Source organism: Hibiscus syriacus, unplaced genomic scaffold, assembly GCF_006381635.1.
Source record: "Hibiscus syriacus cultivar Baekdansim isolate YM2019G1 unplaced genomic scaffold, ASM638163v2 tig00110319_pilon, whole genome shotgun sequence".
NCBI classification, from domain to species: domain Eukaryota; kingdom Viridiplantae; phylum Streptophyta; class Magnoliopsida; order Malvales; family Malvaceae; genus Hibiscus; species Hibiscus syriacus.
Genome location: NW_024062678.1, coordinates 216,238 through 286,978, shown reverse-complemented (window position 1 = coordinate 286,978; position 70,741 = coordinate 216,238). Strand labels below are relative to the sequence as shown.

Genomic DNA, 70,741 nt, shown 5'->3' with positions numbered 1-70,741 from the left:
ATGATGAAAGTGAGTTCATGAGAAGTGATATGAACTAGGTAAACATGGGTAACAGTATATGCATAATGAAAACATGAGTTGGACAAGTACATAGTGGTATGATTTATTATGAGAATTAGTATAATAAAGCTTTTTGATTTAATGAGAGTTAAGGGAACTAAATAAGATTGAATTATAGAATGAAATGGAAATAGTATATCAATTAGGAAACTTGAATATAAAGGGACGATACGAATATGCAAGATAAGTTATATGCTCAATATCTATGGAGCGATATGAAAAGATTATAATGAATATATGAAATTGAATTAAGTAAAGAGATTAAATTAGTACCTAAATAAAAATACTATTAAATGATATATGTTTAGAAATACAATATAATTTATATAATCTAAAGGAATACAAAGAAATGGAGCATAAGGTAGATGATATGATATCAGTTATTATATACCTATATGATATATGTCATCAGGTAATATGAAAGGACTCTGAAAATTGATAAAAGCTATGAGAAAGTGTTCTAGGTGTTTCTATGTGTTATATGAAGCATATATGATCATATGTGAACAAGATATGATATGTATGTTTATATGAATATCTGAGAAATGATCTAAGCTATATGATGTGATATATGTGATTATATGCACTTTGGGATATATGTTATATGATATGGATCTATGTAACTACGTGAGAAAGAATATAAGCTATGTGACATGTAAATGTGACTCATATGAAAATGTTCTATGAGTAATTAAACTATGTGTTATGTGAAATGATAAGTATAAAAGAAAATGCCCATGTTATGTGTCTTGAGAGCTAAGGGTATAGTTGGCATGCCAAGAGTCGAGGGTCTACGCGGTCCTTCGATTCTTTGGAACATGTGTGATGGTGAGACACATACTTGATCCTTGGCATATGTATATGATTCTTAAGGAATGATATGTGGTCATTCGGGACATATATGTATTCTTTGGAACATGTGTGAAGTCTGGTGAGACACATACTTGATCCCTAGTATATATATATGATTCTTAAGGAATGATATGTGGTCCTTATGGACATTATTATATGGCACTACGGTGCAATTCTACGCGGCACTCCGGTGCAATTCTACGTGGCACTTCGGTACAATTATACGAGCTGTGGTGACAGCATAATGCATAACCTCTATAGACTCACATATCTATAGTTCTCACATGTGTACATGGGCTTTGAAAAGAGAACATAATTTGATATAATGATATGTGTATTTCTCGTGACATGGTGAAGTGCATATATGTCATGGTGATATGAGATGCTATGTTTATATATATAATTATAGAAATTAGTAATGTATTGTGGTTTATTAAAATATATAATATGTTTATATTCATTATATGCTCATATGACGGAATTGAAGTAATGACAAGGAATTAGTAAGGATAAACAGGTTGGTGATATGAGAACAATGTATGTGATTATGTATATGATTGTGATATGTGTGCATGATATGATATATGTGTGATAGGGGTTATGGTATGTTACATAATATACATGAATATATGTTGATGTATATGTAAATGAGTTGTATAATTTGATAGCATAAAACAGTCATGCATGATTAATGGTATGAATTCCATTAGATGTGTTTTCTTTATGCCTCACTAAGTCATCTACTTAGCGTGTGATGTTTCACACGCAGGTTACAGAAAGAGATATGGAAGCTGTGAGGATACAGGTCAGCATCTCCCTTACAAGATTTCAGATCAGAAAATAGATGTTAAATGATTTTTGTTATTTTGAATATAGTTGGCATGTCTAATTGATTGAGTTAAATATGCTCTGATTGATTTTGGTTATTGTGGTCAAATTATGTAACCAAACTGCTTTTACTCTAAGGAAAGTTTTAAATCTTCTTTGAATTTTGTCAAGAGTCAAAGTTTGAAAAGTCAATGTGACACCTCGGACTCGTATCCGGGTCGGGTACGGGTTGGGGGTGTTACAACCGCAACCTTCTTCTGAGACTCTTTAGGTGAATTAAGAGAATAACACCTACCACTTCTGGTAAATTGTCCCACCTCATCTACTTCCTCATTCTCTTTTGTTACATCTCCCATCTGGCAATAATATCTCCAAGGCACTTGTTTATTATCCCGATATGGGAATGAATATGGAGGTGTAATAGCCACTTTCAGAGCTACCTTTTCAGGCAATCGATTCTTGGGAGTAATGATTAGGGGATAACTAGCATTGTATACCTTTTTAGACGATCCTTCTGAAGCGCAAACTTCCGCTTCCTCTTCTTAAGCAATCTCTTTAAAGAACTCAATTTCTTTACTGCCCATCATGTCTTGTACCAAAGATAGGAAGTCAGAACATTGCTGAATAATGTGTCCTTCACTGTTATGATACTGACATACCTATCCACTATTAAACTGTTCACCCACCAAACTGGGCTTCAACATTCCTACCTTAACCATCTGGCACCACACCCAACTCATGGGTGATACCACCTCACTAACATTCCTTACAATTCTTTTTCTTTTCTCTTCAGTAATTACGTTAACTCCTGTGGCAACGGATTCTGAGCAATATTCGGCTGCTCACTGTCACCAAAGTTGATGACATTCCTCATTCTCAAAGCTTGGATAACGTTCTTAAATGCAGTACAATTCTCAATAGAATGCACGGGATTCCCCGCATGGTACTCACACTTAGCACTAGCATCATACCATTTGGGAAAAGGTGGTTGCATTGGTGTTACGTGATATGGCAAAACCCCATGTCGATCATACAAAATCTGAAACAATTCCTTATAAGTCATCGGGATGGGGTCAAATTGAGGCCTCTCTCTCCTCTAGTCCCTTGCCCCTTGTCTATTGTCATTTTGTGTTGATGACCCTACTCCTTGAGGATGGGAAATAGTATGTTATTAGAATTGTACTGCCTCACATTACTGACTTCATTTTCCTTTTTCCTTGTTGGTGGCCTCTTACTAGACTCTCTTCCCTCGAGTTTTCCACTCTTAACTTCCATTTCAATCATTTCTCCCGCTGTAACCACATCAGCAAAACTTTAATAAGGATTACCGATAAGATGCGAGAAAAAAAGAGCCCTTAAGGTATTGACAAAAAAAATATTTGTTTCCTCCTCTTCCAATGGTGGATGGACTTGCACCGCTACATCTCTCCATCTTTGAGCATATTGTCTAAAACTCTCCTTAGACTTCTTTTCCATTCCTTGCAACATCATCCTGTTGGGCCTAACATCTTTTACATGTTTGTATTGCTCAAGAAAGAACTTAGCGAAGTCTTTCCACGATTTAATATTAGCTATACTCAGCTGGTTATATCATCGGATTGCCGAACCAGTTAAGCTTTCCTGAAAGTAGTGTATCAACAATTGATCGTCCCCTATGTATCCGGTCATCTTCCTACAGAACATCATGATATGCGCAGAGGGACACCTGGTACCATAAAACTTCTCAAATTCAGGAACCTTGAACTTTGGAGGCAAAACCAAATCCGGAACTAGACTTAATTCCTTTGTGTCGAATCCATAGACACTAGTATCTTCCTTCATGGCTCTGACTTCTCTTTCTAGCTATTTCCATTTCTCTTCCAGCGGATTATTTTGTTCCTTCTTGGCTTCTTCATCAAGGTCCAAAACTTGATGATACTGATGTTCTTCCTGATACGAACTAAATCCAGGTTGTACGTTAAAAGAAGCACCGACTGGATTAATGTGCACCTTCCCGACATGAACAAGGGTCGCTTGAACGTTCTGAGATTATTCTGGGGTTAATCCTGGAGGATAAAGTGGGTCCTCAGTAACAACTTCTGGCATAGGGCTTTTCCCATGTTCTGGATTTCTTCCTTCTAACATACTCGCAAACTTGTCAAACATCTCATTTTGGGCATTCATCATATCTTCTTGCATTTTCTTGATATTATCTTGTAACTCCAACTGAGCCTTCTCAATTTGGGCAAGTTTGTCTTCCATAACTTTCTTCCTGGTTCTGTAGGTATGCTTGGGATTTTCCAGTATTACTCTGTCATAGAGTCATTTTGTTATCGCTGATATTTATTAATGAATATGAAATATATGATTATGAATAAATAAAATGCGATGCAAAAATTTAAATGTATTAAAAAATGCATATGCAAAATGCAGGGTGTTGATCTTGGAACGACTCCTTAGAACAACTCTTTATATTAGAACGACGTTCAATTACAAAGTTGAAACATATCACAAATAAATATGCACCAACTCTTTATATCTAAACCTGGCATATTTTCGTATGACCAAACAAACACATCATTGTATTCTTGAAACAATTCTATCAAATCTTGTCGACCTCCAACTGACAGAGTGGTTCCAATCTTTACTTCTCTTTTATTCTCATCTTTCCCCAAATTAAAAATCTCAGTAGGCTCTTTATGAGGCATAATCTGCTTATCTTTATTCTCCACCATTTTCAGCAATTCAGAAGGTAGTTCACATCCCTCATCATCATCACAATCCTCGATTTCCCCTTGACATATAGGCTTCTCGAAAATCAATCTTCGGGTCATAGTCATTAGCATTCATATTATTGATATCAGAGTTCCTGAAGGAAAAATGAAAGAGAATATATATACACATATATACATATGGAAGGATATTTTCCCATATAAATAAATAGAAATAAATAAATACATACATATATATAACAAAGAATGAATAAATGAAATGCATGGGAGAATGTTTGCATTTGGAACTAACAGAATGCATCTTTTATTCAAAACAAGAAAAAACAAACAGCTTAACCCTTTACATAAAATCACCTATTGCCTCAGGGTATGAACAACAGAGAGAAAGTTCCAGTGCATTACTCTATAACAGATTTGTAAACTACAAGTAGTTCTTCCGCGGTCCAATTGTTCAACACGAAGCCCGGTAGTGCAGGATAAATGCCCGTAGCTCTCATTTTCTCAAATTCATCATCAGTTATAACATTAATGCCTAAATCTCCTAAGGTATTCTCAACCATCACTTCATTATTCCTTGAATTCCCTTGAAACATATGCCCCCCAGATATGAAAATGCTGCTCAACGGCGGGAATGTCATGGGTTCCCAGTTAAGGTCTTCACCAGCCAATCTGGCCTTTCTCATTTCCTGACCCTTCTTAATTCCCCTCAGCTTATCCATCGGAGTTGGCTGATACCCCAAACCAAATCGATCTCTTTTAGTAACAGGGCATATTGGATTCACTGGTCCTTGTAATTGACTTCCTAACACTTTCCCAACTTTTGCTCCTCTTCCAAGGGTCAGCTTGAGTCCTATTTTGGTACAATTTGACAGTCTAGGCTTTGGTATCTTCCTGCTTTCAGCCACAAACGTAGCATTGACAAACTCCAATGATCTGAAAGAACACTCGATCGCTTGCTCATCCACTTCAATACACGGAGCAGTAGTAGAAACAGAAGCAATAATGTCTTCTTCAGCATGAATACATACCAACCTTCCATCAATCACAAATTTCAGTCTCTGGTGCAATGTGGACGGAACTGCACCGGCCTGATGAATTCAAGGCCTTCCTAACAAACAGTTGTACGTAGGCATAATGTCCATTACGAGAAATTCAACTTCATAAGTTGCTGGACCAATAGTTAGAGGAACATCAATCTTGCCCAACACTTCTCTTTTAGTCCCATCGAAAGCTCGAACCACACTTTGACAGGTTCTCATAAGCGTACTATCTAATGGAAGCTTCTTCAGAGTCACTAAGGGTATCACATTCAAAGCCAAACCATTATTAACCAAAACCCGGGACAACACATGCCCTTTACACTTAACAGTGATATGCAAAGCCTTCTGACTACCAATCATCCCAGAAGGGATCTCATCCTCAAAAAAAGATAAAAAATTATCAGCTTGTATATTGGAAACTAACCGGTCCAACTTTTCAATGGGCAACTCTTTCGGAACAAAAGTCTGGTTCAAAACCTTTAACAGAGCATTCCTATGGGCCTATTAACTCAAAAGTAATGATAAAACAAAAATACGGGCAGACAACTTGTGTAACTGTTCAATAACACTGTACTCACTGTGCTTCAGAAACTTCAAAAATTCCATTGCTTCATTCTCAGTTATAGGTTCGTTGATAACAGGCTCATCTTCTTTTATCTGAATCTCAACATTTTTCCCTTATCAACCGCAACCTTCTTCTCAGACTCTTTAGGTGAATTAAGAGAATAACACCTACCACTTATGGTAAAGTGTCCCACCTCATCTACTTCCTCATTCTCTTTTGTTACATCTCCCATCTGGCAATCATATCTCCAAGGCACTTGTTTATTATCTCGATATGGGAATGGAGATGGAGGTGTAATAACCACTTTCGGAGCTACCATTTCAGGCAATCGATTCTTGGGAGTAATGATCAGGGGACAACTAGCATTGTATACATTTTTAGACGATCCTTCTGTAGTGCAAACTTCCGCTTCCTCTTCTTCAGCAATCTCTTTAAAGAACTCAATTTATTTACTGTCCATCATGTCTTGTACCAAATATAGGAAGTCGGGACATTGCTGAATACTGTGTCCTTCACTGTTATGATACTGACATACCTCTCTACTGTTAAACTGTTCACCCACCAAACTGGGCTTCAGTAATCATACCTTAACCATCTGGCACCACACCCAACTCATGGGTGATACCACATCACTAACATTCCTTACAATTCTCTTTCTTTTCTCTTCAGTAATTACGTTAACTCCTGCCCCTGCATGGCTTGGCAACGGATTCTGAGCTATATTTGGCTGCTCACAGTCACCAAAGTTGATGACATTCCTCGTTCTCAAAGCTTGGATAACATTCTTAAATGCAGTACAATTCTCAATAGAATGCACGGGATTCCCCGCATGGTACTCACACTTAGCACTAGCATCATACCATTTGGGAAAAAGAGGTTGCATTGGTGTCACGTGATATGGTGAAACCACATATTAATCATACAAAATCTGAAACAATTCCTTATAAGTCATCGGGATGGGGTCAAATTGAGGCCTCTTTCTCCTCTGGTCCCTTGCCCCTTGTCTATTGTCATTTTGTGTTGATGACCCTACTCCTTGAGGACGGGAAACAACGATGTTATTAGAATCGTACTGCCTCACATTACTGACTTCATTTTCCTTTTTCCTTGTTGGTGGCCTCTTACTAGACTCTCCTCCCTCGAGCTTTCCACTCTTAACTGTCATTTCAATTATTTCTCCCGATGTAACCACATCAGCAAAACTTTGATAAGGATTACCGATAACATGCGAGAAAAAAAGAGCCCTTAAGGTATTGACAAAAAAACATATTTATTTCATCTTCTTCCAATGGTGGATGGACTTGCACCGCTACATCTCTCCATCTTTGAGCATATTGTCTAAAACTCTCGTTAGACTTCTTTTTCATTCCTCGCAACATTATCCTGTTAGGCCTAACATCTTTTACATGTTTGTATTGCTCAAGAAAGGACTTAGCCAAGTCTTTCCACGATTTAATATTAGCTATACTCAGCTGGTTATACCATCGGATTACCGAACTAGTTAAGCTTTCCCGAAAGCAGTGTATCAACAATTGATCATCCCTTATGTATCCGGTCATCTTCCTACAGAACATCGTGATTTGCGCAGAGGGACACATGGTACCATCAAACTTCTCAAAGTCAGGAACCTTGAACTTTGGAGGCAAAACCAAATCTGGAACTAGACTTAATTCATTTGCGTCGAATCCATAGACACTAGTATCTTCCTTCATGGCTCTGACTTCTCTTTCTAGTTGTTTCCATTTCTCTTCCAGCGGATTGTTTTGGTCCTTCTTGGCTTCTTCATCAAGGTCCGGAACTTGATGATACTGATGTTCTTCCTGATACGAACTAAATCCAGGATGTACGTTAACAGAAGCACAGACTGGATTAATGTGCACCTTCCCGACATAAACAAGGGTTGCTTGAACGTTCTGAGATTGTTCTAGGGTTAACCCTGGAGGATAAAGTAGGTCCTCAGTTACAACTTCTGGCATAGGGCTTTTCCCATGTTCTGGATTTCTTCCTTCCAACATACTCGCAAACTTGCCAAACATCTCCTTTTGGGCATTCATCATATCTTCTTGCATTTTCTTGATATTATCTTGTAACTCCAACTGAGCCTTCTCAATTTGGGCAAGTTTGTCCTCCATAACTTTCTTCCTGGTTCTATAAGTATGCTTGGGATTTTCCAGTATTACTCTGTCATAGAGTCATTTTGTTACCGTTGATATTTATTAATGAATATGAAATATATGATTATGAATAAATAAAATGTGATGCAAAAATTTAAATGTATTAAAAAATGCATATACAAAATGCAGGGTGTTGATCTTGAAACGACTCCTTAGAACAACTCTTTATATTAGAACGACATTCAATTACAAAGTTGAAACATATCTCAAATAAATATGCACCATCTCTCCTATTTGCTATACATGTGCTAGCAACTCCATGATCTTCTGGTTTTCTTCAGCCTCGGGATCCAGTTCTTTAGTCACATCAGCATCTTCCTCAGATAGAATGACCAAATATTGAGCTATTCTCCGCGCATGTCCTAGGTAACAAGTAATAAGGTCATCTCTTTGCTTAACTCTTGCCTGAGCTCGCTCCCATCGAAAACGCCACTGTATATCCCCCTCATAAGGAACTATCGATAGCTCACTTGCTTGCCTCTGAAAATCTTGAACCATGGCTTCAAGCTCACTCACTTGTTTTTTCAGACTTTCAACCTCCCTCTGGCTCGAGCTACATTCCCTGTTTCGGTATCTTCATAATGTAGTCTCTAAACTTGAAATCTTCTCCTTCAACTTCTCATTCTGAGCTTGACTCTCTTGTAACTGATGCTCTAAAGAATTATTTTCCTTCGATAAAATCTTAACTTGGTGTCTGCTTCGCTTAAGCTCTTCTTGACTCTCTCCGGCTACTCTTTTGAGGCTCGCCACCTCTTGCCTCAATTCGACAGACTTACTCAAGCTAGAACCTGCCTGAGCTTTTACCATTCGTTGATAAGTTGACCGAAGATCGTCAAAATCTAGCCGAAGTTGCTTCTCTACTTTTTCAATTCGACCTGCTCTACTCTTCTGAATGTCAATCTCCAATCCCTTTTGATACACTTCATCTTCTAGCTTATGTAAAGTCATTCTCCATTGTCTCTGTTCTACATCAAAATCGCACTTGGCTAACTCTAATGGAGATGACACCACTCTCAACTGTTCCTCCACCGGCTGAATATTTTCAGGATTTACTATCGGGATGTTGTCATTTACTCGACCGCTTCTCCAATGCTCGTACTCTTGAGATAACTCGAGATCATAAGTAAACAGATTCACACGACGAGTTTGCTTCCAGGCCTCAGCAACCCTTTTAACTTTACCCTTATACTGATCTCCTTTGAATGCAAAATCTAACCCTACCAAGTCTCATGTGGTTGGAATGAGCTGCCTTAACCCATACTGTCAACAGAGCCCCATATACCTGGTAAAGGAACTCAATCTCACTCTCCACATCAGTAAAGTATATTCAAAGAGACATTCCACGAAGCTCGCCACAAAATATCAGCATTTCTGATATCCTTGAAGATGACCATCCATTTTTCTTCGGTGAAGCCCCCAGACCATTCTTTAGAAAGAAAATCCTTCAAAGGCGAAAACCCCTATAGAAACACTCGTCCTGGTTGTAACACCCCAACCCGTATCCGACCCGGATGAATCTGAGGTGTCACATTGACCTTTTAAAACATGTACTTGTATAAAATAGTGAGTAATTTAAAACTTTTATAACATATAAATGACTAATTTACATAAAAGACATTTTCATTATTACAAAACCAATCAGGAGCATGTATATTTCACTTATTATTTACATATAACTATTTGAAACATTTATAAAACTATTCATAGCTTAAACAATAGATTCTTTTGAAAACATGCCAACTAGAACTTTATATACTAAAATAAATATTATTCATATCTTTTCTGATCTGACCTTTAGTAAGGAGAACTGACCTGTCTTGCTCCACATTGCTCTTTACTCTTCTCGAAACCTACGTGTAAATCACTTACACGCTAAGTCAAAGACTTAGTGAGGCATATAAACATATAAGGTAGACGGTAACTAATAATCATACCTAAACAATTAATACTATCATTTCATACCACTCATACTTTTACATGTAACAAATATATGCATACATATATGTCATTATCATTCATATCTCTTATCTCATGTTCCTATGATCTCTTATGTCCATATCATATAACATATATCATAACCAATTGCACATATACATATCATGTCATGTAAACCATATATATATACTATCATAAAACACGTACACCCAAGCAACTATATTATCATCTTCATTTCTTTCTTATTTTATCACTATCATTGATTCCTTTCATCATATGGTCTTATAAGTTATCATTTGTACAATCAACATCACACATGAAATTCCACAAGGAAACAAACATATTATCATATCACTTTATTAATATTATCTATTTAATAGCCCATGATACACATGTGAGAACTAAATATATGCGAGTACATAGAGGTTGTGCACTAATGCTGTCACCACAACTCATATAATTGCACCGAAGTGCCATGTAGAATTGCACCGGAGTGCCGCGTAGAATTGCACCGTAGTGCCATATAATAATGTCCATAAGGACCACATATCATTCCTTAATAATCATATACATATACTAGGGATCAAGTATGTGTCTCACCAGACTTCACACATATTCCAAAGAATACATATATGTCCCGAAGGACCACATATCATTCCTTAAGAATCATATACATATGCCAAGGATCAAGTATGTGTCTCACCAGACTTCACACATGTTCCAAAGAATACATATATGTCTCGAAGGACCACATAAACCCTCGACTCTTGGCATGCCAACTATACCCCTAGCTCTCATGACACATAACATGGGCATTATCTTTTATATCCTTTTACATATTCATGTAACCATATCATATATTCATATAAGCTCATGGTTTCATTCACATATACATGTAATCACGTAGTTCATGTCAATTCTCATATGAGTTCATATTCATATAAACATAGGATTCACCCTCATGTATCACATATACTTTCTCTTTCATGTGGCTCATAACATTTCTCATGTGTTCATATGACATGTAAATCATTGTCATCTTATCATGTTATCACATAAACATATCATCTTACAATACATACAAAACACATCAATACCTATATTCACATATACCTATCATTTCATTGTCCTTATTATTATTCTTATCATCACCATTAATCCCTTTTACTTACCATATTCATATCAATAACACATATACTCATGCACAGATATAAATCATAACAAATACATACTTCTATGAATTCATGTTTTTCACTATTGGAAATAGACTTATCACAAGTCTTATTTTCCCTTGAACCTCATATACTAGAGAATGTGCACTCACCTTAGCTTTGCTTTGATTCGATTATAATCCTTCAATTGATCCGGAACAGGATCACGTTCTATATCTACATCATCATACATAGATATATATTAGTATTATAACTAATATACTCTAATGGTTCACTCTTTAGACTAAGAGAAAAGGTAATTTCATCTTTTAATGAAGGTATGCATCGATGCACTACTGATGCATCGGTGCATAAAATGCATTCGATGTTTGTTTATTACTGGGATGCATCGATGCATGAATTGCATTCCATGTATTTATTTTAAAAGAGTGCATCGATGCACTTACTGTGCATCGATACACCTTCAAACGATTTCTGGGTTTTAACCTTGATGCATCGATGCACTATGAATGTGCATCGATGCACTCTGCCCATAACCTCTTTTTGAACCCAAAAATTCATTCTTTTTGGATTAAATCCTTCATATTTCAACCCTTTTCATATTCCTAACTTTCATATACATACTTAAACTCATTATTCATTTATCTCATCTTTAACCTTAATATCCTCTCCTCTTTAGGAATTTCAAGAATCAACCCTATTTTTCCACATGTTTCAAATCCAATTCTAACACTTAATACTTCTTAATTAAGCTGATGACAAGTCAAATTTAGCTTCAAGTTCAACTTATCAACTCCATTCTGGAAATTCACTCAAGAACTCCAAATCTTTAATCTTCTCTAACTCATTTATCTTTTGATTTTTTAAGATAACTTAAGCTTTCCTTAAGCTTAAGTATCACCTAAGAATCATAACCCAAGCTTTCCTTAAGCTTAAGTATCACCTAGAATCATAACCCAACTTTAATTCACAAATAACCAACTAATTAAGAAACTCACCTTTGAGCTGGAGCTTCACGCACAAAGAAGAAATGAGGAGAAAGAATTCCGGAAATATTGTTTCCCTTTCCCACGTGTAAAATATATCCCCACTATCACATTTTTTTAATTCCTTAAATGATCAATGACCATTTGACCCTTTAGTTCCTTAATATTACTAACACTTTTAGGAAATACTTCCAAATAAATCACTGAACTAATCCATTCTTCTACTTTGGTCACCAAATTCTGAAACTTTACAATTTGGTCACTAACCCATATTTTGGGATGTTACACTGGTGCCCTTTCAACATGTTTGAAATGACTTAGAATTCACACTAGCAGCAAAGGCGCACATCCTATAAAGCGTCATTCTCCCTCGCGCCTACATGAACTCAAAGATCGGAACGTCTCAGTTAGAATGGCTGGAACATGATCCACGCGATTGTCTAATCTTTCAAACAGGTCAACGACTGATACGTCTACATATCCTAACACCTTTGGAAAAATAACAAGCCTATAAATCCCTAAAGTAAACAAGTCAAGCTTCTTTCTCTTATCAGGGTGATGAGAAATTACTTCTTTCAGAGCAGCCCAAGAGATGCACTCACTGTCTCCCTTTTTCTTAATGTTTCTGATTACCCAATCTTCACTCATTCCGGTCATCAATAGTAATTTATTCTTAAACGAAGGAGTGATTAGCAGCTTGGTATATATTATATCTATTTGGGACCTCGGGCAACAGACCAAAGCTTGATACTCCTCTATTGTTGGTGTTAGATCCGCTCTACCAAATACGAAATAACTATAAGCCGGATTCTAGAACTGCGCCAATGCTCTAAACAGATTTCGATCAATAGGAACATCCAAAAGATAAGGAATATCACCATACAACTGATAAAACATCTCTTTGTCGGCTGTTTCCCATCTTCCCCATACCTCTTTTAGTTCACTCAGATCATTCTGACGTACGTTGATGTGAGTATAACCAAATAACTCCGACACATATCCAGGCATCACACTGTCCCTGTTTGTCAGTTAGGATTGTTCCGACCACCTCAAAACATATGTATTGTCCTCAACCTCTTTCTGAACCATTCGTTCCATATTACTGGCATTCTCTATGGACATCGATCCCAAATCAACACCATGTAATGGATAGTGCAATGCAAAACAAAAAAGGAACAAGGCAAAGACAACAAAAGATCATTTAGTAAACATAAAGCAATTAAGTTGGGATAATAATTTGTTAAGGAATCCTCCCCACATGCTGGCTACCCAATCATGCTTTATCAGATCCTACCCAACATGATATCTACCCCCATGCTTTGTTATTCACAAAAATAAATCCTAACCACATGATATCTAATTCGCATGCTTGTTCGAAAAATAAACCTAACAGCATGATATCTAGTTCGCATGCATTTATTCGAAAAACAAAAATAAATGACTCAAAAAACTTTTCCTTGTGTACCCTCATCACGGGATTCTTAAGGTTCAGGTTAGGCTCGACCAAAATTTGGGCTATATGTTCACTATATGTTGGGTTATATTCTAAAGTAATAGGTCCTCGAATTGTCCTTGTCGGTTCCCTCTTGGGCTGTCGAACCCTCAATCCTGGCCCATCACAGGCTTTAAAGGATCGAGTTCAATTTCGAGGGAACACACCTTCTTATGTCCATGCGGAGGTGATTACCATCACGAGGACCATAAGGTGTGAGCTCTAGGAGCGATCCACTATCCCATGCGGAGGTGAAAACCACACGAGGGCATAGTCTCTCACTCCTACTTAATTAGGACGGAGCGGAGATCTAGCTCATGTCATGAAAATGCAACTGTGCAGTGTATGAGGAAAAACGGAAAAAAAAACAAACAATAAAAACACTCAAAATCAATTCCCAAAACACACAATTATTCTGAAATCATTAGCAAACATATTAATACAACTATTTAATTGTCAATCGAATTAAATTAAAGAAATCAAAATAAAAACAAAACTTATTAAAAACCAAACAAGGGATCAAAAACCAAATTAAAATGAATTTGTAATTTTCAATTGCAAAGACAATTAATTAATCGACTATCGGCATGACTCTCTAAAAAAAATCCCCAGCAGAGTCGTCAAGCTGTCGAAATGATTTTTTTCTAAAAGGTGAAAAAGCGAGATTTTAAAAACCATATTATTTCTTAATTATCTCTTTTTAATTTAAAAACAAATGTGATTTAAAAAACCTCTCGTTTCGAAAAATTTTAGATTTCCTTTACGATCGAAAAATACGATTCGAAGAGTCACCACCAATCTTTGATTAGGGTGTGATTGGGCACCCAAAAATATTTTGTCATTTTAAATAAAAATTAATTTTAATTAAAACAACAAATTGAGTTTTGCGTTACCAAAAATGAGTTCGGGAGTCGGTTACATGTAGGGAAGGATTAGCACCCCCACAACGCCCTAAATCGGTACCTCGTCGATTAATTAAAGTCTTTGCAATGAACTTTACAAATTCGAACTTAATTTGATTTTTGATCCCATAAAACAAAGATGTGAATTTAATAATATTCAAAAACACTCAAGTAAATTAAATTAAAATTACCAAGTCTTTTTAGAAAGATAATGAATGTTCGATTATTTACAAATATCGAGACCAGATCTTAAAGATATAACAACCTTTTCTCGATATATTTAAATAAACGGACATTTCCTTTTCTCTCGTTCCCAAATTTTAGGTGACGAATCAATTTTTGGTTTCACTTTCGAGATACACTTTTAATTTAAAATCGTCAAAACGACCCTCTAATCAGTTAAGACATGCCACTCAGGACGATTTTAAATTAAAAGGGTAATACCTTTAGTCCGATTATGTAATATGTCGAGTTAGACACATGAGGGTATCATACAAATTTACTAAAAAACATACTCGAACAAATGTTTGGACCTAAAAAATAATATATTTAGAAGAATACATGCACATGTGAATATAAATATATATATATATATATATATATATATATATATATATATATATATATATATATATACATATCTATTTTTAAACATGCTAAGGGATTCTCACATTTTAAAATGACTAAACTTATGTACATTACAGGCATTATAATACGTAATAAATATCTACAATGATTTTTCAAATAATAATTTAAAGAAAAAATGTTTATCGCATTATGCGTAGTATATGCATGAAATATTGGTACAAAAGATTAAGTCCTATTTAATATTTAAATACATGCATACATACGACTACACATACATCATATAATATCCTAGATAAAATAAACATTTCAAATATATGAATTACTATCCATGAATGAAACAAAAAATGTCACCAGTGGTTCATATCATACCCATACTTGCCTATAAATATTTTATATTATAAATGACGAAAACATGAAATAACTAAGGCATGCAGACCAAAATGCAAGATACTAAATAAATGAAATGAGTTTACTGTAGGACTAAAATTAAATTTTACCCTAAAGCGTTAGTGACTAAAAACTAATTTATTCAAAACTATTAATATAAAACCTAGTTAAATAACTAAACCTAGACTAATCTAACTTCACACAAAACATACCCAGTCGTTTCACGCTTCCCTCTTCACTCTTCCACGCACGGTGTTGCCTCGCCCAAACATCCATCACCGCTGTTCAAGCCTCTCCTCCCTCCTATGTCTTCGACTAGAACCCAAGAAACAGAACCTAGAACCTCTTATTTGTTTTCACTACACTCCCTCTCAAACTCATCTCTTCTCCTTTTTCAACCCCATGAACGGTAGTTCCACCCTTGATGACCACCAAAACCCACTCTCAACCGAGACCTCTCACCACAACCTTTAAGCCACCTAAACTACCTCAGTTTATAATACCCCTAAACACTATGCGATCGAGAAAACCTCTCCGGTGATCGCCCTCTACGACGATTTTCTACTTCCCCGATGACCATTCCCTTAAATAGGTAAACCAATTCATCTCTTCTAATTTTTGCTTTGGTTTTTTTTCGAAAAGTTTGTTAAAATTGAGACAGAATCCACACAAAGAAAAAGTGGAGTCAACGAGACCTACTTTCGTTTTAACAGCCTAGGTAAATCCCCAAATTTTCTTTTTATTATATGCTTCGAAAGAAAGATTACACAACCCATACATGAATAAACATTTCAAAGGTAAAAAGGAAATAGATGATGATAATAAAATAAAGGAAAACCTGTTTATGGACTGCTAGTATTGCTTTTGAAATTCACTGCTTGTGCTAGTATTGCTTTGGAACTAAATTTCACTTTGTATTGCTTTGATTCGTTGAAACGGTCGAACTCTTCCGTTCCTTTGATTTTCAAATTGAAAGAAAATATAGTATCATGTCTTCCGTTTTGCTATCTACCTTCTGTAAAGAGATACAATGGAAGTTTTTTTTTTGCTTTTACTCCCGATTCCTTGATGATATATCTCTGTCTCTCCAATCTCTTTTTCCTCTGACCCCGTTTCTGATGGTTAATTGCCAATAAAACCGACCCTCCCTTTACAGTTTCTTTATCTCTGCTCATGATCATGGAGCCTGATTATTTGGGTAACTCCTGATAACTTGCTAGTTATCATACGTGGCTGAGAATGACCTTTTCTTTCCGTTTGTTGCAGGTACATCCATGCGTGCAAATTTGGATCATTGGATCACCATTTGCTAGGCCTACAATCATATAATATGTAAAAAACATTAAATTTAATAATAATATAATATATATTTAAAAATTTCAAAACTGACACCATACTATATTTTATTATCTTTTTAAACTACTATATATATATATCATATTTTATTATCTATTTGTCATGCTACATTATTATATAATTATCAACAAATAAATTAAAATAACCTAACATAAGCAAAGCAAAATAAAATTATAAAATAATAGTAAAAATCTTCGGACAAAAATACGTGTCTACAATTATGATTAGAGATCTCAGCTTATAGATTTATAGATTTAATGGGACAAAACGATAATAAAAAGGATGGTTGACAATATGGGGATGACCATTCAAATATAATGAAGGCGGTCGATAATAGCCGACCACAATTGGTACAAGATTTGAACAAAATATTCTAAGACTTCGATTATTTCTTTTTTGTAACTTAAAACTTATATTCTTATTTTTTTAAATAATAAAAATTTTAAAAATATATGAGACCGATATATGTTAGTTAATAATTAAATTTAATAATCATTATGGTATAAATATATAAAAATATATGAAAAAAATATTACATGATTAAATGAAAATTTCTTTAAATATTTAATATCAGTAAAATATATAATTTGGAAATTTATTTTTCGTTTAAGCCTTTTGAATTAGAGTGAGGATAATTAAAGTTGGAGTTGTGCTGTCATCTGGATTTCAAAAGTTGACAGATGAATGACCATGAGCCTATTTTGACTTAACTGCCTCTTACAAGAAATCAATAGTAACGGTCAAAGCTGGGGATCTCTTATTTCCTTACTGCCATCAATAAGAAGCGAAGAAATCGAAGTTGCGTGAAGATTTTGGATTTACTTTCCCCCATGGATCTATCGATTTCCAGCCCTCTTTCCGGAGCTTTTCCCGCGCCAACTTCAACTCCCTTGAGGATCTACGATTTCCCAGCCCTCTTTCCGGAGCTTTTCCCGCGCCAACTTCAACTCCCTTGACTAATTTCCTTCAACAATCCGGAATTAGAGTGAGGAAATCGAATTTTCCGCTCCTTCAACCCTCGAAACTCCTACCTCAACAATCCGTTAGTATCCCGCCAATACTTTCCGATCAGGGCTCAGGTTTCGGATACGGCGGTCGACGATGGCTTTGTCATTGACGATGTCCCTCACTTGACTAATTTCCTCCCTGATTTGCCGGTAATCACTTCACTTTTCAGCCTTTATATTTTATTTTCCTTCCGTGCTGTTGAGTCTTGACAATTTTCTATTTTAAAGAAAGAGTTCGGAATTGTTTCAGTTGGAGTACTGTAGAGAAAATGAAATTTGTAATGATTAATAATTTTAGACTTGAGTTGTTTTTGTTGATGCAACGGAGAAAAGAAATGAATCAAATTTTGGAAGAGAAATATGATAAAGAAAAGAGTATAAATGAAATATAATTGGTTCAGCAGTTCCTTTCGTGTTTGTTTGAATTGGATAGATGAACTCTCCTTATAAATTTTTTTTGACAAGTACCAGGATTGAGAGTGATTCAGAGTAAAAATGAGACGAATATTATGGTTATGAAATAATTGAGTTGCTTTGGGAACCATCATTGTAGGAACTTGGAGAGTATTTAAATGAGAAAAGTATCAATATGTAGAGTCCTGGATTTCTAAAAACCTCATACTTTTGTAGGGACTTAAGAAGTGCATTACAAGAAATGTATCACCTTAAATCTTACGTTGGGATTCTTTCTCCTTCACTAATTCAATTACTTATCTCTCAATGTCACATCTCTTCTCGTCCATCTGAAATTACAATTTATTCTGTTGTCTATACTGTTGATAACCATGCTGTGGAGGGTATTGTCCCTGGGTAGACTCAAAAAAGACTTATCTCTCTATGGTCCTATCTCATGTGACCTTTTTAGCTTATAATACTTCCAGCAAGGAGGGTATTGTTCCTGGGTAGACTAAAAAACGATGAGTTCTTGATATCTGCAGATTTTAAAATGATTGGAATGTATTGCATCTTAAATTTTAGTCAATCAGAGCGCCTCTTTTTCCAACTATTGACTGTAAAGTTTACATATTTCTTCTGTTTCTCTATATTATATTCTCTTAATCATTAAAAGCCCTTTATATCTTCATAAATTCTCTTATAGAAACATGATTTCCATATGCAAATTTGAAGGCAACCGATTGTAATTGCTCCTGCCTTTAGGTGATCTATAAATCTTTTGGTTTTGATACTGCCGTTAAGAAGATCAAAGGGCCATTAATGCTGCACATGTGGAGGTAGAAAGTGTAGAAAATGGCATTGGAATTGTCAAACTCATGGGAAGATACAGTGGTTAGTGTTTTCAATATTATAGATATTATGTAGTAATTACTTATTATGTGTGGAAATAATATATATTATGTGTCTGTGCGTGTGGTGTGGCTGGCATGCTTTGTAACTATTAATCGTGCAGGTTTCATTGCTATGTTTGCAACACTGGCAAGTCGAGATGTGGTAAGGTCTTTGTCCCTTTTTGTATGCAACAAGCTCCATATGATAAATACCTACGAACTACACTGAATGTTAGATTACTATCTCCTCTCTTGTCTTCTTCTTGGTATGCATGGAATTGATGAGAAAGATGCATATGGAAACAGGCTTCTCCTCGATGTTGGTCTCTGGTTAACTCAAAACATCAAGGTGGGGTGCGTAAACTCTCTTATCAGTTTGTGATTTTTAATTCAGTGCCTAATGGTATCACAGACTCAACAATACCTTAATGGAAAAAGCAAAAGTTTTTTGATTTCTCCTTTCCTTAAGCAACCTTTCTCCAGAAGCTTTTTGGTTGAAAATGTACATTGAAGTTGGTTATAATCATAGTTAATATTCCTTTGTTGGATTCTGTGTCTGATTTCATTTTATATGATTACTTATCAATGCAAGTTTAGTATGAAAATTTATATAGATTAGGGAAATCCGAAATGTTCTTTCATGCATTCTGAACTATATACCATGAGATGAAACAAAATCTTAGTGAATCACAAGAATGTCCTAGTATGTTGTATCTAACATTTTTGTCTGAGCTGAAAACTTTCTATGGACCGATGCTTGATTTCTGATTAGAATGCTTTTCTTACTTGAGATCCACAACGAAAGGTTTTTAGTGTATTAACATGACAATTCATGGTGATAATTTTGAAGAATATTGTAACTATATTGTGTTACTGAGGGTCTTTGGTAATTAACGTTGTTTTTGTTGTTTTCATTTGTGCTTTTATCATTTCCCCTTAATAATTACCACTTAATGTAGGATCATTTTACTAAGGAGCGGAAGATGGCAATAAACATGAAATACATTGGTAAGGCCCGACATATTATCGTTTTTTTTCCTCCTCTCTAGTCCTTGTGGCTAGTGCAATTTTATTTGATCAGTCATTTTTCTAGTTAAGATAATCTTAGCTGAAAGACTTGGGAGTTTTGTCATGCTAATTTTACCACAAGAAAATTCTTAGATATGCATAATCCATATTCTGCAAATAATTAGGTATACTGTGGTTAGTGCTGCAATTACTTGGTATGGTATGCAGTTGATTATGTGCGATTGTGCTCCCCTCATGAAATAAGATTCTTCTGTCTGTTCAATTATCCTTAGTACTTTAAATGATGCCTTGTTCAGATACTATGACCAAACATAAAGTCATGAACTGACGGTTTACTTCAAACCTATTGGAAACATATTTTTCTCGGTTTCATTTGCCAAAATTAAGTGCTATCATAAATGCAGCTGGTTTGAAATCATCTACCTGCATGAACGCCAAATTTCATACGAGACATCTTTTCATTTTAAGAACCTTTGCTTGAGTTCTAATGTGGAAGTTAGTGGACAAAGTTTAACTCTCTTCTAGATCGGAACTTCTTATTATTTTCTATTGCATTGCGATAAAACTAAAAAAAAAATTCATTCTCCAGATCCAACATACATGATACGAGCTATCCAAAGTAATGCGTCAGACAACATTTACTGCACTCTTCTTGCTCAAAGCGCCGTGCACGGGGCCATGGCTGGATATACAGGGTTCACAGTTGGACCTGTAAACAGCAGACATGCCTATATTCTAATTTCTGTAAGCTTTAGCGCTTGCACTGCTTTTAGCTAACGGATTGTGCTTGATATCTAATTGCATTTACCTTTTGAAGTGAAAATATCTTTCCATGAACTAATTTATTCGAAACTCAACTAGTTATTTCCTTACCTTACAAGAACCCCCCTCCTGCCTGGTAGCAAATTAATCAAGTTTCTGTACTGTATTTGAGTCGATCTCTGACATGGAATTGCGCTTTACGGTATTTCTGTTTCAGCATGTTACTGAGACTCAAAACACAGTGAAGTTGACTGATAGGATGTGGGCTAGACTTCTTGCTTCGACAAACCAACCCAGTTTCCTCAACTGTGATGAATCAAAAGGGGGGAAGTGTGTAAAGATACTATCGACTTGATCAACAACATGAAGATTACATCTATTTAGATTCGATCAATCGATGCTCCGACGCAAACACGTATTTGTTTTGCACCACAAACTCGGCAGGAAGGTTCGATCTTACGGCCTCTTATCTGGTAAATCTTTTTCCTTTGGCCTGCACGCTTATCTAGTAGATTTATCACCTGCCATTTAGCTATATCTTGGTTGCTGCATGTTTGTTCTCGATTCGGATTGTGCCTCGACAATTTACTATCATCATGACACGCTGCCAATATATTTGTAAACTACGTTTGACCTTTTAAAATAGTATTGTAGATTCAGCTATTCAATGTATAACTTAAAAGGTAAAATAAAATGTTTGGCCCTCCAACTTTGTTAGTTTAGTCATTTTAACTTAAAACTTTTATTGCGTCTCTTTTAGCTTTCAAACTTCTATAGTTTTTTGTCAAATTGACCTTAAGGCGATAGAACAATAATTAATCATTAAGTTAGTGACTGATACAAAAGTATCTTTTAGGGGGTCATACATATATTAACAACCTAAAATTTTTGTATGCGAGTGAGTGTAAATAAAATTTCATGGTGAACACAATTAATAAAACAAATAACTAACATAAGATTATCCAATTTAAAATTGAATTCGTATTTATTTTTAAATTCAAATATCTTACATATAATTATAGTTTATTCGAATTGAAAAGATAGTGCTTTATTGTTTGGCATTCCTTTTGAACCCTACACTCTATGTACACCAATAATAAGTATGATAAATTATGCTTTTAATACCTAAACTGTCAGTTTTGCTCTATTTTAATACTTAATTTTTTATATTTTTAAAATTATATTTAACGTTTAATTTTTTTTTTATTTTAGTACCTTGCTATTGAAAAGTTAACAGATTGGCTCGTCGGTCGCTGCGTCTATAGTTGTTGATCGTCGCATCCGTTGGTCGATGAAGCCCAAACTTTTAGCCCGCATCTTTTTGACCCCTTAAACGCGATTTTAACCTCCGTTTCATCGGGAAAAGCCTCAATCTCCTCAAATCAACGATGGATTTTTCGATTACTTCATCCTTTGATCTCCATGATTCATTGTTCGATGGGCTTGAAACTGAATTATATTGGTCGACTCGTCATTCTCTCGTGGTTCCTCATTCAAATTGGTTATCCGTCCACTGAAGTTATGTCATATAAGTTTTTAACGATAGGGTACTAAAATGAAATAAAAATCGAATGTTAGGTATTATTTTACAAAAATAAAAGTTTATATATTAAAATTAACCAAAATTAATAGCTTAGATATTAAACATATAATTTACCCTAATAAATAATCCAGAATACTTCCTTCCTCACGGCCGTTAACGGTGGATTATTATTATTCACCCAGCCACGTCAGCAAACCTTTCCTGATTTAGTAAACGGCTACATAACGGCAAGCCCGGAAATAGAATACCCAAACGGAGATAAAGGTGATAACGGAGGGATGCTGAATATCCCCTTCATATTCACTATCCCAAAAACCCTTTCCAATTCGACGGCGTTAAACACACTCCCGACGCCGTCACACTTTCCGTCTCCTGCTTTACGTTCTACGTTCTTTTCTGGTTCTGGTTGTTGTTCTTCTTCCTCCCTTTGTCTTTTCTTTGAAAACGAGTCATCAGATGAGTTTGATTTCCCTGCCTCGAGAGGGAAGTTCAATATCGTTTTGCTTCCTCGTAGCTTAAAGGCAGCTGTATCATAAGCTTTAGCATCTTCAATGGCGGTGTCGAATGTTCCAAGCCAAATTCTACAACCTTTCCGTTAGGGTCTCTGATTTCAGCGGAGAACTTGCCCCACGGCCGTCTCCTCACGCAGCTGTAATGCCTTTTGTCGTCTGCAGCAGACATGGCAGTGGGTGGTGGCATGGTGACGTTGATAGAAGGACGGCGCTGGCTGAGAGACGACTTATGGGGTTGAGGAGTGGAAAGAAGGGATTCCATGGAAACAAAATAAGCGAGGAGATGTCGCTTCATGAGTTCCAAGCCGGATGTTTCTTCGTAAGAAGCCATTGATGAATTGAGTGGAAAGGAGAGAGTGTGCAAATCGTCATTTACTCCCGAGGACAAGTTCTACGTATATTATAGTAAATAATAGACACTAAAATAAATTTTTTAACACCTATATAATTTTTTTTAAAATAACTCTGCACACGTTATTTAGCCAAAGAAATCTAGATATAATGCACTGCATTGCACTCTCCATCCTACTGTTTTGGTTGATTAGATTGATTTATTTTAGTTTTTCGAATTGAAAAGTTTTATTTCATAAGAAAAGTATATAAATTACCTTTTGATTATAAAATATTATTTTGTTGAGGCATCAATTATTAAAAATTATAAAATGATCTTCAACTATTCATTATGTTCTAAACTTGTCATTTTCCGTTAAAAAATCAATAGTCGTCTAACTTGAACATTAACATGTTGATTGAGATATGATAGTTGTTTGAGCTTATGAGATCAGATTTTATCATATCTCAGTCATCATATTAACGTCTAATTTAAACTATCGTTAATTTCTAACGAAAAAAGACGAGTTTGAAACGTAAAGAATAGTTAGATGATCATTTTGTGACTTTTAATAGTTGAGGGACTCAACAAAGCAACTTGAGAGATCATTTTGTGACTTTTAATAGCTGAAGACTCAATAAAGCAATATCTTATAATCAGAAGACCATTTGTGTACTTTACCCTATTTCATATTTGAATCACTTTAAGTTCATGAAATGAGTTTTATGTTCTAGGTAATCCAAGTTGAATTTACGAATTCTATTAGGGTGTATTCGATTTGATTTGATATTTTGACAAAAGATGAACCGGATTATATTTTACAGTTTTTTAGAAAATGAAAATGAAATTGAATGGCATAAAAATTGTAATTTTCGATTTGGTTTGGTTTGATTCTGTTAAGTTTTATGATTTTTTTTGTTCACTATTTTTTAAACTCGAACATCCAAAGAGAACAAACCTAAAGCTTAAACTCGAGTGTAAACATACAATTCTAAATTCATAAAAATATTGTTACTTTTAAGATTTTAGTTATTTAAGTTTGTCTTATGGTAAATTCAAAATGAATTTATTTTGGATAATTATTTTTTAATTTAACTCGAATCGATTGTTTGATTTTCTCAATTTGATTGCTCAATCTAACTCTAAGAACATATAAAACGAACTAAATACATATGAAACAGATTAACAAGGCAATCATGCAAATAAAGGGAAAGTTCAAGCTATATAAAATCAGTACATAAACATATATAAGCTTTTTAACTTGTAAAACTGCCGTACACTCCATATATATAATTTTACACACCATCTATTTTATATTACATACTAAGCATAGTCTCCTCACAAGCGAACCCTAAGAACTTTGGTTCAATTAACCATGGTGGTTTCTGTCAACTGACGGCCAATGGTTGCCATTCCCATTTTCACTCGAACCACCACTTCCTCCACCGTAGCCGCCGCCCCCAGAGTTTCCTTGTCCACTTCCAGAACCGTAGCCACCGCCATGAGCACCACCACTTCCTGACCCATATCCATACCCTGAACCAGACCCACTCCCGGACCCAAACCCGAATCCATAACCCCTCCCGAACCCATCAGGTGACCTCCCGGAGCCTGAACCATAACCCCATCCACTCCCGGGGCTTGAACCCCATCCCCAACTGTAGTCCCAGTTAGGGCCATGCGCAGAACCAGTTGCACCGCTCGGAGCATTCGAGCCCTCCATAGAGGTTGTCAGTGTTTTCCGATCACCGGAAGCACCAGCACCAACGAAATTAAACGAAACCAACGAAACGAAAAGAAACAAGGAGAAATGAAGATAATTGAGTTGCATTTTCTTCTCCAAATTAAGATTTAAAAAGCTCCTTTGCTGTGAACGGTTGATGTGGTTCGTGAGTGGGGTTATTTATAGTGGGGTGTTGATATTGACGTTAAGGCCACTTGTGATGGTATTTACTTTTCGGTAAACTATGTATTTAGCCATCCATCTACTTCCTTGGTTCCGTTTTGGTCACTCAAAGTGATTATAAGGTAATATATGTTCGAAATACTCTCATTCATTTGACAATGAACGTTTAAACACCCGTGAAGATGTCGCGCTCAATCCTAAGACCTATAGGAATAACAACTATCCCCAATGATGGGTCTAGAAATATTTTTTAGAGTGGACACACATATGTTAATAACACAATTTTTGAATAGAATCAACACAAATAAAATTTCAAGGTGAACATTATCAATAAAATACTTAGCTAATCGAAAAAAAATTAGATTCCAGGGTGGGCACATACCTACCCTCAAGTTGTTGTGGATCTGCCACTAATCATCCCTTTAATCACCGAAATCACTTTGTTCGTATAAAAAAACTAATTTTTTAAACCTAATTTTAGGTTTTGATTATGCGTTGGTCACCCACCATTATAAAATCAACAGGATTGTTGATATTGACAATTTTTATTTTTCAATAAAAAAATTGCATCAATTTATGGTGACAAATCAACATTAATTTTTTAACGGTAGATGTTCAAAACATAACGTTAGATATGATTTAAAAAATTATAGTTGAGTGACCAAAATAGAATTATGAGAATAGATGAATGATTAAATATGTAATTTACCATTTACTTTTTATGCGATTGCACATGTCCCTGTATCATCGAGTTTCTTGGGCACAATGGAAGAGGCACTACCACGCTTGAATCGCACCACCGCCCTTTCAACTAAATTATAACATATAAACCTCAAGTATATCCCACAAATGGATTGTCTTTCATGATTATATCACTGTTTTTGGCTGATAAGGTTGAGTAATAAGTTTACTTTGCCTTAAATGAAAAAACAAGTGTTTAAATTATATCTAAAATTAATTTTAAACGGTTAAAGAATTTTTCATTAAAAATACATGTTTACCGTTTTTGATGTTACAATTTAAGTGTCTATTATTAAATTCGACCGTTAAGTAACATGTGTCATGCTTACAAAAATTTATTTAAATTTTTTAAAATTTTATATGTATGACACGTGTCATTTAACGATCAGATTTAACGGTCTAAACACTTAAAAATATAATGTTATAAATATTAAACCCTTATTTTTAACGAAAAATTACTTAAACATTTAAAGTTAACTTTAAATATAATTTAGATCATTATTTTTACATTAAGCTTTATACTTTCAACATGGCTTCTGTCCGTTGCTAAACCAATATAAGTTTTGAACTTGCAAGTACAAAAAGGTCCCTATCCTTTTACTTTAGTCCCACAAGAGGACTGACTTAATTGGAAGAGAAGAAATTAAAAGATTGAGTATTAGTTTGATTGATATTGATATTATTATAATATCTTATAAGATACGAATGTCTTATAAGTGTCTAGATTAATTAGTCAAAACCTTCTTAAATTAGAGGATTACTTACAATATTTAAATGTGTTTGAACCCATTTCTTGTAAGATATTGTAGTAATAATGATGTCAATCTATCTAAGACTCTGCCAATTATTAATTTAACATGTGACTGAAAATAACTCGTTAATCAAATTTAATGAGATATTTTCTAACTATATTTAACCTCTTCTTTCAGCTTATAAATAAAGAGCTTTTTGTGCTCATTTCAGATCATTCAGACACAAATCTCTCACATAGTTCTCTCATTCAGATCAACGGTATCCACTCAGGGATTGAACTATATGTAAGGTTGGAAGCTCCCTAATTTTGTATTATTAAAAATATATATAGGGATAAATATCTATTTAGACTTTTAAGTGTTGGTTTATTTTGATTTTTCTCCTCTCATTTTTTATCTTGAATTATAATTCTGGTTTCGTCTTTGTATCCGATTCAGATTTTAAGTGTACAAAATTTTAAAGGATTGTATTAATATTAGGGAAATCACATCCATTACGAGGAGTACACAATCAATATACATTTAGGGGTTGTTTGTTTACTTCAGAATGATTAAGCGCTGAATGATTCAAAGGTTCTATATGAATTAGCTCTAAATGTGACATGTTGTTTGATAATGGCTCTGAATCATTCAGAATGTACTTCTGTGTTGAATCATTCAACATTGTTTTGCTGAATCATTCAGCACTGAATCATTCAGATGTTAGAAACAAATAGTCTGAATGCTGAACGATTCAACATTCAGCACTGAATGATTCCATTCAGAGCCAAACAAACAACCCCTTACTTTTAAGACTATTATTCTTCCGTGACACGATCAAGTTTTACTTTTTTTTTACAGCAATACTATTATTTTTGCAACACTACGTAAGTCTAACTCTATCAAATTCAAAGTTAAAATAATCCAGTTCCTTATGATTTCATGCCCTAATTCGACTCCATCTAATATCCTTCTAAAAAGTTGATCTAGAAAATTGAACCACATGGGCAAGTTATGCTAGGGTGCAACAAGCCTCATGGTCACATTGCAACTAGAAAGAAGATATTTAGAAAAACGAGAGATATTTCATGTGTTTGAATTTGAGGGCTGTATGCAGAGCAAAGTGAGGGAGGGTATGGAGGAAGGTGGTAATGGTGCACCAAATTGAGTGGTAGTATCTTTGATAAGTAGTAGCGGATGCATGTATACTTTAGGGTGGGCACGTGCCTACCCTAAAATCAATATTTTTTAATGTTTATTATTTATTTTATTAATTGTGGTCATCCTAAAATTTTATTGGTGTTCATTCCATACAAAAAATTTCTATTATCAATACATGTGTATTTGAAAAGTATTTATTAATTGTGGTCATAACGATACACATACGTAAGCAATCACAAGCCGAACAGGATTGATTGAGGAGCAAACGTTTACCTTTTTTGCTTGTGGTGTTGTAGGAGGAGACGATAACTTTTGACTTCTCATCTTTGGATTTTATTTTGGGATATGAATTCTCACCCCTTTCACGAAAATGACATGATCTTGACACGTGAATTCTCTTTTCTCAAAGCCACCTTCAGTTCTTCCATGTTTTGGGCAAGTATATATTTCACTACTCGAAATTGCCTTCCAGGTTTGCTTTGGTCCTTGATGTTTTCTTTCTTGAATCAGGCACCTGAATGTAGCTTCAGGGTTCGATTTGATACCTAAACTTTTCATGGTTTGATTAATTACTTCAACTTGATTTTTTTTTATTGAAACTTAGTTGTTTGATTTAAATTGATACTTACTATCTTTAACCATTTGAATTGTTAAAGTCAATGACTCAAATTTCATCATGACTTTATCTGAAAAATTTATGGCGTGACCCGTTTGACGAAGAAATAAATTAAGAAAAAAGATTACAATTTAGTTAAACTAGGATTTTATGTTCACACAACTATATACACAACTAAGATTCTAGGGTTTTATGTGCTCTTACGAAACCCTTTTGTATTTGTCTCCAACTAAGTTAAGGTATCAAATTAAACCTTGAAATCAAGTTCAAGCACCTAACTGAATCAAGAGAAGCTTAAGTATCAATTTGAATCTTGCAATCAAATTGAGGTACCAATATGTATATTAATCATCTGTCTTTTGAGGGAAAGAAAGAGTGATATTATTTGGAGTATGAGAAAAAAAATCCAAGGGATGTGGACCACATTTGAGTTCATAGGTGACTTTGAACAACCATCATAAGTAGGAATCATTGACATAAAAACCTAAAAGCCGGTTAGGTTAGGTTTTTTTCGGCCAAAAGTTGCATATAACCACAACAAATGGGATAAGTTTAAAAACATTTTGGTCACGATCCATCTTACACAAGCTAAATTTATAATTACCAAAATTATAATTTTGGTTCGATATATAATGTAATACATCACATAAGATAAAGGTGTGTTCAGTTGGTCATGCCTTAATCGAGGCATTTTCAACTAGTCATGTCTTTGCCCTACGTGGTAAGACATGCTAGTGCTTTGCATTCTAATTGACTGAAGCAATCTAATTAGAATGCATAGCTCTAAAACGCATTACCACGTAGGGCAAAGACACGATTAATTGTAAGTGCCTTAACAAAGTTGCTTTCAATTGACCATGCATTTATCTTAGGTGACCGAAAAGGATATCATTCTTTAAACAATATTACTTGGGTACTATTTTCATAATAAAATTAAAAATATATTATTCCCTTGAATTAATCTTTTTTTTTATAGAAGTCATTAATTTTATTAAAAAGCGGAAATATTCAGAATTACAATGAAAGTTTATAACCATAATCATAAACTAAACACATAAATAAGATATTTTTCTATAACCACACAAAAATTAGCCACTTAATATCACTCAGGTACCATACAAGGAAAATGTTAAAAACCTAATCAATAACTCAAACAAAAGATATATACGAACAAATCCGACTGCACCGACATGATAATAAATAAGTGTCATATTGATCAGTCGTGGCGAATGTAAAATCTAACCCTAAGAAAAAAAATAAACAAAAACAACGGACAAACAACTGAAAATATGCTAAAAATAGAGAAAAAATTGTCATAAAGATAGAGAAATTAAAGGAAAAACAATAAATATCAATGACGATAACCAACATCAAGATTGGTTCCGTCGTCTATCAATCAAAGATGAAAAGAGGAACCAATGACGTTTAAGCTAAAGGGGGAAATCTTAATTTTCGTATTAACAATTTTTTTTTGAATATTTAAAATTTTTTAGTATTGATAGTTTGAATTACGCTGTTTTTTTTTTATTATTGTTGTAGGCTTTCCATTAAACTATTACAAATTGTTACAATAATGTCATTTTTTTAAAACAAAATCAATGGACGAAAGATACTAAGTTAATCATTGTATTGATCATCTTTCAATAATATTGTCTTAATCATTATTGTTAAACTTTTTCAATAACGGACTTTAATTCAACTCGACCGATTCGTTACCATCTTAAAAATTTATTAATAAAATTAATAATTATCATAAAAAAATAAATTTAAAAATAAACAAATGATCACTATAAACAACACTTAGATCTGCTGTTGCTCATAAATTCGTTATAACACAACCCAAAACCGAAAACTACTAAAAGCAACTATTCAGCACATCAACTTGGTGAAAAGTAAGGATAATAGAGAGCCCCATTTTCAGTGGAGCAGCCCAAATATACATGCTCAACTTGTAAACTTATGCTTCAACTGCCTCAATCCGTGTGGGACTCTCCGGCAAGTAAGACAGTCCATTATCAAATTAATCGACTTCATTTATAATATCACGATTCAAATCATTAATTTTATTAAAATGATTTAATATCTCTTCATTTTAAACTAACTCATAACTATTTTTTTTATACGGTCTCTAAAAGTCAATCTACAAGTTTAATAGTAATAGAGATAAAATCCAGGCCAATGAAGAAGATGAATTTAGGGTGTGAAAGTTGTAGATAAGGGAGACCCCTTTTAGGATATTAATGTCTAATAAATATAAAAAATAGTTATAAACTTAAAAGAAAGAAAGATAAAGTACATAAATGGTCCTCCGAATATAGGATGATATTTTGTTGAGTCTCTCAACTATTAAAAGTTATAAAATGGTCATCTACTCTAAGATACTATTTTGTTGAGTACTCTGACTATTAAAAGATACAAAATGATCACCCAAACTATTTATATGTTCCAAACTCATATTTTTCAGTTAAAAAAATGATGAACGTTTGACTGGACGTTAGCATGTTGAATGGGATCTAATAAAATCATATTTTAGTGATGTCTACTGTCATTGTCGTTGCATTCAAGCACTGACTCAATTACATAATGTTTCAAGCACTAACTCTTCGACATAATGTAAACAGAGAATCGATCCATAAAATATAATTCAAACGGTTTTGGGATCATATTTTATCATATCTTAGTTAACAAGTTAACGTCAAGCTCAGCCGTTCGCCAATATTTTAACAGAAAAGGACGAGTATGGAACAAATGAATAGTTAGGTGATTATTTCATAACTTTTAATAGTTGGGAGACTCAACAAAATAATCTCTATAATTAGGGGACTGTTTTATAAGTTTTAATAATTGAATGACTTAACAAAATAACTTATAGTCGAGATATTATTTATGTACTTTACCCAATAAAGAATAACATGTAAAGTCAGGGTGACCCTAAACCCTACATGTTTAGGTAGGATTTAAGGTCACCACCCCTATACATCGGACCACCTCACATGCTATGCGACACCCCCATTTCCCAATCAAAGTTGGCTCTGAGAATTGGACCCAATTTCCATTACTTCAACGCTGAAACTTGAGTGTTCGTGATGTATATTCAATTCTCAATAAATGCACTGTTTATATCTGGTTTCAGTATGCTAATGATTTAGAATCAGAAACCATTTCTTAAGATATTTTCATCGATATTTGGGTGTCTATTGCTGATCAATACTATACCACTCACCCCTCCCTTCCCTACTTCGACGTGGAAAGCAGATCTCATAGAGTGTGAGCGTTATCTACAAAGGGAGGAGATATTTATTTTCGATTCGATTCGGTTTAATCAATTTAATCGATCAATATTAAATCAATTTGATTCGATCATCTAAAACTTATATTGATCGGTTACTTAATTACAAGATCAATGTTGAAGAGAACTGATCGAACCTACCATCAAGGAAGATGTTGTCACTTCCACATACTATCCTGGTGTGAGATTTGCTCTAAGTATGTTGTAATGTGACCGTTTTTTTTATTAATCTAGAGTGATTACAAGTGATAGTATATGTTTTAAAGACTTTTAATCATTTGGCAATGAACGCTCAAATACTCTACGGTCGTTGTGCTTGAACCTAGGACCTCTAAGCATAATAATCATTCCTTTACCTACTAAGATCGATTGATTTGTGTTGTAATGTGAGATCTTATATTTTCAAAGTAATGTAAGATTTCATAATGACATTCTTTCATTTATATTTTGAAGATTAACAAATGCTGCCAAGATTTCAGAATATAGGAACAAATCTCAATATCACATCTTCCTTGAGGAATTTATGATTCCTAAGAGAATGGTACATATTCCGTGACTCATATGATAAGGGCAACCTTACACATTGCTATAATTAGTCATATGATAATGACAAAGTTTTGAATTTGTGGTTTGAGGTGTTTGTTCGAAAATTTAAATAATGAAAAATATTTTTTAGAAGATAAACAAGATTCCTTAAAGCCGTTTCACTAGATGGTTATTGAAGTATTTGAACATCGAAGCTTTAAATGGATTTTTGTCGATTTTGAGTGAGTTTTGTAGAAAACAATCCGATGAGAAGAAAAAACAGTGAAATTAAAATGTTATAATATCAATCTTGTCACAAATGATAACAGTGATTGATCAACAACGACGGGCGGAGATGAGTTGATAATTGTTTGTAAGGACCAACATGATACACAAACTAAAATTGAATGTGTAAAATAAAAAAAAATTAAAGTTTAATGATAAATTTGAAAAAAACTAAATCTAATCATGTTTAATTATTATATATTTCAAATTTTAAAATTTTAGTTATAATACAAACAATATAAAAGTAATATAACTAAATTATAAAAAATTAAAATAATCAAATTAAAAAACTAGATTTATTACTTACACTCAACATATAAATAACAAATTTCTCCTTAATAAAATATAATGATTAATATTTAGATTAAGATCAAAATATAAGAATTAAAAATAATTAAATTAAAATACATGGAGTAAATACACAATTTAAACATAATACAAGGATTAATAAAAGGAAAGCCTAGAAAACAAAGAGCTCACCTTCTCGCCTCGTCGGGGATCTTTATCAGCTTCGCCGCCGTGCTCACTAAGTGTCGATTTCAAATCGTTCGAAAATGGAAGCCCTTATAGCAACATATGGAGGTGACGCCTCATCGGACTCCGATTCCGATGACTCCTCTCCGCCGATTCTTCCGTTCAAATCGGAACCCCAAACGGAGGAGCCACACTCATCCCCTCTCCCTCCGCCTCCTGTTTCTCTCCTCCACCCTCCCAATTCCCTTGGTAATTCGAACTATACTCAGTTTCCAATCGTTTTCTTTTAGTGAATTTTACCTTCCTTTTTATGCCCATCAACTGTTTCTTTTTTCTTGACAATCAAAAAGGGTCTTTGGATTTCTTGCAAACTGGTCAGCCCAGCCGAGTCAGAAGCTTCCCTCACGTTGAAGGCAACTATGCTTTGCACGTCTACATTCCAGGTGCCCGCCTTTAATTTGTTTCATATAGAATGCTACCTTACATTTCTTCATCAATAGTATTGAAGAATGCCCTTGTTTTTGCTTACTCTGTTATTTCAGTTTTTATACCTTCTGTTTCAAAGAAAGAGATGGGTCAGTTTTTGAAGAAAGTTTCGTCCTTTGTTCCCGGTCTTCATGTTGTGGATATTGATGTTCCATTGAATGTACTGTGTAAAGAAGAACATAAGCTCGAACAAGTTGCCTTAGGAAGGGAATTCCACATAAGTTTAGGAAGGACAGTTCCTATTAGAGTTCACCAGATTGACTCTATCGTAACAATGCTTCGCCAGAAGCTTCAGTTTCAAAAGCGGTTCGATCTTTATCCTTATTTTATGCTTAGCTCCATTGCTAAAAAAATCTATTGTTTTTTTTTCTTCCTTCTGATTTCCAGAATATGGTTTTGGCCATTTCTCTTATTTCGGATAGGTATTGGATCGATTTTAACAAATGGGAGGTTTTCGTCAATGATGATAAATCACGCACCTTTGTTTCACTTGAAGTGGTTAGCGGAGGATTAGCAGAGGTAAGTGTGTTGGATTTCTTTTCTTCTTTTATTGAAATGGTAGTTCCTTCACATATTGAGCTCAATTTCACCGTTTGATGAACCACTGCTTGGCTATGTGTGGACATGTCCATTAAAAAGAAAAGATAAATCACAAGAGGATAAAATATCATAGCTTTATTGCTTATTTCATTTTTGACAGAAGAAATGCTTGGATTTCCAAGTTATGTTTCATATCTGGAAACATAGATAATATTCCTTCCCATCTGCAAATTTACCTTTGATGTTACACTATACGACTATATTATCATTTGTATGATGACTAATTACTTGCTATATAAATGTATGTTTTTACATTTTAGGAGATAACATGTTAATATAACTATATTTGTATAGTTTTTGCCTTTCAAGATGTTGTTTACTACTTTTAGTTTATTATGCATCATGATGTTTTGCAATCCAATTCATGAGCTTGTACCAGAAACATGGTTGCAAGTATTATTTCGTATATAAATGTGCAGTATAATTTATTTATAATTTTTTCTAATATTAACATATTAAAGTGAAAACTGAGAAGCGGTTGTCTAAAAGTGGTATAAAAATCTAGAGATCGATGCTTCAATTGGAGTGAAAATTCTATATCATGTTTACTTGCACTGGTTTGTCATATACTGTTTGGATATTTGTGTCATATATCATGTTTAATTGCAGTATAAATGTGCTTAGGATGGCTGTTTTTTGTAGACCAAATCGGCATGCTCGTCTTGCAGTTTTTTTTTTATCTATATGCTACTTCTCTTTTTTATTTACTTGGTTGCAATTGATTCTCAGATAACAAAGCAAATTCAGGCCGTTAATGAGGTTTACAAGCTTCACAGTCTTCCAGAGTTCTATAAGGTTTGGGGTGTAATAAATTAATTGCCTAGTCTCAGCAATAGTTCATAATATTAGAGCTAAGATCTTATATCATATTGTTTGTCGATTTACAGGATCCGAGGCCTCATATATCCTTGGCTTGGGCACTAGGAGACATTAGCGGTTCCCTTAAAAAAGTGATCAACGACGAAACAAAGTCATCCGGCTTTAGAGGATCCTTACAGAGTCGTATTTGCACAAGTAAATTTGGTGGCATTGAGTGCAAAATTGGTAATAAAACATATATAATATGTAAACCTCCCGATCAATGATGAAATCTCTTCAACCTCTTGTGATATATCCATTGTTGTTTATTCTTACTTCATCTGTTATTTGTGGAAGTCGTGGATATAGAACTTTTTGTTAGGTCCTCATGGATCATCCATCATAAACATTTTCCCTCTATATGTTGCTAATAGGTAGGGCTGTAAACGAGCTGAGTTGAGCTCGAGTATTGCTAAGTTTTAATAAAGTCGAGTTCAAATAGCGCACGATTTGTCTCATCTCATTTACAGTCCTACTTACATGTGTTTTGCTAGTAGGGTCATTATGGCCCTTATATAGGTTACTTTCATTGACAGCATTTGCATTCAACAAGCCTGAACTGTTGTTTTCAGCTGATAATTCTGTAACCTGCAATGATGGTTACATTCTTAGAATGCTTTCACTTTAGTCACTGACATAAAACAACATTCATTGAAATTATTGTCATTAATAAAGACTTTCATTTCGGTCACCGGACAATTAAAAGGCTAACAACCTTAATATAACCTTTAAACTTCCATTAAAAATTTAAAAATTTAGAATTCACTTATGTACATGGACAAAATATTTGAAAAGCTTACTTAAAAATTTTAATGCCTAATTTTTCTATAAAGAAATTGAAGGATTTAATTTAACATTTTTAGAAAGAAAAAAAATTGGGGGTCTAACTGAAATTTTTAATTTTTTTGAAACTTAATAAAAATAAAAAAATGGGAGGAAACTCAATTAAAAATATTCAGAAAAATAAAATTTGGTGAGAGTTTTCTTTTATAAAAACTAAGAGATTAAATTAAAATTTTCTTCTAAAAACCGACGATTAAATGTTAATTTTTAAAAAATTTGGAGTACGACCCCTCTTGCCCAATATGACCACTTGATTCATATAAAAAAATTATAATTCAACATCAACTCTATAATTTTAATTCTAAAATTTTATAATTTCATCTCGATTTAGCGCAAAGAAGACGAAAAGGAAAATTATTAATGGAAAAGCTTAATCATTATGAGTAAGAGAGCAAAATTCCAAGCAAGATTTGAACTTCCATAATTCCTTGTATCAGAAGAAACAAACTCTTACAAATCATACAAAGAAACTAAATTAAAAGACTTTTAGGATTTTCCAGTTTTGTCATCTTTCCAGGAAGCTTGCCATTGTTTATCATAGCAAGTAACCTCATCCGAAAGTTTTCAGGTTATCAAAGTCTTGGGATTTCCTCAACAGCACGACACCGATGACCGTTGCAAACAATCCCATCTTGCACACGAAATTCCCTGTCTGTCCGATCAAATCCATCCCGGTTAAACCGTCCACCACGTAAGCCATGAAGAACCCTATCATTGCTGCTCGACCTGCAAGTTAAAAAAATTTAACACACAAATTGAACCGATCTGAAACTAACTTGACCGATCGAATTGGACGTTAACCATCGAGCAATTCAGCCTCGGGAAGATATGTTTGCATGAACCATGCCCACCAGGGTATGATTGAGCTTCTGAAGTGGACTGGTTCTTGGTTTGAACAAGCTTCTGGATCATCTCCAAGTACTTTCTCCTCTTTGCTTCTATAAAAACCAGAGAAAATTGCAGTTATGGAGTCTCGTATATGTATATACAACATGTAGCGTGTAGATATCAATTAGATATTCATGGAGAGCTCACCGGCAACAATCACACCATCCTACAATTTCTAACAAACATATTCAAATCCCATGCTCCACTCTTCCATCGTTCATCCTCGAACTTCGTAGTTGAAGCTCCGGTCTCGAACTCGTCTGTCGACTTATCTTCGGAATTTTTTGGCCTATTAATTTGTTAAGATGGTTTCTCTTTTTCATCGATTTTAAATCCTTTTTGGCCTTCAACATTTAAGATGACAGTGTTCATAACTTGCTTTGTCCCCAGATAATAAGCTGGTTTGCATTGTGCATGTTGCTTCTTGGTGACATGATTTGAACTGCAAGCTCTTATTAAGGAGGCGGATATGGCAATGGAAGTCATTGTTGTTCAAAGGGATTGCTGTTGCTTTTGCTTCTTAGATCTTCTCAAAAGGCTCTTTGTGGGGAAAAAGTAGACAATTTGCCCATACTTTTTTAGAATAGTATATCATCCCATAACTTTCTGCCAGAGAGGTATGGGACAGTACAGAATTATCCAGTATAGCTTTGCAAAAATGTCTTCTTCAGAAATTTAATTACGTTATTCCAATAAAAAAATGGTACAGGCTATTTGATTATCGGCTCAAGATTGGCTATGGTTTTGTTTCCGAAGCAGAGACTATGGGGCGTGCATGACTAGTGCCTGAGGATGATGCTACAAAAACCGTGAAATATACGAGGGCAACATATTTTTCGTTTGGTTAACGGAGCTAGCTGCAAGTTATGCTTTTAGAAGCACTAGTTTCATTGATCCTCCAATGATAATAATAAAACTGCTCGACGTTAATCGAATAAAAAAGGCACTACAATTTAAACGTCTGATAACTTCAATTACGAAAAACAAGCTTCAGCTACATTTAGACAATTCAAAGGCAAAACAAAGGGCACTACAAATTCAATCCCGTGTCATGGTTTATACTAATACTACTGCAAAAATTAGTTAATATAAAGGACAGCTTGCCGCCGTTGTAAATCCGTCTTTTGGGGAGGTATAGTGTTCTCTAACAATTATGCCGCGATAATAACCCTTTACAATGTGTTATCGTTCGTCCACTAACGGCTCCCCCAGCAATGGTCAATGAACCTGCAAAACAATTCTATGTTATTGTGTTGTGTTATCGTTCGTTCACTAATAACAAGTACACCAAAAGCAGAGGTATAACAAAATAGGATTCTGTCTTTCACTTGACCATTGATCAGTATCAATATATAGCAGAAATCACACATGCATAGTGGCAAGGCTTTGGTGTAATGTAAAAGTTCACATACACAGATGTGAATGCTACAAGTCACTAAAGCATCTAATTAAGATAATATATCAGCAGAGCGGGGCTTTCACTTAATGGCAACAGTGCTATTAACAAGCAACAATTAGGAACATAAGAATAGTGGCTAATCAGTTTAATTACAGAAAAAGCATTACCTCATGAAATACACATCCTGCTACTTCAGCATAAGTAGTTGGTCAAGTTAAGCTTCTTTCCTGTTATGATCAAAGTGATATTATCATCAGAATGAGGGTCTTTAAGATCCTCCATGAAAGGATAGCAATATAAATATATATTTACATTTATTTAAAAAGTTATCGAATGCCTAACTAACACTGAGCTTCTGGTTTTGTGGATACAAACTTACATGCTTCCTTTTTCTTCGATCAATTCCACTATTCCTCGTATCATTTTTCACAAGAGCAGATCCAGAGGGAAGGCCATAAGGCATTGGAGAAGGCGCTGAAGCAGGAGCTGGAGGAGCAGTTGTCATAGTAATATTGCTAGTTGACAAGGGCAGCTGAGGTTGAGCAGTAGCAGGGGGCAGGACTGCAGGTGTAGGAGCTTCTTCAGGCGGAGGCTTAGGCAAAATGAACTTCAACCGATTATTTCGATAGTTCTTCCAAAAGAAGAATTGCTGTCTATGTGCCACTTCCTATAAATTTTAGGTGCAAAAATTAAAAGATATCCAAAAAGTGAACATGAAATCATATTGATATAAAACAATAACACATATTTCATTCAGTGATCAGTGATCACAAACATATTTTGGTTGACAAAATCCACAGAATCATATTATATTGTTCTTTAATGCCTGAAAATATCCCTCTTAACATAGACTACTGGTTTTGATGCTATGCATCTTAAAACAACAAACATTATTATAACCTTCTAAAAACAACTGTATTTCTTTCTAATTATCCATCACCATCAAAACAATTTTCTTTTGCATGAGCCCAGTCTTAAGAAGGGGATTCCTAAGACGTTTGTTACAAAGGAGATTTGAAGAAAAAGAATTTCAATGTGATAATATTTATTAGGAAATCAGGATGAGGAAGAAGGATTAGAGCCAAACCTTGTTGGCAGGATGTGCCATTGCATTTCGGAAATTCGCATTTTGAAGAAGTTCAAGGAAATAGAGGCAATGGGGATACCTGCAATCATCTTGTTACATAAGTTCATGTGTTGCATAGAGAAACACAAACAAGGGATCTATAAATTAACTATGTAGCTATTACTCATCATTTATCCTGAAGTAAAATATATGTTAGTTTTAAGGAATCCAAGCCTAAAGTATAGAATGGCAAGCTTTCAGGTTACTGACATGATATATTTTATGTACTCTGGTCGTTGCCAGTATTGAAGATATTTCAAGTATCCAATGAATGCTTCGTCATCGAAATAGCGATTTTGAGCCAAATCTGCATCACAAATTAATTACGCGACTATCAATGAAGAATGCACCCAATTGACAAATTCAACAAGTGAATGCAACGCAAATAAAAAGGAATGGAACTTAAAGAACAAGACAACTAATGATTTAGATTAATTAAAATTTGACACAATGAACAGACAAATTGATCCAATTCGTGAATGTGGTCGAGCATTAATTCGGGAATTTTACCATAAACAACCAAAGTATTCCATTTGAGAAATTCGCGGTCTAACCCTAATTCAGGAGGAACTGAAAACTTACAGTGGATGTAAGTAGGGTTGGCAAGGCATTGCACGAATTCTAATTCGAGTAAGAATCGTTGCCGCCCATCATCCGGATCCTTGTACACGTTTTTTGGCCTGAAAATTCATTCATTCATTAAAAAAAACATGATTTGTGTTAAACGTATTCCATTCAAAATTTGTGTTAAGAGAAACGAGGAAATCAGAGCAAAAGAGACAGAAGCTTACGAAGGAGTATCGGAAGCGATGTCACTTTCTTTAGCGGAGGCCATTGAAATCTTCACCCCAAATTTAAAAAGGAATAAAGGGGGTGATTTAAATTTCAGCTACGATTGATCAGTTGCTCGATACAACGATTAAATCAAGGAAACTATGAATGGCTCCAAAACCCTAACCTAACATAACAAAAAAAATCATACGAATTCAAGAGACTCAAGAAAAAAAGATGGGATTGGAGAACAGAGTCGAAGTTAAGGAGAAACAATGAATCCCGAAGTTGTGTCAGGTGGAGCAATTCTGAATATCACAGAGAACAGCACGCGATTGAGAAAAGCTGGGCAAAGCGTGGCTGATCTTAATCCCGTTATATATATTATTTTCAATGGCTTAAGGATGACTAAAGCCCTTCAACTTTTGATTTAAATCAATTAAGCCATCAAATTAATAAATTAAATGAATTAAATCTTTTGATCAATTTTAATCAACAACGGTTGAATTTGCTATTAGTAACAATTGTTAAAAAATAATTACATATCAATATTGTAATAGTTAACGACGATTTTCATCCATAAAAGGCAAAATTAATACAATTCAATGGGATTAAAGACAACGACCATACGATTTAAAGTAAAAATAATATTATAAATTTTAAAAATTATTTATAGCATAATTTAGTGGTTTTACCTAGGGGTGTAAAGAGCCGAGTCGAACTCGAGTATTGCTGAGCTCGACTCGACTCGAAAACTCTGAAATGGAACTCGACTCGAACTCGAAATCCTGAACTGAAGCTCGTGAGCAGCTCGAAAAGGCTCGAAATGAAAAAAAAAACCTTAAACTTAACTAGATTGAAGTTTCAAACTCAAACTCGAACATGAACCTTAAATACATAAAAACCTTATTGTATTTTTTAAAAACAATCAACACATAAATGTTAATATTATTAATAATTTTTTTTTTATAAATAAAATATTAATATATTATATTTTCGAGCTGCTCACGAGTTTTTCGAGTCGAGTATCAAGTAGCTCGTCTCGGCTCGTTAAGAATTCGAGTCTAGCTCGACTCGAGTCCATTCGATCCGAGTATTTATCGAGCATTGACCGAATCAATCTCAAATAACTCGCGATCTGTCTCGTCTCATTTACAGTATTAATTTTACCCTATAAAATTAATTCGATTTTGTGAAATATAACGATGAAGGATATTATAGTAAACTACAAAATGATGGGATATAATCATATAATGCTGGGGCCTAGGCCTAATATAAAATCAGGCCTCTTTTTTCAGCAGAAGACTAAAACCCAAAACGACCCCCAAGGGTTAGTTATAAATACAAATTTAGCCTTCTTCTGCCAATATCATCCTTGGAAGAAACATATAATCAAATGAACAGGCCGCCGAATCTCAGAGCCACCGTTGTTTTCTTTCGTTTTGTTTAAATTCCATTAAGAAACATTAATGCAATACCCTAATTCGATCAATTTCACTCTCGGCACCCAAGATAAAGAGAGGGAGAGAATGGAACAACACGAAGTGCAAGAGCACGAGGTGTACGGAGGCGAGATTCCCGATGAGGAAGGTGAGATGGACGCTGACGTGGACATGCCTGGTGGATCTGAAGACCAAGGCAACGACCATGATCTTCAACACGATCCTCATTCCAACTCCAAGGTTGCCCTCTTTTATTTTCTTTACCTTTTAGCCCATTTTCCCTGGGATTTAGCCGAGCTTTGTGTCTAATCGAAAAATGTTTAAAACATTTAATTCTAGGACTTCGAGGAAATGAAAAAGAGACTCAAGGAGATCGAGGATGAGGCCGGAGCTTTACGTGAAATGCAGGCTAAAGTCGAGAAGGAAATGGACGGTGGCCAAGGGTTTTTTTTTAGAAAAAACAATTGTATTCGATCTGATTTTTTTGCCTATTTTTTAAAACAATTTTGACTTCGATTTGGATTTAATTGTCTTTAATTGAGAAAGAAATTAAGCTTACTTTATTATCGATTTTGAATATTCATGTATGAATTATGGAATGTTGTGCGTGTGAATTATTATTTCTAGGAAACTGATTTGATTCTGCTTTCTTTTCCTGGAGGAATATGAAGATTCCGCTGGTACTTCTACTACCCAAGCCGAGAAGGAGGAAGCTGATTCCCGCTCGATTTATGTCGGTAAGTGAGGTTTATCAATCCTTTCCAATGTCATTCTAAAAAAATATTTTGAGCCTTTTTATCTGTCTGTTTGGCTAAATCATGACATTTACATTATCTGCAGTTGAATTCATATCGATGATAAGAAGAGATTTACCAGTTTGATTGTTACCTAATTATGTTGTATGCTTGTGCATATTGGCTTGAAAATGCTTTTGTATGCTATACTTCTTCGACTCTTCATTTGTTTGAAGTACGAACGTGTAGCTAAGCGTCCAAGTTGACCTCCAAGGATTCTCCAAATACATGGAAAACCTAGAAAAATCTTATCATGCCTGTGTCCGATACATATTCTTAACTGATACTTCGGAGTAACATAGTTGTTATTTGCATCTCCATGGACAATACAGGATGTTCATTGTTATTTAAATAAGTTTGACCCTTAAGAACTTATTATGAGGAAATGTGGATGTAGATTTTCACGTCGTTTTATGTTGTTTGGCTTCTTTAGGTAACTTATAGATTGTTGAGGTGTATAATTAAAATGATCTCGATGTAATGTACTGTAACTCAATGTGGGCTAACCTTTTGTTTCTTTTTATATCTTTGTGACAACAGGTAGACTACACGTGTACGCCTGAGGAAGTTCAACAGCATTTCCAATCCTGTGGAACAGTTAACAGAGTTACAATTTTGACCGACAAGTTTGGTCAACCCAAAGGATTTGCCTATGATGAATTTGTGGAAACTGATGCTGTTCAATACGCGGTGCTTTTAAATGAATCAGAATTGCATGGTCGTCAATTGAAGGTTTATAACTTGATTAGTTCGTGGATTGTTATGTCACTAATGTGACATGCATGATGATAAAGAGGTGTTTAACATACAGGTGTCTGCAAAACGAACAAATGTTCCTGGAATGAAACAGTATCGAGGAAGGCGACTCAACCCATAATTTTGCTCCCGAAGACCTTTTATGCCGTCACCCGTGTTCTATCCTCCATATAGCTATGGGTAAGCATGCCAACACGTTTTCTTTGTTTGGTTGTTGCATGGTAAAAAGGGTAACTTGACATTTAGTTTCACTTCGGGCTTTTAGAAATAGTGTTGTTCTTTTTTCTGTAAAAAGGATCTCCATGTGCTTGGGAATTATACCTATTATGATCTCTGCAATCCAGCATAGGGAGATCCTTTTCACTTCCATGTATAAATCCCAAGCACAGGGAGATAAGGCCATTTTAGGGATACAGGCCAACGAGGTTTTCCGCCGAATAGATAACCTTGTTATCGAATAATATTCAGGAGGGTTCCAAGGTTCAGGCACCCAACGAGATACAGACCCTATTAGGATGGGTCTCACATTGTCAAAAGTTGCGAATTTTGAGAAGGCCATTGCTTCATTGTGTTGTTGTTACAAAGGGAGGAAGTCGAACTACGAATAGCCTGCCAAAGGGCTGGCCGGCTTTTTGTTTTTAATTTTTTTTATCAAATTGTGAGCTTGCTGGAGTCTGATAGGATACATTCATCTGATCTTTGCAATGGTTTGGTTCAAATCAGGAGAAAAGAGGCAAATATTGGAGTGAAATATTAATTGGGTGTTGATGAGTTTATGCAAATATTCACGGTTGTCGCATAGATTATATAATGCATAGAAAGGTCAGCACTTTCCAAATGATTTACTGTATGTTGAGGGCTTTAGCCTTTGGGGCATAAAAAGCTTTTGGGGCTTTAAACCATTACAATTTTTTTCAGAAAAACAAATAAGCATAACGACAACATTATTGATACGTGGTATAATCTTGTCTTGTCATCAAAACATCGTTTACAAGTGTCAAAGTAGTAGATAGAGTTCGAGTTCGAGATTCAATTCAGGAGCATAAATTCTTTAGTGCAAATTTTGGGGAAGGTGTCTTGTTCAGCTATCAATTTAGGAGAATTTGAATTTTCGTAGTTCATGTAATCAAAATTGAATTTGCGTAGGTAATCAATTTGGGAGCTAATATTCTTTATGTATCAACTTGAGAGAAGGTGTCTAGTTCAAGTACCAATTTGAGAAGTGTCTAGTCCAAATATCAATGGACTATCAGTTTTAAAGAGTTCATATACCAACTTAAAAGAATGTGTTTAATTCAAGTACTAATATATTTAAAACTTATTGCGAACAATTTTATCATGAGCGTTCGAAAATTCTTGAGTATGTTAGTAAAATAACATATAGAAAAATGTTATTAACTATAAACTATAATGGCTCTATACATTTTTAATATTATCTTTATTTTTCTAATTTTCACTATAATATATAAAATATTGTTAATAATAAATCAAGTATTAAATTTGGGTTCGTCCTCTTATGCGGGTTTGAATTCTCTTATTCAGTAGTGAATCTATGCATTTCTTAGGTACCTACTCTACAATTCAAATTTCGTTTACTGATTATCTTCACTCTGAAATTTTATTAATATCCATCCATACAAAAAAATATGTCATATATATGTCTATTCTAAAAAAAAAATTTATGTTGATATTCCCACCTTAGTTTTCTAATTTTTCACTAGTATGCTGATGACAAGTACCACCATCTCTGAGAAGATTATTAAATTACTTTTAATTAAAATTAGGATTAAATTAATAGAATTTAGTAATTTAATTGACAAAATTCATAGTTCAATGGTCAAAATAAAATCAACCCAATAGTTTAGTGACCCAAAAAAGAAGTTTTACCCAATCGAAAAGTTTCCTTTGATTTGCACGTCTAACACCAGCCACTAGCAGATTGAATGGTTAGGAACCAACCAACCAACCAGTGTGAGGGCCGCAGCTTTAAAGCTGCGTGACACACTTTTCAAGGGACCAGATAAAGCTTCCACCACAAACTCCTTCTTCTTCTTAGCTTCCTCAACCGCCAACCTCCGATGGCTTCCACCTCCGCCGCACACCTTTCCCTTACTCTTCTCCTTCCGCCTATCTCCTCTCCACGCCACCACTTAGTCACTGGTTTTTCTTATTCGTCAACTCAGGGTCAGAGTCGAGTCTCCCTCAGAACTCGAGCTATTAGCGCCGATGATTTCTTGGGTGATTTCGGGGCTCGGGATCCTTTCCCAGCTGAAATAGCTAGTGGGTTTGCCGAAAAAGTGTTGGGAAATGTTGACACCGAGCATAAGATCCTTATTCCCAATGCCACGGCTCTCTCTCTTGCCCAGCAAGTGTGCTCCCCTGTTTCTCCTTTGCAGCCTCCCATGTCACTCGACGATGCTAAGGCTCTATTGATGAAGGTTATTTTGCAATTACCCTTTTCCTTTTTTGTCTTTTTAATGGTGATTTCATGTTAATGGGATTGAATTATTTTTCTTTAGTTTCCGTTGTTAGCTGTGTTGATGCTTTAGCCATCCTTCAAATTAGAAGTTATTGTTCATTACTTTTAGCAATCTGTTTTGAAATTTCAAATTTACGGTGTGGAAATTATCATAATTCTATGTTTAGAAAACCCCGATTCATGTCTTATATTAGCAGCTTTGAAGACTCTGATTTAGGCCTGAAAATTAGCTAATTCCGAGCTCTTGTATTGTTTAACTCGGCTCGAAAACTAAACCGGACCAGAAAGCCTGCAGCTTAAAATTGTCAAGCTCGACCCAACTCGAAAAAATTTAAATTCATAAACATTTTTAAACTTAGTTCGATTGAAGTTCGAACTCAATTCAAGCTCAAACCTAAATCTTACCTTATATTACAATTTTTAAATACAACATATTAATGTTAATATTATTAGTAATTTAATTTAAAAGAATAAAATTTTAATATGTTATTTTTTGCTTGCAAGCTTTTTGAGTCGGGTATCGAGTGACTCGTTTCGGCTCATTAAGAATCTGTTTCGAGTTCAAACTCGAGTCGAGTTCATTCAATTCGAGTATTAACCGAGTTTTTACCGTGTCGAACTCGAATAACTCACGATCGTCTCTTTTGCGGCCGTACTCTAATTTAGTGCGGCAAATCTCCTGCTAGAGTCTTAACATTTCGATTAAATATTTTTCGGCCGCTAGCTTTTAAGCCAGATGACAATGGAAAGATACTGCTGATAACATCTAGTATAAACATCTTTAGTTATTACGGAGAATTTGTGTTCACGATGAGATAGCTTTTACTTTGTAGGTTGTTGGCTGGAGGCTGTTGGATGAAGAAGGTGGACTTAAACTGCGGTGTTTGTGGAAATTGAAAGATTTCAAATCCGGAGTCGAACTCGTCAATCGGATCTACAAGGTTACAGAAGCCACCGGTCATTTTCCAAGTCTCCACTTGGAAGAACCGAATCAAGTCCGAGCTGAACTGTGGACTTCTTCGATCGGTAAACTTTCCGTTTCTCCTTTAGCTGCCTATGAAAATCATCCCCCTTCCATTGCTTTTGGCAGTGCCCTTTACTTACCATTAGCTTGAATCGCAGGTGGCTTGAGCATGAACGATTTCATCGTGGCTGCCAAGATCGATGCAATAAAAACATCGGATCTCGCTCCCCGTAAACGAGTTTGGGCATAGATCGAAGCACATCCGTTTTCGAAGTATTGGAGCATATTTGATGAAACCATGGAAGTCGTAAGACTAGTGAAATTCCAATGCTGTTGATGAGAAACGAGTTAATGGCCTGGTTTGATTTCAGAAATATATTAAGCTTAGTAAATAAAAAGGGAAAATCAAAACGATAATCGAACCCTAATGTCGATTTCTGATTCGATTCCTGTTTATAATGATTATTTTCAATTTCGTATACTTTTTTTTTATTAAAGATAAGATTGCATTCATTTAGAAGAAACAAATACAATAGCAAAAGAGTAAAAACCCAATCATAGATTTAAACAGTGATTCGTTATCAGAATAGCGGCCGGTATGTAATAGAAAAAAACGCACGCTATTATCATCTTGACCATTAAGGTCAAAAGCCGCAGGAGCTTTACATTCAATTCAATAGGATCGATAAACTATAATAGTTACGTTGATCTAACTACACAAATTGCATTTAAAATCGATTATGCATTTCAAAGTACGCCTTAAAATTTAATTTTTAAATTATTTTTTTATTGATTTTGTTATATCTAAAGAGAATGATCTTTGACCGTAGTAAACTCTCTACCCGTTGAAAATTATAGAATAATCTTTTCGTTTATCAACATCTCTGGAGAATTTTGTTCTTTCGAATATAAGTTCTTTTTATTTTTGCTTTTGGGTAGAAGCTTTTAAATCAACCACATCATATAGATAAGATTTATGATAAATTCAAGTGATTTGTAAGAATTAAATCTCAAGTTTAATCACTAGATTTACCTAATTTACTGACAGACATGATAACCCTACAACTAACACATACAAATGATCACCGTAAATACCCTTTAACATAGCCATGAAATGGGCTGGCACCCTAACACTCACCCTTTTCCTCATTCTCCCATTTTCTTTCTCACGACCATCCCTCTACAATACAAGAGGATTGATTGCAACTCTATATCCAAATAAAAGATTGAACCGTTAATGATCAATGAGTCAGACTTGTTTCCATCAACAATTAAACTTGTTATATCTTCGAAAAACGATCTCTGATAGCTGCAAGTTATCTACTCGTTGAAAATCCTAGAACAATCCTTCCGCTTATTAGAATCTCTAAAAAATCCTATCCGATTTAACATAAACTTTTAAATCAGCCATATATGAATTAAACTTATTCCCATTAACAAATATAATAGAATTTCTGTTACATAGGATAAGAATAATCCCACCTCCAACATTAATAATCTTAAGATTCAGCTTTATTTGAATCTTTGGGTAAAAGTCTACTACTTGTACATAATTATACTCAAAACTAATTATTAGTTGGCTTTCCAAACACATTTTTTAAAATTATTTTAATATAAAATTGTTTATATATATATATATATATATATATATATATATATATATAAACTTTCAAACCTCTTTTATCTCGCTTCCATCTTCTCTATTAGTTACCATTTATGAAAAGAAAAAAAAAGAAAAAAAATCCGAGGAAACCCACTCGAAGAATGGCGGCAGCTACTTCAATGGTTACTTCATCAAGCTTCACGTTTCCTTTCCAAGGTTAATCCTACTACCTTTGCCACCATTGTTACCCTCTTCTTTCTCTTTTTTTATTAACTAATATTGGAGCTTGTCCAAACCAGGACTTCGCCTACCCATTCTTAGCTACCCGTGTATGAAACCCGAGGTTCTGCTTTGCTCCATTGCCTTTCCAGTTATCCATACTGTGTTTCCTCTCACCTGTTCTTTTGTTTTGAGGATTATGGGGTTAGAAACGGAATGTGGAGTGATGTATCCATCTTGTTCGACGAAATGTCTCAATGTTAAAGAGCTTTCTAGTTTTTGAACTACATGCATTAGCTAGAATTCGTTTGTTTTCATCTCATAGCCTCATTCTTACTATGGCCGGGGACGAACAGAGTTGAGCTTGAATATTACTGAACTCGACTCACTCGAAAAGTTCTAAGTGAAAGATCGACTCGATTCAAAAGGTCTGGAGCTTAAAATTGTCAAGATCGATTCAAATTCAAAATAAAAAATTGAAGTTTTGAACTCAAAACATTATCTGAATTAACTCAATCGAAGTTCGAACTCAAGCTCTGGAGCACGGAACTTCATTTTTTATATAAAAAAATATATAAACGTTAATACTATTAGTAATTTAATTTAAAAAAAATTAAAAATCTAATACATTATTTTTTTGAGTTATTCACGAGCTTTTAGAGTTAGTTATTAAGGCTTGTTATTAACTCGAGTCGTGTCCATTCAAAATGAGCGTTGACTGAGTTTTGATCAATTCGAACTTGAGTAGCTCGCAATTTATCTCATCTATTTACATTTCTTAGCCAGAAAAACTATTTTGTCTGTTGCAGAGACGCATTATGAGGAAAGATGCTTCAAATGTTATAACGGCAACATATGAGCTGAAGCCACCTCCATATCCCCTGGTAAAAAAACCCCTTCAAAAATTATGTTTTATTGTATCATTTTTATTGAAAATGTTTGTCTTTTTCAGTAGCTTCCAGTGGGTGTTGATGGGGCATAGTTAGACCCCATTATGAAGCTTGTTGCTGCCTGTTGGAGATATAATCTGTACTTTGTTTAGAGAATTCTTCTAATATTTGTTAATGCTCGTCTCCGAGCTCCAAGTCAAATAAGAAATGATGCAAAGAAATAAACTGACGTGTGTTAAAATTTTGTTATTTCTTCATATTCCCAGAATGCATTGGAACCCCATATGAGCCGAGAAACCCTGGAGTATCATTGGGGAAAGCATCATAGAACCTATGTGGAGAATCTAAACAAGCAAATTGTAGGAACAGATCTAGAAGGGCCGTCTTTGGAAGACATTATCATTGTTACTTACAACAGGGGTGACATACTCCCTGCATTCAACAGTGCTGCACAGGTAAATGTCATACAAGTTAGTGAATCTCCAATCGCATATTATGTTTTTCTTTCAAGTTTTATAATCTGTTTGCAGGCCTGGAACCATGATTTCTTCTGGGAATCAACGAGACCAGGAGGTGGAGGAAAGCCGTCCGGGGATCTTCTAGATCTGATCAAAAGAGATTTTGGTTCTTTTGAACGGTTTACGGAAGAGTTCCAGTCTGCTGCAGCTACACAGTTTGGTTCTGGCTATGCATGGCTTGCATGTATGTGACCTCTTAGAATGACATCTTTACTTTTTTCCATTAAAATTCCCTAGTTCTTCGCATAATTTGGACTGTAATGTGTTGATTTTACCCAGATAAAGCAAATAGGCTTGGTGTGGAAAACGCAGTAAATCCTTGGTCATCAGATAATGATAAGAAGCTCGTAATCGTGAAAAGTCCAAATGCTGTGAATCCCCTTGTTTGGGACTACTTTGTGAGTACCTACACACTCATAATTCATCTTACAACCATATATATGTATTTTAGCTAATGTAGAAAGCAATCTGCAGATGCTATTATATTTGTTAGTTTGATGCATCTAACATTATCATCTGTTTATTTTCCACAGCCACTCCTCACCATTGATGTCTGGGAGGTACGCCAATTTTTTTTTGGTTTGAACAATCTGATGTTACATTGTTCCAGAATTATTTGTTTAACTAATACTAATTCCACTGTTGGGATATGTTCTATGTCGACAGCATGCTTATTACCTTGACTTTCAGGTAAAGTTTTAATTGCTTGGACATGCGTGATGAAGAATTTATTTGTTGGTTCCAATGTAATGTTGTCAAGTGAATCTAAAAAACTACGTAAATCTTCTCTTCTGGCAGAATCGACGGGCAGAATACATATCAATGTTCATGGAGAAGCTTGTATCTTGGGAAGCAGTTAATGCTAGACTTGAAAAAGCAAAGGCTGAAGCTGCTGAGAGGGAAATGGAGGAAGAAAGGAGGAAAAAGGAAGAAGAAGAGTGGAAACCGACTGATGGCGATGATGATGATGAAGGTTTAGAGATGTATGTAGATAGTGATGATGATTCAGAAGCCGAATGAGTTCTAACATACAATGATGGTATTAGAACACCACGTAATTATATCTTTATTGTATCTTCGAAAGTGATATAGAGGTTAGTATGTGAGGCCAAGGAAGTAGAGATTCTTCAGTTCTTTTCAATTTTTTTGTAGCTATACTGGATAGCTGAATTCTGATTTATGGATATTCGGCTGTAGGATGTAGAAAATCGAGTAATGCTTCAAAAAACTACTGCCATTATTGTGAAATTCCTCAATATGCATGTGTTTATTACATTGTTATTGTCAATTATTAGATATGTTGCGTTTCTGTTGTATTTTTCTATCGTATTCGAGTTTCAGACCATGCATCGTCTCAGCTCGATTGTACTCCAACGTATAGCTTCGGGTGAAAATTAAATCGAATCAAAATCATGTGCAAAGTTACACAAAACCAAAGTTTATGTATGGCGTTACACATTTCACCAGAATTTTGACATTTATCGAATATAAAATGATACAATACATTTATTGTTTGTACATATTTAAAAATGGTAGAAATTCAGGAGTGATGGGAGAATGAAATACATACTCCATATGTATAGTTTGACAAGTTTTGAAGCTTTACTTATGTAATCACCTTTTTTTCGGGCTATATATATATATTATTACACGATCAAAACCCGTTTACAAATAATCTAGTAACCTGGGCCCAAATCAAATTACAAGTCCAACTTAAACCCTAACCTAGCTAACCCTAAGCTCCTTTCCTACCACCGCCTGCCAATGCCACCATTGCCGCCGCCGGTCACCTCAGCCTAACCGAATCTCCTGTTTCACCAAACAAACAAAAAATCAATCAATCATAATAATAAAAAGAGAAAATAACCCCAGTGAAAAAAATGCCTTATAATATACGATTTTAACCAACTTTTTTTTGGATTTGCCAAAATGACCAACTAAATCGCAATGCGATCGATAATTCACAATGCGATCTCCGGTATCGCAAATCAGTTTCCAGATTCGCAATGCGATTCTGACTATCGCATTGCGATTTTCCAAATTCGCGTTGCGATTTTCCGACTATCACAATGCGAATATGTAAATCGCAATGCGAGTATGAGTATGACTATCGCAACGCGAATATGTAAATCGCAATATGAGTATGACTATCGCAATGCGATTCTGACTATCGCAACGCGATTCTGACTGTCGCAATGCGATTTTCAAAGCGCCATTATTATCGCAACGCATTTTTTTTTTCAAATTCCAAACACGAATATTAATATATCGGAACACTGAACCGTCCACAGTATATCCCGTAATCGTAACTCATAACCTAAAACCCTAAATCACAACTCAGTCCCATCTCCATCTCTCACTCTCTAAGGCGACATCCGTCCCCATCTCCGACGAAATCAGTCCCCATCTCCGACGAAATCAGTCCCCATCTCCGGCGAAATCCGTCTATCTCTATCTCTCAGAGCCACCCCCATAATCATTCACGGTCAGAAAATCAACCAAATCAACCACCGATGGTTAGTTTTTTTAATTATTTTTATTTTGAAATTTTTGCATTATTATTAGGTTTTTCATATTGAAATTGATGATAAGTTTACTGGTAGTTTCAATAATAGATTAACCATTTTATTTAGATTGCTTATTAAATTCATTCGATTGCTGCCAATACTGCTAAACTGTTTAGTCTTTAAACCATGTGAATTTAGTATTTGTCTTTGTTTTGTCTTTTGGTTGAAGTAATGCAATCCATTCAAGTTTCAATTTTAGTATTTGAAACCGAGAATCGCAACGCGAAATGAAAATCGCAACGAAAGAATCGCAATGCGATTTTTGTTTCGCGTTGCGATAGTCATTTTCGTGTTGCGATTTTCATTTTTGTGTTGCGATTTTAAGTTTCAAAAACTATTCTTCTTCTGCAAATTGAAACTTGAATGAATTGCATTACTTCAACAAAAAATAAAGATAAATATTAAATTCACAGTGTTGCAAGTTTAAGTTTGAAGAATAAACTACTACTCTTTATGTTTATTGTTCTTGGTATATCTTCACAGTGTAGTTTTTGGTATATCTAACTTGGTATGTTTATTGTTTTTGTAGAACTTTTATTCGGCTCAATTGACCTTAAGAAATAAATTAAGCCTGGCTAAAACAATTGCGTCGAAGCTTTCACCTGCACAAAGAAAAATATTTGAGGATACTTGATTCGGGCCATGGCTGAAAGTACAACATCCGGGTGGAGATACTATGTTGACCCATCTGTTTCTTCAAACCATGACTAGCGATCTACCAGAGACTATACAACGTCGCGATGAAGAGATATTGTTTGATTTTCCACCGACGTATACGTGTTTTGGGCGGGAGGAGTTTTGCTTAATCACCGGTCTACGCTTCGGACACGATGATGTAGGTCAGTACACTAGACATATTACCCGCCTATCATGGTTATCCCGAGTTTTTCCTGAGCTGTCAATGGAGAAGCCGAATTTACACGTGGAAGACTTGATGAGATTATTGAATAAGAAAGATGGTTTTACTCGGATGGATGACGTCGATGTTATCCGAGTATGCCTTCTAATACTTTTGCATACCGGCTTTTTAGGCAGAGAGGCCAGATAACCTATTCCTAATGATCTAATTAAATTGGTAGAGGATCTAAATGCATGGAACCTGTTTCCGTGGGGTTCGTATCTATGGAAAGCTACATGGAATAAGTTGTCGTATGCCTTTGATGATCGAAAAAGTTTGCGTGGCGATGGTTCCAAATACACTTTGTCAGGCTTTATCTGGGCCTTTAAGGTAATAATTTTTATATAATGTTTCCAAAATTATAATTAATTATTATTTAACAATTACTAATGTTTGTTATTATATTGTTTGTAGATTTGGATATTTGAGGCCTTTCCCGCCATGCATACATATGCATTAAAAACTGTTAATGATATTCCTAGGGTTATTTCCTGGAAGAGGAAACGGACATTGCAGCAATGGGAAGATTTACTACCGTATACGACAATAAATAATGTAAGTTAACACAAATACTACCATATGTTTATAAACAAGTTATTACTAGTACACGTTTAACTTTGTTTGAGTTTTTATATTGTTAGGAGTCCAACACTCCATTACAGAGGCTGACACCCACGGAAGATGAGCTTGCCACTGATTGGTGGCAAGCTAGTAAGCGTTTTTTTGATGGCACGGATGATGAGCAGCCTCCACTTCGAGAGCCATCACCTCACCCAGAGTCATCACATGATCGACCCGACTATACACCTCCACAACGAGAGCCATCACTTATTTTGTCACATCATCGAGCCTCTTCTCCACCATCACCTCATGATAGGTGACCGACAAAGATGCCACGACGTTTATCTCCCTGTTCTCCACCTCCACGGGATGAGTTAGGGGAGTTACGTGATGAGGTCAATGTCTTGCGTGAGGAGGTCGGTACTTTACGCGATGACAATGGTGCATGGAGTGTTAAGGTGTCTACTTTACGTGGTGAGGTAGCTGCTCTACGTGAGATGGTAGCATCGTTGCAGAATGAGGTTCATACTCTACGCAACGAGGTAAGTTTAATATTTTTCATATTTAACTTGATGATAAATTTACTCATAATTTCACTTAGATTAACCATTTCACTTAGATTAACCATTTCACTTAGATTGCTTAGTAAATTCATTCGGTTGCTGCCAATACTGCTAAACTGTTTATTCTTTAACCCTGTGAAGTTAGTATTTATTTTTGGTTATCTTTTGGTTGAAGTAATGCAATCCATTCAAGTTTCAATTTGCAGAAGAAGAATAGTTCACTTTCGCAACGCGGAAATGACTATCGCAACGCGAAAATGACTATTGCAACGCGAATTTGACTATCGCAACGAAAGAATCGCAATGCAAAATGAAAATCGCATTGTGATTCTCTCGTTGTGATAGTCATTTTCGCGTTGCGATAGTCATTTTCACGTTGCGATAGTCATTCGTGTTGCGATTTTAAGTTTCAGATTATATTCTTCTTCTGCAAATTGAAACTTGAATGAATTGCATTACTTCAACCAAAAGACAAAGACAAATGCTAACTTCACAGTGTTGAAAATCTAAGTTTCAAGAATAAACTACTACTCTTTATGTTGTCATTGAACCTGCACTAAACCTATATGTTGTCCTTTTAAATGTTTATATAAGTGATTACTTCTGGAATGTTATCTGATGCATTTTGTGAACAATGATAGAATAATGACTTGGGTGAATACCGTGCAAGTTTGAAATATATTTGTCTTTATTTTCACTGTTTAATATCATGTCTGTTTATTTACTGATTTATGTATTAATTTATTTTTAGCGGCCCGCTAAGATGGATGCTCTACGTCGGGTTTTTCTTGCAAGACGGAGTTCACACATCAGACGGCGTGCACGTGCCATTAAGTCTCTGTTCACCCCAATAGTGCGAAGAATCCGTAAGAAAAAGCCCGACTCACCTGTCATCGTTCAAGAGGCCTCCCCTATCGTTCAAGAGGCCCCTATCATCCCTCAAGAGTCCCCTCTCACCGTTCAAGAGGCCACTGTCATCGTTGAAGAGGTCCATCCCAACATTCTAGAGCCCGATTCACACGGCATAATATATCGAATTATTGAGAAACCCTTTCACGTGCCGGATATGATGAATGACTGTTGGCTTTCGTATAAGTTACCGGCCAGTACCATTCCGGCAGATAAAGTGGAGAGGAAACAACTACCTGAAACAATTATGAATAATACCCTTTGGGCTAAGACCGCAGTTGATTTTTATCTACATGAGCGGAGCCAAGGGTGTTACGCTGACATATACAAACTCAATGATGATATGCATTTGTTGATTGAACGGTCTTGGTGGGGTGTGTTAATAGGGGTTGAAGATAATGGCTATTTCGATGGGGGGTAAGTATTATATTTCTTCTTATATTTCATTTTGATTAATTTTTTTTAAAAATTATGTAATTCACTAATATATGTCTTTTTTTGTAAAACAGCATATTGATGCATGTGTGTCACGTCTTCTAATAGTAAGGGCTTTGAAGAAAAAAAGAAAAAAAAATACGCGATATACAATTATGCCGATGTCTTTTCACGTAGTTCACTTGAAGAATCAACGACAAGAATCATGTGTGTTGGCTAATGGACAAGCTAAACTTTATCCTGCATGGTGGGAGGTCGATAAGGTTAGTATTTATTTTTTTTTAAATATTTTAAAGGTGTTCATAAATAAGTGCGCAATTTGAATTATTACATATGATTGCAGGTGTTTATCCATGTTTTGGAACGTACTCATTGGCTTCTCGTCGATCTTCAGCTCCCATCCCTGAAGATAATAGTATATGACAACATGATAAATTACATATCATTGTCTGATTTGAGAGATATTATTAAAGGATGGAGCTCTCATTTGGCTAAATTCTTGGATGCGATTAATTATTGGACTTATTCTGGAAACAAGAAGCCAAATAAGTTCAATGTTACAGTTATTAGAGACGAGACCGCGCCACAACAAACGCTGGAAGCCAGAGGGGATTGTGGTCCTCTCGTATGCATGTGTTTGGAGCGTTTGATGACAGGAAGTACACAGTTTCTACCTCCCACCGATAGAGATATAGGTGCAGTAGGCTTGTGGTTTCGGTATTTTATGGCTAGAGCGATATATTCGAGACGCTGCCTACCTGCATCCGCGTTATGAAATTGTCCATAAACAATTTGTAAGTCAAATGCAAGTGTTGTTAAGTACCTAGAATTCAATAATAATTTATTGTTTGTTGGTTTTAGATGTGTAGAAAGTGTTATTTGAGCAAATGTTTGGTTTCTGCAGGTTAATCCTGAAGTGAGCTGCGTGAAATTGATGTGCATAAACAACTGTATGTGGTACACTTTTTTTTTATTGTAATTGATTCTTAAAAGTCTGACTTATTTAATTGATGAGAAAATAATATAATAAGAGTTGATTTGTTTAATTGACGTGTAAATAATTCTTATTTGTTTAATTGATGTGTAAATAATTCTTATTTTTGCTTGTTTAATTGATTGAAATGTAAAAGTTGATTTGTTTATTTTAATCTGCATCATATTCGCGTTGCGATAGTCTAATACACTTTGCGATTTTCTCGTTGCGATAGTCAAATTCTCGTTGCGATAATCAAATTCGCATTGTGATAGTCATTTCGCGTTGCGATTATCTCGTTGCTATAGTCAAATTCGCGTTGCGATAGTTAAATTCGCGTTGCGATAGTCATATTCGTGTTGCGATAGTCATTTTCGCATTGCGATTATCCCGTTGCGATAGTCAAATTTGCGTTGCGATAGTCATTTTCGCATTGCGATTATCCCGTTGCGATATTCAAATTCACGTTGCGATAGTCATATTCGCGTTGCGATAATCATATTCGCGTTGCGATAGTCAAATGAATGTGTAATAAGTGATAACAACTGAACAAATTATAGCAATGTTCAAACTCAAGTTAATAGTCAAATGAAAATGTTAAAAGTTTATATATAAAATACACATAATACAACGTTTGCATTTAAAAAACACCTAAGTTAATAGTCCATTTGTGATTTTTTATACCAGCAGACCTTGATTTTAGATTTCTATATAAATGAACACCACAAAGTCTATGAAAAGCATCTGAGAAACACCTTCTAACATCGTTGTCAATTGATTTTGCCCTATCGGATATGATTGTCAGATTGCTAATAGGACCTATGCAATCCCTAAGATGCCCTATAAACCATGTCCATGAATTAGAGGTTTCAGATTTGCCAACCCCGTAAGCTATTGGCAGTATCCCATTGTTAGCATCCATGGCTACTGCTAATAAGTTTACTCCAAGGTATCGACCTTTTAAATGTGCTCCGTCAACTATAATAACTAGGCGCATGCAAGTAATAAACGAACGAATCTACAAAATCATATACACAAGAAATATAATGATTTAAATGTGAAATGCATGTAACTAACAAAAATGAGTCAACAAAATTATATTGATTTACTAACCGCAGCACCAATGGTGATAAACATCAACTCAAAGCGTCCATCTCTATCTGTTTTGATATGAGTTATCGACCCAGGATTTTTCAGCTTTAAATTGTGACAATAAGCCGGCAGTTGGGCAAACGATGCTTCTGGCGACCCCCTCAACAATTCCAAGGCATAACATTTGGCTCTCCAAGCTTGAGAATATGAGATACTAATCTTGAACCGAGTATTCATGTCAGTCATAATTTCATGTCCCCGATATACTCTGCCATTCAAAAACATTAACTCAGCCAGAAAACCACCCAACACCTTTTTGTTTGCCTGTCTATGGTGAGGAAAAACTTGGGTTCTTGAACATGTATGTTTATTAATAAAAGTCATAACTTGAAACATTTCGCAATCTTTTATCCTCTTTGCAATCATACGACACGTACAGTTTTTGTCAATCATACACATTGTTTCGAAACGATCTTTGCTTGATTTGTTAACTTTTAGTTGATAGCCATCTTCCACACATTTCGTATACAAAGCTATCTTCAAGTCTTCATTTGTATCAAAACAATCATCTTTCTTGATACGAATAATTTTTGTGTAACAATCAACTGCTATTTTTACCAACTCTTCTTCCGGTATCTGAAGTAATTCTGGCATATTCCAGTTATACTCCCGTGGCATTTTCTTCGGGAACTTTTCTTCGGGGATTTCTTCTTCTTCTTTTTCTTCTTCAGGGTTATATGAATTACAGAATGGATGTTCAACATGTTCATTCACAGTCGTAACTTCCTCCTCATTATCATCAACAACATCTTCCTCGGCAGCGGCTGTTTCATCATCAAAATTCGGGTATTGATCAATATCAAAATCATTACACGCAGGGTCTGTTTCTTCTTCTGAAACATCATAAAAATCCGAGTATTGACCAATATCAAAGTCCGGGTATTGACCAAGATCAAATTTCGAATACCGACTAGTACTCACAATTTTTTCTGTTGGCTCATCATCGTCTAACTGGTTAATACGAAAACCGGAATTTGGTGCTGAAAGTTGATTGGGAATTGGATTAGGGAAAGGTTGTGGGTTTTGAGATTGTGTTTGGTATTGGAAATGTGGTGAAACAAAATTTGCTTGGTGATGAAATTGTGGTGGAACCATTAAATTTTGAGCACCATAAACTGGGGTTGAAAAACTTAGTTGATTACACCCGCTACTGACCCAACTTCACTACTTCTAGGTTCAACAACATACAATGTAACATCATCTTGCGAAACACTAATGTAAGCAATGAATCGTTCAACATCTTCATTGTCGGTTAACAAATAAACTTTACCTTTTCTCTGATAAGATAGCCTAAATACACTTAAGGGCTCTAAATTCAATTTATTTGCAACACGTAACATTATAGTTTCATAAGTTAACTTTTTAATGACAGTTTTAGTTGAAGATTCATGGGTAAAGGCATATATTGTAAAACACCATGAACATTCTCCCATGACCCTCCAAAACACAAATCTATCCAAACATGATCAACATTAGATGATTTCATTATTGTAAATTAATTTACTAAACAAACGAGCTGCGAAACTAAAATCTGTTGCCGGATGGGGAAGGATGTCGTTAGATATAAGAATGGATATCGTCGGAGAGAGTGATAGATGGAGATGGAATGAGTTGCGATTTAGGGATTTAGGTTATGAGTTGCTTCTGCTGCGTAGTTATATACCCAAAACATTTGTGTTGCGAAACTAAAACCTGTTGCGAATTTGAAATTCAGCATTGCGACAGCCAGAATCGCGTTGCGATAGTCATAATCGCATTGTGATTTACATATTTGCGTTGCGATAGTCATACTCGCATTGCGATTTACATATTCGCATTGCGATAGTCGGAAAATTGCAACGCGAATTTGGAAAATCGTAATGCGATAGTCAGAATCGTGTTGCGAATCTGGAAACTGATTTGCGATACCGGAGATCGCGTTGCGAATTATCGATCGCATTGCGATTTAGTTGGTCATTTTGGAAAATCCAAAAAAAGTTGGTTAAAATCGTATATTATAAGGCATTTTTGGTCAATGAGATTATTTTCTCTAATAAAAAATTTCAAACAAATCCAATCAACCTACTCCAACTCCCACCAACCGACCATACCTCTTCCAACAACTCTCACTAGCCGGCCATGCCTCTACCATTTTTGCCTCAACAGACCAACCACCATGGATTTAAAACCACATGCAACAACAACAACAAAAATAGGGGAGATAAAAAAAAGGGAGAGTTCGAACAAAAAAATTAGAGAAGAAAGAAGTTTACTACCGACGGTAACATCTCCAGTCTTTAGACGAAAGATACCAACGGTGAGGAGAAACGTGAGGCGAAGAGGAGCAACATACGTTGAAATCGACCCGATCTAACGGTGGACGGCAAAGATCGAAGCATTGGAAACCGAGAGGTTCTCGGCTTATTTTGTGGAGTTGGGGGCCGATTCTCGTGAAACCAAGGGTAGATATGTGACAACCACGTCGAGGGGAGTCAGGCTGGAAATTTTGGGCCCGAACAGCCACTGGAGACGATGACGATGCGACAGCCGACGGTGACCGTCAGGACGTCCGGTGAGACCCCTCGTCGGGTTTTGCATAGGGAAGAAAGAGTAGGGAGAGGGAGAGAGGAAATAAAAAGTGAAAAAATAAGGGAAAAGGGGCTTATATAGCTCGATCAAAACTACGTCATTTTAAGGATTAGGGCTTCTGATATCACCACTTGGTCAAATCATGCCCACGACCATCCAAATTTCATCATCTTTCATTTTGGTCACCAGTTTTAATTTAATTTATTCTATTTTAAAATTAATGTCCTCATTTCGTTATTTCCCATTTTTATGTTTTAACTATTAACTATTTGGTTTATTTTCTTTCAGGTCCCTCAACATTTAGCGTGTTTTTGCAAATAGGTCCCTCAACTTTGTTAATTGTTTGAAATTTGCAGACCCCAATTGCATGATTTTTCATTATTATGTTAGCTTATAAAAAGAGAGAAATTGTTTTTAGATCCTTTGAAATTGTCTACCTTTACATTTTAGTCACTACACTATTAGCTAATATTATTTGGGTAAATTGTTGATTTTAAATGTTAGTTTCTGACGTATTGCATGTTAGTCCTTTTTATTTATTTTATGTTAGGATGCTTTATTTACACTTTTTGTCACTGTAACTTGACAATGTCTTCATTTTGATATTAATTTTGGTTGAATCTTCATGGATTAATGTGGATTATTACGTTAATGTCCTTTTCTTTTTGTATTTGCGATTTAGTCCCTATATTATTTTGTTTGTCTTTGCTTCATTTTATTTATTTAGTTCAATAGAATATAGTAAAATATATTTTTACGGTATATTAAATATGTAACATGTTTATACATATATTTTTCAAGAAACTTATGCATATGTATTTTTTAAAAATTTGTTTTCTTAGTGTTGATTGAGAAATTATTTTAAGAAAATTTTAAGGTTAATATTATAAAATGATGTGATTTTCTTTAATTGTTCGACTAACCTATGGAATACCTTAAAAAATCTGGAGTGCTCTTCTGAGGGTTATTCGAATAAAAAGTTATATTTTATCATTTATTATTTATTTGTCATGTTATGTGGTTATTTCATCTGTTTTGCACATTACATTTATTATTGTTGCATTCATGATCATGCATTTGATTACTCGCTTCCCACAAGATTACAAGACCATGTTGTCTTACATCATGAGTTAGCGAAATTACGTCCAATATAACTAGATTTTAATTCCTATTAAAGAGGACATCTTTTTTAAATAAAATCGAGTTAATTAAATATTTTATTGAGTCGAATATTTTAAAAATGAATTCACTCAATCTAAAAAATCATAAAAATTTAAAGGATCGTAATTTAAATTTCAAGTTTAAATTTGTAAAATTTCAGCATTTCCGACAACTTATAATCGAGAATTACCAATCTTGGTCGTTGTGGCAGTTCTTACCCTTCTCCATGCGTAACCGACTCATGAATCCTTAAAAATGAATTGCTGATTAAACACATATCAATTTTTGTCTTTAAATGATTTTTTTAAAATTCGTTTAAAAGAAGTTTTTTGGGTATTCAACCTACCTAACCAAAAGGTTGATGGCGACTCTAGTCTTTTCTGAATTAATTCAATTTTAAAAATCGACATTCCTCGAAAGTCATATCGTACATCTATTTTTCACGTCCCGGGCGAAAAACGGTGACGACAACTTATATACAATGGATGTTATCAAACTACCCATAAATCTTCCTACATTATTTACATGTACAAATTTACATAATGGAATAATATTATGTAATCGGAGAATATAGAGATGAATTACAGATGCCGAATCCGAAACTGTTTAATGGTATCCTTTTAAGAGTGATCACATGAATTCCCTTATTCGATTCACGAAATCGTTTGGTACCAGGAATAAGCAACTAGAACATGGATGCTGTATCAGACAAGCTGATGTCCCGGTCTGATCGGCTTGTAACAATGGGGTTTCCTGAAGCATCCAGATCGATAACAACCGTTTCTCCGGGCCTGTAATCTCCGGCCAGGAGGGCTTCACTCAGGGGGTCTTCAACTATCAAGGTAACCGCCCTCCTGAGGGGCCGCGCACCATATGTCTGGTCATAGCCTTGTTGACAAATGAGGTCTTTGATTGATTCAGACACCTCCAAACCAATTCCCAGAGACATAAGTCTAGCATTAACCTCTTGCAGCATCAGGTTTACAATCTCAAGCATCTGAAAAGACACCAAAACGATATGACCGACAGTGTATCATTATAAAATAATCCGAGATGATGATAAACAGACTTTACAGCCTTGTACCATCTCTTATTCTAAATATCAGAAAATTTTAGTGTTTGAAGTGATACCAACTTAATGTAGCATGTGGAAGGAGTTTCCAGGGACAAACAGAATATGGCTGGTACAAACCTGAGCTTTCCGGAGAGACCGAAAGACAACTACTTCATCAATCCTGTTGAGTAACTCAGGACGGAAATATGCCTTCAGTTCTTCCATTACTAGAGCCTTCATTCCAGCATACGAAGTTGCTTCATTGTTCTCAAGTATGAAACCAATGGAGCCACTCCTACCCTTTGCGATCGCAGAAGAACCCACATTTGAAGTCATCACCACCAATGCATTCTTGAAAGAAACTCTTCGACCCTGATTAACAGAATATCGAATGAGAGACACCAATAATAAAAATATTAATTGAAGTTATTAATTGCTAAGGCCATGTATAAATGGTGATTATTTATCTTCAAATGTCTCAAGCAAGTGGAATTTACAACAAACCAACCTGTGAATCTGTGAGGTGACCATCTTCAAACAGTTGGAGAAGGATGTTGAATATATCAGGATGAGCTTTCTCTATTTCATCAAGCAATAACAGCGTGAAGGGTCGTCTTCTAATAGCTTCCGTAAGCATACCTCCCTCTTCATAGCCGACATATCCTGGTGGCGATCCTATTAATTTACTCACTGTATGTCGCTCCATGTATTCACTCATGTCCAATCTAAGCATAGCATCCTCCTGCAAAAAATTGGCAGACAGAAAGAGATAGAATGATTAAGCTGGTGATATGGGCCAAGCGATATATTAACAAAAAACAACCTTACATATGCAACTGTCCAGTATTATATTTTAAACAACAGGTTTCCTTTCATGCCGAAATAAAATGTTATCTCCTTAAATAAAGCAGACCCAGGATATCTCAAAGAGAGAAAAGGCTTGAATAATAGCAAGAAGCCTTACCGACCCAAAATAGCATGCTGCTAAAGCTTTTGTTAATTCAGTTTTGCCTACCCCGGTTGGACCACAAAAGATCATTGCAGCAATTGGCCTATCTGGATCCTTTAGGCCAACACGAGATCTCTTAACAGCTCGAGAAATGGCAGCGACGGCCTCATCCTGACCAATAACCCTTTTCTTAAGCATCTCATCAAGGCCAACTAGAAGCATCCTTTCATCTGCAGTGATCTGCTTCACTGGTATCCCTGACCAAACTGAAGCAACTGTTGCAATATCTTCAGGTCCCACCATTATAGGTCTGAAAGAATCACCCCCAAAAATTTAGATGGTTGTCAGACAAAGCCTAAAGGACCAAGAAGCTAATAATATGTAATGTAACCTTCAGCATGAGCCTAGAAAGAAAGAAGAGCGGGAAAAAGAAAGAAAAGAAAGAAAAGAAAAGGGAGCATACTCATCATTCTCTGATGTAGAAGGCAAAGAGGATTCTACGAGGAGTTCACTGGAATCATCCGCATCCGAAACACCAGCATCAATTTTCAACCTACTGGCCATGACCTATCCATGACAGAAGCGCCGAAAGGAGATTACAGGCTTACAAATCAAAAGCTAATGTACACATAGGATAAAAGATATTACCACGTCATGCATTGCCTGAACGGCTCTGATTTCTTCCCAATAATCATCAGGTGTCTTTGAGAGAATGTCAGTTTCTTGCTCTCTTTTCCTCCTAAATGCCTCAATACGAGCTCGACTTCCGGCCTCATCAATCAGGTCAATCGCTTTATCCGGAAGATACCTATCAGAAATGTATCTTGCTGATAGGTATACAGCAGCATTTAGTGCTTCCAGAGTGTATCTGCAGTGGTGATGAGACTCGTACTTTTCACGCAGACCAAGCAGTATCTCAACTGCATCTTCCTATAAGGCATCACATCACAACCAAATAAGTAAAGAGGGAAATAGACAACTACTTACGTATAAGTATAGTTCGCATTAAAACAACCTGACTTGGCTCATTGATCCATACTGGTTGAAACCTTCGAGCTAATGCTTTATCCTTTTCAAATTGGGTCCTATATTCCCCCATAGTCGTTGATGCGATACACTACAAAAGATGTAGAATTAGTGTCTGATAAAAAAACGAAATATATGAGCTCAATAAACGAGCAGAACTTATTCCTCAAAAGTGCGCACGTCAGAGTATGACAATCATAATAAGAACACAACATCTATACTAAAACATTAAGGCATGCCCTTATCGTCCACTACCCATGTAAGAAAGCTATGCAGGAGAAGGGAATTGGAGTCCATTAGAAGGAACAAGGGTGCAACCTTTTTAATCCCAAGAGGTAATCCAGATATATTACAGATGTTTTCGTTAGATTTAAGTACCGTCTTCAGTGACTGCAGTAAATAAGGTGCCTATGTTTTTGACATTTCCGGTACTCTGTAAAATTACCATATGAGAAACAATTACCTGTAATTCACCCCTACCAAGTGCAGGCTTCAGTAGATTTGCGATGTCAAGACCAGATCCCTTGTTTCCTCGGCCGACCGTACCAGATCCAATAAGTGTGTGGACTTCATCGATAAAAAGAATAATATTACCTAAAGAACAGGCACACCAAGTATGAGAAACAATAAAATAGATTTCAACTCCCAAAGAGAAACTCATCATTGCAGGCACCTGATTTTCTTGTCTCACTAATCAGAGCAGTAACACGTGCCTCCAATTCTCCCCTCTCCTTTGCGCCTGCCATGAGCAGTCCTATGTCCAATGACATTATTTTTTTATTCTGTGCACAGTAAGAGCAATATATCAATAAATTTTGGAGATACATCATAAAAACTCATTAGAAGTACGAAAATAAGAATTCGGATCCAGTAAAATGGAACTAGCTATCCAGAATATCAATGATTTGTGAAGAGGCAGACCAAGAGAAATGCTGGGATTTCTGCCTGTGCAATGCTAATCGCAAGTCCTTCGGCAATGGCTGTTTTACCAACCCCACTTTCACCAAGAAGAATCGGGTTATTCTTGGTGCGACGGCAAAGTATCTGAATAATTCTTTGAACTTCATTCTCTCTGCCAATAACAGGATCAATGAATCCCTCACTTGCACGAGCTGTAAGATCCACGCAGAATTGAGCCAAAGCACTTTTCCCTAACAATCACATGTAAGGTCCAAAGCATTACCCTCCTTTATTATAAAAAAATAACCATGGAGAAAGAGAACAAATACATCAAATTTCTACCTTTTAGCTTGTCAGGGGACCTCAAAGCACCAGGATTACTGGAAAGAGATTTTTCACTCATCTTTTTTGATGACAATGAAGGTTCCCTACCATCTTTTATAAGCTCCCCTTGCAGTCTGGTGACCGCTGAGGCTGCCAAGTGATTTATATTTGCTCCCAATCTGAGGTTTTCAGCCAAAAAAAATAAATTAATGACATGAAACTTGCATGTGTCTCAAGCAGATACGAATCACTTGGCAGAGAAACCAAGTGCCATTACTAGTCTGTTATCTCTACAGTCAAATGTTAAATTTAAATTGTTATTGTCTCCAAACAGAAAGTCAACTAATAAATCCCTTTTAAATTGTAAGAACCATACGTTACATTAGTTTCCTTCCCTGTTTCTGCCCCTATGCATGAATGCAAAGTAAAAGCATCGGATGTTATCTCTACATTAGTTGCCCCTATACATTTATTATCTCTACAGTCAAATGTTAAATTTAAATTGTTATTTTGTCTCCAAACAGAAAGTCAACTAATAAATCCCTTTTAAATTGTAAGAACTATATGCTACATTAGTTTCCTTCCCTGTTTCTGCCGCTGTGCATGAATGCAAAGTAAAAGCATCAGACATTACAGTAAATCATAACGAAACAAAAAAAATCATGCTTTTTTTCTTGAGTTTCTGAATTAACTATAAAATGTCAAACAATTGAAAACAAAACAAAACATGTTCTTGATCTCTATATACAAAAACAACATAAAAAAGGAAACAAATTGGCTCATTTTTAAAAGAAAAAGAAAACCTCTTAAGGACCCGAGTAGCACTTCCATCATCAACGGTGAACAAACCAATAGCAATATGCTCGGGTGCGATGAAATTGTAACCCATAGTCCTCGAATACTCCACAGCAGCCTCAAAAACCCGTTTTGTGCTGATCGAGAACGGCACATCCGTAGAAGAAACTATAGGCCCTTGTTGTTTATCACCCGAATCATCACCTGAATCATGGTTATTACCTTGCCAAATACTACGAACAACCTCACGAGCATTATCGATTCTCAAGCCAGACCCCAAGAAACCATTGGGGTCACGATCCTCGCCAATCAAACCCAGCAAAAGATGCTGGGTAAAAACCATGTCTTTGCCAAGAGATTTGGCTTCCCTCTGGGAAAGGATCACGGCTTTGATCGCTCGCTCTGTGAAACGCTCGAAAACAGCAGAAATCTGAATGGGTTTTCTCCTTTTACGAGAATGGGAATGTTTGACATGGAAAAAGTTATTGTAACGAGAGATTGAGAGGCCAAAACAAGAAGAACTTGAAGAAGAAATCGAATTGCCATTAGAATTTCGATGAAAACGAAAAGGGAAACGTGGGGATGATGGAGAATGGGAAAATACGCCACGTGAATGGAAATGAATCGCTAGAGGAGAAGAAGAAGAACAACAAAGAACCTCCATGTTCGTTTGTTTGTTTTTCAGATGAAAAATTGTGGGTAGGTTTTGGCACTCAGGAGGAGCTTCATTAAGGGTGTTAAGGAAGAGAATAAAGGAGAAAATATAGGGAGAGTAAGAGATGAGGTCCAATGGAAATCGAAGGATATTGAATTGCCTGGCTGCCTGGCCAAGGAAGAAAAGAGAGGAAGAAGAAAGGGATGGAGTAGAAGGGTAGCTTGACACGTCAAGCCACCATATTTTTAGGGGGGAAATAGCAAACAAACAAATAAAAATATATCATAAAGTCTTCCCTTTTGGTAACAGCCTTTGGTTTAGGACAAATCACCAGCTGAAGTAAAACAAGCAAAGAATAACCTTCCAAAAGGTTGCTCTTTTCGGAGCCAAAAGTGGCTGCTGCCGTACACAAATTTTAGTATGTCGAGATTAATTAAAATATATTAGAATTTGAAATTTTTAAGGATGATTGTTATACCTGGGGCTCAGAATCTTCGTTTTTAAGTCAACTTTGTAGCAGTCTTTGTATTATGCCCAGCTATTTTCAATGGGGTAAGATTATGAAGCCATGATTGTATGTGCTTCTTCAAAATATTGATGTACCAATCTTGCAAGTTAGACAACAAGTTCATTTCGAACATTCTAGATTCAAGTACAAGTCTTTCAGGTTTGATTTATCTCAAGTTCGAGTTATTTATTTCAGATTCAGATCAATTCAAGTTTGACTTATTGTTTTTTTATGATAAAGTTGAGTCGTGTTTAGATTTGAATTGAACAGATCAGGTTCTTGGACTTTAAGTGTATGTCCTAAAGGAGAGCTGAGATACAGGGCTTAGGTTGGGTTCAGGTTTGTGGCTACGAATAAATCATTGCATGAGCAAGTTCCATCTTGAATGCTGAGTGGCAATCATAGCAGATGCACAGATTATTTGTAACCAAATAGGATTTTATGTCAGCGAGTACGAACTCAGGAACTTAATATTTTTATGCGCATATCATTGCCAATACGGGTTCACTCTATCAACCAAATAGAATTCATGAATCTCTTTATCAAATTCAAACCACACTGAATGCTGAAGGCTTTCTCAATCCTATATCCTTCATATTTTGCCTCAATTCCACTACTTGCCATATGTTAGAAACTGCATATATGTTCGAAATTAGTACATAGTATCCAGCATGCTTCGGTTCGAGTTTGAACAATCTTCTTGCTACAATTTCTCCTAAATCAGTACCCCCCCCACACACATAGATTCTGCAAGCCAAAAGCAAGCCTCCCCAAACTTCATCATTTTGTGGTATTGGCATTTGTTGAACCATATCGAAAGCTTGGTTGAGTAGTCCAGCTCTGCTTAGCATGTCGACCATGCAAGCACAGTGTTTCGCCTAGGGTGTCACAGAATGTCTTTTTCATTTTCTGAAAAACATTTCCTCCCCTCATCAATAAGACCCGCATGACCACAGGCAGATAGAAGAGAGGTAAAAGTAACATGGTCTAGCTTAGTGCTTGCTTGTTGCATTTGTGAGAAGAGATTCAATGCTTCTTTTCCAAATCCATGCATGACATACCCAGAGATCATCCATTCCATGGGGTAGTATAGTATTTGGTTCCCTTGGAGAAATATCATTTTACCGATAATAAATTTGTGGAGTTTGCTTCCAAATGTAGAGAGCCCAAATAAGCACAGGCAGACACCATGATCAACATTGTCACTGGATTAGGCTTACAACCCGAATTCAACATCTCCTCAAAAAGTAACAAGGCTTCACTAGCTTGGCACCCCTTTGGTTGTATCCCGAAAGCATGGAATTCCATTAAATACCATCTCTTTCCTCTATTGTATAAAAAACCAGCAAGCCGAGCTCACAATCCCGCATTTCGCGTACTTGGAAATAATTGAATTCCCAATAGAGAGATCCTTTATAACACCATTACAAATGGAATACGCACGAACTATCGTAGCAGAGGCAACACTCACAATAACCACTGCATCTGCTGAAACACCGTGAAGTTGCATTTTTCGTAACAACAGAAGTGACTTATGGGGGCTGCTCAGCCTGTTCGTGGGCGGTGATCATGGCAGTACGGCTAACAAAATCCATCATTGGCATTTCATCAAATATCTTAAGAGCCTCATCAGTTCCGCCACATATTGCATACATGGTTGCTAAAGCGGCTTAAACATACAAATCCAATTAAAACTGTTCCCACCAACATCAACCAGCTCATCCAAAGATGAGGGTAACTGATTAGCCTGAAATGATAGGAAACTTAATAGGGTTCCTTCCCGTCATCAAACCTAATATAAAATACATGTAAAAACCTAGGGCCTTGTTCTTCACATAAAAACCAAATACCTACCTCCATCATATGATTGTGGCAATACTTCATTAATACCATTTATTCTAATTGTTAGCCAGCTTAGCATTCAACAGTCCACTTCACAAAAACAAAACAAGTAACGAAGAGTTTTAAATGTGCTGCTTACAAAACCTTCAGCGGTCTGCCAGAATGTATTCCATGTATAGAAGCAGCCAGGTATCCCATAGTATCGGTAAAGCCATAATCAGTCGTCTCAACAATAAAAGGCGCATCCAGATATTATTTAGAATGGACACATGTGTATGGTAATAATATAATTTTTTTATATAATAGGGTAGGTAGAGTCGTGATTGAACTATGAGAGAATATAAATTATTAAACTTCGAAATAAATAAAATCTTTAAAATTGAATAAACCATAAAAATTGAAGGGTCTTAAAAATGATTAAACCATAAAAATTAGAAGTCAAAAATTTCATTTTAAAATGAAAAGGGTCTTAAAATATAATTAAACCAGTAAATTTTGAAAATGGTAGGAGTTTAGTTGTAATGATTTTAAAAATATTAAATATATAAAACTAATTAAATCATTAAAGTGGGTGGGTGGGGGGGGCAATTGTCCCTACGTACCACGTAGATTTGTTGTTGTATAAGGACGACGTAAATAAAATTTCAGAATAGACATAAATAATAAAAAAATCCAAATTTCAAATCTAATGAGACTTGGTAAGTACATCAACGGTAAAAGATCATATAAAAACAAAATTTTAAATACATATTAATTTAAAATTTTCAAGAGGATGCCTGCTTCTATTTATCTTTTTTGATTCAAAAACTAACCAGTTGAACAGCGGAATCTTATAGATATAAATTTAATTTAATTTTTTGTACGATCAAATCATTTCAAATTTAGTTTAAATTATATAATTATATTTATTAGTTCAAGTTTTAAATTATAAACTATAAATTTTTAATTGGTTTGATGGGTGGTTGAGGCCTGAGAACAGGGCCGTGACTAGGTTGTCGGGGGTCCTGTGTAAATTCTTA

At 35.3% G+C, this 70,741-nt stretch overlaps 7 protein-coding genes and 4 pseudogenes across 11 annotated transcripts; 5 read left to right on the top strand and 6 right to left on the bottom strand.

Annotated features, from left to right (window-relative positions):
• Positions 1-15,291: 15,291 nt before the first annotated feature.
• Positions 15,292-25,382, bottom strand: LOC120117262 (holotricin-3-like). Of its 2 annotated transcripts, XR_005515607.1 has the most exons (2): positions 24,804-25,382; positions 15,292-15,314 (listed from the first exon to the last, which is right to left on the bottom strand). XR_005515607.1 is itself a non-coding variant. In XM_039137558.1 (1 exon), exon 1 carries the CDS (start codon positions 25,347-25,349, stop codon positions 24,888-24,890), a length of 462 nt encoding a protein of 153 aa, XP_038993489.1. In that variant the 5' UTR covers positions 25,350-25,382; the 3' UTR covers positions 24,763-24,887. The 2 variants fall into 2 exon arrangements, 1 of the variants encoding a protein (XP_038993489.1); XM_039137558.1 differs by lacking the exon at positions 15,292-15,314 and having other exon boundaries at positions 24,763-25,382.
• On the top strand, positions 17,366-21,760 carry LOC120117129 (annotated as a pseudogene).
• Positions 19,082-40,531, bottom strand: LOC120117261 (mediator of RNA polymerase II transcription subunit 31-like). The gene is made up of 10 exons (XM_039137557.1): positions 40,238-40,531; positions 40,029-40,126; positions 39,657-39,753; positions 39,408-39,486; positions 38,700-38,987; positions 38,488-38,547; positions 37,944-38,148; positions 37,548-37,631; positions 21,593-21,595; positions 19,082-19,095 (listed from the first exon to the last, which is right to left on the bottom strand). Exons 1-6 carry the CDS (start codon positions 40,279-40,281, stop codon positions 38,530-38,532), a joined length of 624 nt encoding a protein of 207 aa, XP_038993488.1. The 5' UTR covers positions 40,282-40,531; the 3' UTR covers positions 19,082-19,095; positions 21,593-21,595; positions 37,548-37,631; positions 37,944-38,148; positions 38,488-38,529.
• On the bottom strand, positions 22,870-23,518 carry LOC120117260 (annotated as a pseudogene).
• On the top strand, positions 33,244-35,470 carry LOC120117259 (U6 snRNA phosphodiesterase). Its single transcript, XM_039137556.1, has 6 exons — positions 33,244-33,495; positions 33,597-33,689; positions 33,789-34,038; positions 34,155-34,251; positions 35,062-35,127; positions 35,220-35,470. Exons 1-6 carry the CDS (start codon positions 33,327-33,329, stop codon positions 35,415-35,417), a joined length of 873 nt encoding a protein of 290 aa, XP_038993487.1. The 5' UTR covers positions 33,244-33,326; the 3' UTR covers positions 35,418-35,470.
• LOC120117128 lies at positions 36,488-37,407 on the bottom strand (annotated as a pseudogene).
• A 1,071-nt stretch (positions 40,532-41,602) lies between the features above and the next one.
• On the top strand, positions 41,603-44,045 carry LOC120117106 (polyadenylate-binding protein 1-like). Of its 3 annotated transcripts, XM_039137441.1 has the most exons (6): positions 41,603-41,899; positions 41,999-42,101; positions 42,331-42,396; positions 42,994-43,185; positions 43,265-43,389; positions 43,678-44,033. In XM_039137441.1, the coding sequence occupies exons 1-4, from the start codon at positions 41,687-41,689 to the stop codon at positions 43,014-43,016; spliced, it is 405 nt and encodes a 134-aa protein (XP_038993372.1). In that variant the 5' UTR covers positions 41,603-41,686; the 3' UTR covers positions 43,017-43,185; positions 43,265-43,389; positions 43,678-44,033. The 3 variants fall into 3 exon arrangements, with proteins under 3 accessions (XP_038993372.1, XP_038993371.1, XP_038993373.1); XM_039137440.1 differs by having other exon boundaries at positions 43,265-44,045; XM_039137442.1 differs by having other exon boundaries at positions 41,608-41,899; positions 42,331-42,400; positions 43,265-44,005.
• A 1,169-nt stretch (positions 44,046-45,214) lies between these two features.
• LOC120117359 (probable pterin-4-alpha-carbinolamine dehydratase, chloroplastic) lies at positions 45,215-47,050 on the top strand. The gene is made up of 3 exons (XM_039137643.1): positions 45,215-45,647; positions 46,522-46,714; positions 46,811-47,050. The coding sequence occupies exons 1-3, from the start codon at positions 45,288-45,290 to the stop codon at positions 46,900-46,902; spliced, it is 645 nt and encodes a 214-aa protein (XP_038993574.1). The 5' UTR covers positions 45,215-45,287; the 3' UTR covers positions 46,903-47,050.
• Positions 47,051-48,320: 1,270 nt separating this feature from the next.
• On the top strand, positions 48,321-68,146 carry LOC120117258 (superoxide dismutase [Fe], chloroplastic-like). Of its 2 annotated transcripts, XM_039137553.1 has the most exons (10): positions 48,321-48,471; positions 48,555-48,598; positions 49,284-49,358; positions 49,631-49,819; positions 49,895-50,066; positions 50,162-50,280; positions 50,416-50,442; positions 50,549-50,572; positions 50,681-50,902; positions 68,136-68,146. In XM_039137553.1, the coding sequence occupies exons 1-9, from the start codon at positions 48,369-48,371 to the stop codon at positions 50,900-50,902; spliced, it is 975 nt and encodes a 324-aa protein (XP_038993484.1). In that variant the 5' UTR covers positions 48,321-48,368; the 3' UTR covers positions 68,136-68,146. The 2 variants fall into 2 exon arrangements, with proteins under 2 accessions (XP_038993484.1, XP_038993485.1); XM_039137554.1 differs by lacking the exon at positions 68,136-68,146 and having other exon boundaries at positions 50,681-51,132.
• LOC120117257 (chaperone protein ClpD, chloroplastic-like) lies at positions 62,284-67,585 on the bottom strand. Its single transcript, XM_039137552.1, has 12 exons — positions 66,726-67,585; positions 65,941-66,101; positions 65,620-65,849; positions 65,372-65,480; positions 65,162-65,292; positions 64,688-64,789; positions 64,321-64,602; positions 64,136-64,239; positions 63,688-63,982; positions 63,232-63,465; positions 62,862-63,095; positions 62,284-62,666 (listed from the first exon to the last, which is right to left on the bottom strand). The coding sequence occupies exons 1-12, from the start codon at positions 67,379-67,381 to the stop codon at positions 62,355-62,357; spliced, it is 2,850 nt and encodes a 949-aa protein (XP_038993483.1). The 5' UTR covers positions 67,382-67,585; the 3' UTR covers positions 62,284-62,354.
• Positions 68,147-68,367: 221 nt separating the features above from the next.
• Positions 68,368-69,568, bottom strand: LOC120117127 (annotated as a pseudogene).
• Between the last annotated feature and the right edge of the window lie 1,173 nt (positions 69,569-70,741).

What these genes read in the sequence shown, in the direction of transcription:
- LOC120117258 (XM_039137553.1), top strand. Translation starts at nt 48,369, where the DNA reads ATGAAAAGAAAAAAAAAGAAAAAAAATCCGAGGAAACCCACTCGAAGA. An exon ending in TGGCTATGCATGGCTTGCAT is followed by an intron (nt 50,067 to 50,161) that starts GTATGTGACCTC and finishes GATTTTACCCAG; the next exon opens with ATAAAGCAAATAGGCTTGGT. An exon ending in TCACCATTGATGTCTGGGAG is followed by an intron (nt 50,443 to 50,548) that starts GTACGCCAATTT and finishes CTATGTCGACAG; the next exon opens with CATGCTTATTACCTTGACTT.
- LOC120117259 (XM_039137556.1), top strand. Translation starts at nt 33,327, where the DNA reads ATGGAAGCCCTTATAGCAACATATGGAGGTGACGCCTCATCGGACTCC. An exon ending in CCACCCTCCCAATTCCCTTG is followed by an intron (nt 33,496 to 33,596) that starts GTAATTCGAACT and finishes ACAATCAAAAAG; the next exon opens with GGTCTTTGGATTTCTTGCAA. An exon ending in AAGCTTCAGTTTCAAAAGCG is followed by an intron (nt 34,039 to 34,154) that starts GTTCGATCTTTA and finishes TATTTCGGATAG; the next exon opens with GTATTGGATCGATTTTAACA.
- LOC120117106 (XM_039137440.1), top strand. Translation starts at nt 41,687, where the DNA reads ATGCAATACCCTAATTCGATCAATTTCACTCTCGGCACCCAAGATAAA. An exon ending in GGAAATGGACGGTGGCCAAG is followed by an intron (nt 42,102 to 42,330) that starts GGTTTTTTTTTA and finishes AGGAATATGAAG; the next exon opens with ATTCCGCTGGTACTTCTACT. An exon ending in TTCCCGCTCGATTTATGTCG is followed by an intron (nt 42,397 to 42,993) that starts GTAAGTGAGGTT and finishes TTGTGACAACAG; the next exon opens with GTAGACTACACGTGTACGCC.
- LOC120117261 (XM_039137557.1), bottom strand. Translation starts at nt 40,281, where the DNA reads ATGGCCTCCGCTAAAGAAAGTGACATCGCTTCCGATACTCCTTC. An exon ending in CAACCCTACTTACATCCACT is followed by an intron (nt 39,754 to 40,028) that starts GTAAGTTTTCAG and finishes TTTGTGATGCAG; the next exon opens with ATTTGGCTCAAAATCGCTAT. An exon ending in GAGTACATAAAATATATCAT is followed by an intron (nt 39,487 to 39,656) that starts GTCAGTAACCTG and finishes AGATGATTGCAG; the next exon opens with GTATCCCCATTGCCTCTATT.
- LOC120117262 (XM_039137558.1), bottom strand. Translation starts at nt 25,349, where the DNA reads ATGCAACTCAATTATCTTCATTTCTCCTTGTTTCTTTTCGTTTCGTTG.
- LOC120117257 (XM_039137552.1), bottom strand. Translation starts at nt 67,381, where the DNA reads ATGGAGGTTCTTTGTTGTTCTTCTTCTTCTCCTCTAGCGATTCATTTC. An exon ending in TTGGTAGGGGTGAATTACAG is followed by an intron (nt 64,790 to 65,161) that starts GTAATTGTTTCT and finishes CATCTTTTGTAG; the next exon opens with TGTATCGCATCAACGACTAT. An exon ending in TCTACATCAGAGAATGATGA is followed by an intron (nt 63,983 to 64,135) that starts GTATGCTCCCTT and finishes TGATTCTTTCAG; the next exon opens with ACCTATAATGGTGGGACCTG.
- LOC120117359 (XM_039137643.1), top strand. Translation starts at nt 45,288, where the DNA reads ATGGCTTCCACCTCCGCCGCACACCTTTCCCTTACTCTTCTCCTTCCG. An exon ending in CTAAGGCTCTATTGATGAAG is followed by an intron (nt 45,648 to 46,521) that starts GTTATTTTGCAA and finishes TTTACTTTGTAG; the next exon opens with GTTGTTGGCTGGAGGCTGTT. An exon ending in ACTGTGGACTTCTTCGATCG is followed by an intron (nt 46,715 to 46,810) that starts GTAAACTTTCCG and finishes CTTGAATCGCAG; the next exon opens with GTGGCTTGAGCATGAACGAT.